The sequence below is a fragment of the Colobus angolensis genome, unplaced genomic scaffold, assembly GCF_000951035.1.
Source record: "Colobus angolensis palliatus isolate OR3802 unplaced genomic scaffold, Cang.pa_1.0 Scaffold109, whole genome shotgun sequence".
Classification (NCBI taxonomy): Eukaryota; Metazoa; Chordata; class Mammalia; order Primates; family Cercopithecidae; genus Colobus; species Colobus angolensis.
In genome coordinates this window covers 3089250-3161338 of record NW_012111919.1, presented here as the reverse complement: position 1 = coordinate 3161338, position 72089 = coordinate 3089250, and the positions used below count along the sequence as shown (strand labels likewise).

General features: G+C 42.4%; 1 protein-coding gene across 1 annotated transcript; it reads left to right on the top strand.

Annotated features, from left to right (window-relative positions):
• The first annotated feature begins 28618 nt into the window (after positions 1–28618).
• APOB (apolipoprotein B) lies at positions 28619–71233 on the top strand. The gene is made up of 29 exons (XM_011950671.1): positions 28619–28811; positions 29126–29164; positions 30201–30316; positions 31589–31734; positions 34530–34683; positions 35397–35552; positions 36944–37068; positions 37746–37831; positions 39131–39350; positions 40078–40305; positions 42621–42738; positions 42851–42997; positions 44064–44275; positions 44538–44775; positions 45615–45791; positions 47755–47946; positions 49130–49297; positions 49778–49989; positions 52912–53094; positions 53705–53826; positions 55649–55859; positions 56759–56934; positions 57044–57231; positions 57712–57857; positions 58800–59173; positions 59691–67262; positions 67666–67780; positions 67883–68054; positions 69324–71233. Exons 1-29 carry the CDS (start codon positions 28742–28744, stop codon positions 70926–70928), a joined length of 13668 nt encoding a protein of 4555 aa, XP_011806061.1. The 5' UTR covers positions 28619–28741; the 3' UTR covers positions 70929–71233.
• Positions 71234–72089: the final 856 nt, after the last annotated feature.

The window sequence follows — 72089 nt, the reverse complement described above, 5'->3', positions numbered from 1 at the left end:
GTCCCCAAGCCCAGGGCCACAGATGGGTACCACTCTCCAGTCTGTTAGGTTCCAGGCCACAAAGCAGGAGGTAAGTGGCAGGTGAGCCAGCATTATGGCCTGAACTCTGCCTCCTGCCAGATCAGCAACAGCATTAGATTCTCATAGGAGCATGAACCCTATTGTGAACTGTTCATGCTAGGAGTCTAGGTTGTGCACTCCTTATGAGAATCTAACACCTGATGATCTGAGGTGGAACAGTTTCATTCTGAAAATATCACCCTTGCATCCCCAGTCCCATCTCACTCCCGATCCCCATCCATGGAAAATTGTCTTCCACAAAACCAGTCCCTGGTGTCAAAAAGATTGGGAACCACTGTTATATATGAACTAGGAGTTCATATGTGATGATAATTCTTAAAACAAGCCCTCTTATTCTTCAACTGCCTTGCACAGAATAAGGGTGGAAGTGCTGGAAGTTCTTGCCTTTTGGATTCATTATGTTTTACTTGTCTTTGAAATTCCACAGAAAATTTATATAGAATTGTACTTCACTTTTTTTTGTATGCGTATATGTATACATTTGTATATATTTATATTTAGAAAGTAATTATTCATGGAGGAGAGAGGAAAAGGTCACATTCTAATTCTGTTACCTATTCATGTTTCAGCACCTATATCTAATGCCACTTACTCTTACTGCATGAAGACTTTTCTGATCCTTCTAGCCAGGTGTCTTTTTTTGTCTTATTGAACCTCCAAACTACTTTGCACATCTTTTTCCTTGCTTGCTTGGTTTCATTTATTTTAGTAATTCATAAAGTTACTAACTTTATTGTAAACTCTTTTACTGGCAACTGATTAGATAGAATATATCTAAGCTGTCTAATACTTAGACACTTAATATAAATGATTGTATTATTATATAATTTATAAATATAAATATATTTGTATTTATGAAATATAATTTTATAAATATTGTATAATATAAATGATCATATTATTGTATAATTTTATCTTCATATGTTATTGCTCTAATTTCAGTAGAAGCTCTTTAAGAATGAGAACTGTGTTTCGCTTTTCTATACTGTTTGAGAATAACTTAAAAATCAGTGCTGAGTGAATGAATGAATGAACCAACTTAAGATTATCTTTGTAGTGACAAGGGAGCCCTTGGAGGGGCTACTACAGTTTCAGTTGTTATCATTGCCCTAAGAGTACTTTCTTGGTCCTGGACATTCTCCTCCAAGAAAGGAGGGTGGTGGAGTGGAGAGTGGTCTAGAAACGGGAAGCCTGGTGTTTGGTCTTGAATCTGCCAACAGGTAGCTGCGTGGCCTTGGAGGGCTCCACTCTTTCTGAGCCTCATATAGCCATAAAATGAACGTTCCTTTCAGTTCTAACATTCTAGGATTCTTGAAACCACTGGTCCTTATTACAATAAAGAAACAAAGTACCAAAATAAACTTGGGATTGAGCAAATGACTGTTTCTGTTCTCACATCCCAGTAATAACCAGCACCTCAATGAATGCCTACTATACGCAGACACTGTTTTAAGTGCGTCACTTCTATTGACTTATTTATTCCTATAGATAAGACTTTTATTCCATTTTCACATGAAGCATATAAAACATATGTGACTTACATGCCTGTTGGCAGAGCCAATTTTAGATCCAGACACGTTGGCTCTAGAGGCTGTGCTCTTCATCTCACTGCTTATCCAGGGCATACGAGTGGCACCAGCCTTCTCTTCTGCCCCCAGAGCCCCTGGCCTTAATTTCATCACCATTCATCTCATGGAAAGATGAAGCCCTTGTTTCAGTATAAAGTGATAATTCCAAAAGATGTTGTGAGAGAACACAGTCCCCCGGAGAGCAAAGAGATATTTGCTGATGACTTCACTTGGGGCAAGGACCTTCGTTTTATTTGACATTACGGGTGCTGAATTGGGAAATCAAAGTGTGGAAAGGCTTCTGACCTGACTTTTGGAAAGAATGTGGCTCTTTTCTCAAAGCCTCATCAAACACGAGGTGGAAAGGTGAGCCCTGTCATTGCAACATCTCCTGCCCAGAAGGTTCTGCTTCACTTGATATTAGGGAAGTCTTCCTCTATTTGTCAGTTCTTCCTCAGGAACTGTAAATCCAGGAGCCACAAGGGCACTGCTTCCCTGTTCTCTACCACAGCTCAGAAGGATATCAGCTAGGAAAATCCTACTGAGATGGTTAGGCAGGCCTTTTAAACCTGGGTCAGGAAGAATAAGTAAACAAGGGAGCTTCCACCGTAGGAAACATGTACTTTGAGTCCAGCAAAGTAACCAGTAAGATAAAGATGACTAACAAAGATTGTGATCCACATTCAGAGCTGCTGGCCTCCCTGCTTTTTCAGCCAGATGTTTCCCTCTCATTTTTTTTTTCTTCTCTCCTTACCTTCCCTTTGCTCCCTTCAGTTTCTCTCTCCACCTGACTTCTTTCCCAAGTACCCACAGGACTATGTTATTGCCATCTTTTCTCTTCCTAGGTCATCAGGGAAAAGAGCCTCATATAAATGCATATAAAATATTCTGAATACCTACATATGTATAGCAGGCATTCGCACTTTGATTATTTATCCATATACTCCTTCATTCATTAGACGATTACTCAGTGCCTGTTCAGTACCAAGTCTTAGCTGTCCACCCCCTACCTCCCCAGACATAAGGTATCTACCTTAGGACAGACATATTTTGGTATTTCCTCAGGGATGTTGGTTTGGGCTAGAAAAGGCCCAAGGTAACATAAATTAGAGCATACGCTTGAAAGGTTATCATTGATTATGGATTTAGAGTCTGGTGGAAACCAGGCTTACAAATTACAGCCTTAGGGAAGCCAGCTGTTTGGGAAAACTAGCAAAAACAAAAACTCCCCTGTTGGGGGCTTTTATTGGCCTTTCTGAAATTCTCTCTTTGAGCTCCGGGAAAAACTCAATCACAGGAAGGAACCAAAGAGTGTTTAGCTCTCAGTAGCTCCTCTACGTTCATTGAAGAATACCCTATAAGTTTGGGAAATGTTTCCAGTGCCAACCCCTTAATGAATAGCGCCTAGAGTGTGAAGAAAGTATGATTATTAAGAATTACGTAAGGTTTTCATCATTCTAAGCAAACTATCACAAAGACAGACAACCAAGCACTGCATGTTCTCATTCATAGGTGGGAGCTGAACAACAAGAACACATGGATACAGGGCGGGGAACATCACATATTGGGGCCTGTCGGTGGGTTGGGGACTGGGAGAGGGACAGCACTGGGAGAAATACCTAATGTAAATGATGAGTTCATGGGTGCAGAAAACCAATATGGCACGTGTATACCTATGTAACAAACCTGCATGTTTTGCACATGTACCCTAGAACGTAAAGTATAATAAAAAAAAAAAAAGAAAAGAAAAAAGAGAATTATATAAGGTTTTAGAACAAAGATGTCCCAAAACATGCCAAGCCAAGACATGGCTTTTGACCAAGAGTGTTATTCCATTCCATTTATCATATATTCATTAAGTGCCTCCTGGGTACCTAGCATGGCTAAGGTACATTCCTAGCTGTTGTGGTACTTCCAACCAAGGTGGGGACTCTAGACAGGGAAAAAAATCAGATGATAGATTGCAGCATGATAAGGTGGAAATAGCCCTCGATTTGGAATGCTAAGACTGGTTATGGCACTGAGTTTTGCCACTTGTTATCTGTGAAACCTAATATAAAACCCAGTTCAGAACTGTCATAAGGATTCTCTTTGAATATTATGTAAATTAATAAATAGAAAAAAACATTTTTATGGATTTTAGAGAAGACTGCAAGGCAGGGTAGAATTCCTTGCAAATCCAATCCCACGGGATAAGTCAGTGTTTTGCCAACAAGTCGCCACCTATTCATGGTTCGTGAAATCCATGTAATGGGCAGTGAACAGCGTTTCTTATTTTCTTTTTTTAATATAAAATGGAACAGAATAGAAAATAGAGTGCAGCACATGTAATATGGGTAAGTTTTGTTTCAGGTAAGTTTTGTCTCTATTACACATATTTTGTATACTCTATTGTAATGGGGAAAAGATTTATTACAATGTATCACTTTCAAAAAGTTAGAAAAATGCAGAGGAGACTGCATGCCCTTCCTACTCCAATGTTTCTAAAACTATTTTGATTCAGCCATGCCACCTGCCTAATGCTTTAATAGTTCAATCCAGTATCGAAACGTATCTTGATTGATCCATTTTCTCAGCCCCAAGGGGTAGTACCCATAGACATCTTGCTCTCAAAGACCTAGCTACAGAAGAATGATAGTCAGAAACAATGAGAGAATACTAAGAATATTTAAATGTCACAACAGGTAACAATTAATTACCCATCAGTAACAAAGACATCACAAAGAGCTGGGATCCTAGAGATTTCCAGGAGGTTCATTCAGGGCAATTCCTAAAGAATTTGGCTCATGAAGAAACAAAAGAGAAGGAGCCAGAGTACGGGACAGAGTCTGAGCCAAGTGGGGAGTGTGGTCTGTCTGTCTGGCCTGTCACTATACACAATAACTATAGTGAGAGGCAGAAAGTAGAACAATGTAGAAAATCTGTCACCCCAGACTTGCTGTATTTGTATTCTTAATGTACGGTGTTTCGTGTGAACTTTTGCCACCAGGACACTCTTACAGAAACTTGATATCTGCACTGAGGAGGTATCAGTGACACATCCTGCCTGAGTAACTTGGTGTGGCTCCACTATTAACACACTGTAAGGCAAGGTGGGTCTCTGGGGCAATATTGAAGGCTCTGGGTTAGGGGTAAAAGTCATGTCACAGACAGAGATGAGTAAGGTATGAACCTGATCCTCCAGTTGTCACAGTAAACATCTTAATTAAGGAGTTTGGGGCAGGGGGGTGACCCATGGATATATTTCAGGAGCTGAGTAACCTCTTGAAGTTCTGTGCAAAATTTTCCAGGCATTTGTAGATTTCTATAAGAGGTTGTTAGCTCTTACCAGATGATCAAAGAGCTCTGTGGTTAAAAAAAAAAAAAAAAAAAAAATCAACGATTAGTTTCTTCCACTATAATTTTGCCATTCTTGTAGTAAGAAGAATAGTCATATAACCCTGGATGAAAAGGAGGAGAAAAATCTTTAGAGTGACAGAATCTAACTTCCGTATGGTTTACTGCCCCAATATCTACCAAACAAGTGGTCAGAGCAGATTCTTAGGATCACAGTATCACCACTTCGATGGGATCTATATCCTCTGGAAAATCAACTAGAAGTACTTTGACCAAATCTGAGGTCCAACTCTGATTTTCTGAAAAATACAGTGTCATATGTTACTCCTTATAAGGTATGTACAATAATTCCAATTTCCCTCCGACTGCAGCAACATGTCCAAAAACAAGTAAGTTGAAAACAATTTGTTGTGCAATGCAGTGAATCTCACTTCTGTCATCAGTGTGGAGAGCATAGATCACCCTGTGGTAGATTCTGTCACTATAATTGTTGCTATTAAAAATACGGAGAGAAAATACTGGGCTGACTCTTTTGTCTCCATCTGGGTCATCACGTATTTTTTTTTTTTTTTTGAGTTGGCTTATTGTAATTCAGAGGCTTATCTCTGCTAATTGTATATTTGATCATATCGTATCTATATAATCTGATTTGTTTAAATTTGCGTCTAAGCAAATCTAACTTTATTCTTTAAAATTATAGGGCCTTGGTGCTTCTCTTTTGTTGTGGGTAAGACAATATTGGGGGGGTTGGTGGGTTTTATTTGTTTCAACCTCAGAATCACCCTATTGCTGGGAACTTAGGGGAAATAATTTACCTGCAGGAATTGTCCTCTAAGTTACCAAATAACTTCTAAACAATTGTGTGCTCTAAATCCAGATGTATTTATCAGAAGATTAACTATAGCCTAATTTCCCAGCTTGTGGCTTACCCAAGTCCAGCCAAGGTTAATTCCATACATAATTTAGAATTGCTTCTTTTTCTTTGTGTAATAATACCTCATCTTAAAAAAAAAATAAAAAATAAAAAAAAACCACATCATGGGCTTATTTTAATCCTGATTATTTAGGGTAATACATTTCTTACAGATAATTACTATTAGCAAAATTAATTCATTCACTGAATTCAGTGGTCTGACAACAAGTGAAAAAGTTGGGCTTTAGAAAAAGTATGTTGTCCTCTATTTATTCTTAATAGTTGAAATTGATAACTATCTCTATCATAATTGATTCATTACTCATTGAGTAATAAAGGATAGGAAAAGTTAACAGTTAACCACACCAGGTACATTTAGTTACGTAACATTGATTTTGGAGCGTTGTATATGATTTGTATTTAAAAAGCCCTGATTAGTTGCTAAGATAATAGAAAACAATACAAGCCAGCTTTATGACCAGTGAAAATCTAACATGACAACTTAAAAACATCCATTTAGTTTATGATGCTGTATTTCAAATATACATTTAGATGATAATAGGAAAGATGATGAAAGTTGGCATGGTGGCATTTTTCAGATAGCTGAGAAATGATAACTATATTCTACCCTTCATAGCTTCATGTTTCATTGTTATTAACTGATTGGTTCTTTTGCTTAAGAAGTGAGCCAGTGGTCCATGTACCAGAGAGTTCAGATTTCCAATGTGAAACTACTTCATTTTTCTAAATCCCAAAGAATTTCATTAAAATAAAATTGTATCTCATTACTGAGTCATAAAAAAGAATTAAAAAGTGGACTCTCTGCCTTTTCTCAGAGTATAACAAAGTTGTATAAAGTGTAGAGCTAGAATGAATTTCACAAGACACAATGAAAGAGCATTCTTTATGTTAAGTGTGACCCAACAGATCGTAGAAATTGCTAAGAACCATCTACTGCACTAAGATGTGAAATTTTTTCCTTTGATATTTAGTAAGTATTTTATTTTACTTTATTGTAGCAAGAACACTTAACATGAAATCTATTTTCTTACAAATTGTAAGTGTGTAAAGTGTTATTGCTGATGATAGGTATAAGGTTGTACAGCAGATATCTAGAGACTATTCAACTTGCCTTACTGAGACTTTGTGCCTGTTGATTGGTAACTCCCCATTTTTCCTTTCCCCAAGCCCTTGGCAACCACCATCCCACCCTGAATCTATGAATTTGATTATTTTATATCCCTCATTAAAAGTGGAATCATGTTGTATTTATCTTTCCATGTCTGGTTTTAATGTCCTCAAAGTTCATCCATGTTGTCACCTATTGCAAAATGTTCTTCTTTTTTAAAGCTGAATAGTATTCAATTGTTTGCATACATCAAATTTTCTTTATCCGCATTCATCTGTCAAGACAATGAATATTTAGGCTGTTTCTATATCTTGGGTATTGGGGAAAATGCTGCAATGAACATAGAAGTGCAGATATCTCTTTGAGATTCTGATTTTAGTTCTTCTGGATGTATACCCAGAAGTAGGATTGACGGACCGTATGGTAGCTCAGTAAATGTTTTTAGATTTGCAAATGAAATATGTGTGTGTGTGTTTGTGTTTGTACACAGAACTTTAAAAAAGTGACCTGCAAATAATTCTCCAATTTGTTTTGATTAATCCTTCAAAATACATGCCAGGTAAAAAGAAAACTATACTCTGAAATACCAACGTCCTGTTCAAATCCAACTGTGCACCCAGGAAGCACTCCTATCAATGCTGTGCTTTAATTCAAAGGACGCTCTTTCTATGGAACAATGGAACTACCTTGGATAAAGTTTCATTTACCACTTCTTACAGGAGCTGGGGCTTGAGAAAAAGACAAGTTATAAATGGCCAATGAGAACTGACATGTTTTAGTGTTAGTTAACATCTCTATCAACCAAGAGGTGATGAAATATGTGTCACCAAAAGTGAGGAAGACAGTTGTGTCCAACACTCAAAACACAGAAGATAGAAAAGATTTGTTCAACAAATTCATTCATCCAGTCATTCAGCAAGAATGTCATATTGGAGATGTTTGTGGGACATCCAGATGGAAAGTTTTTGGTGTGCCTGGCACTAAGATGACAAACATGAAAAGGCATTGCCTTCACTTTGAAGATGCTCATAGTAATGGACAGATGGACAGCCAAATGAATAGTTATAGTAAAATTAGATATTACCACATTGGAAATACATTCAAGGCCTATGGGTAGCATTTGGAGCAGCAGCTAAACGTGCTGGGGACATCAGGGAAGGCTAGAGGAGATTTTAATACTGTTTTTCAAACTAATGGGAAGGAGCCATTCCAGAAAGACATAGGCATTATCCTGGACTCAGAGCCCTGAGTGAGCATGAAATATTCAGGGGACCACACAATGACTTGTGTAGCTGTAGCTGGAGTGCAAGGAGACTATTATAATAACACAGAAGAGCCATGTTCAGATCAGAGGCAGCAGAGAAGGGTTGGAGGAGACATTTTAAAAGCTTACTTCTTAGGCTTAATGATTAATGGGTGCAATAGGAAAAAAACAAAAGGGAAAAGACTATTATGACTCTTAGGTTTCCAGCTTGGACATCTGAAGGACAGCAGTACCATTTACTAATACAAGGAAGGAACACAGGGAAGAGATGTATTAAGAGTCAAGGGTAGGTGAGATGATGTATTCAGTTTTAAACACTTTGTGTTTAAGATGCCTCCAGGGCATCCAATTGGATGAGTTTGTCCATTATATTTGTTAGGTGAGGGGCTCAGAGAAGGAAACTGAGCTGAAGCTATAAATGTGGTGCTCTCAGCATAGAAGTAGAAGTTGAAGCCATAGAATACGTGAAATGAAGAGTAGCAAGGACAGAGGCCAGGAGAAGACCGATGTTTAAAGAAGAGGGAGAGCAACAGCTGTAAAGCAGGCCGCAAAGATCCTGCATGCAAGATGGCAGGAGGACTAGCAGAAAGTGATGACATGAAACCCAGGGGAGATAAGGGCTTCACGAATTATACAGTGCCCATCAGGGTCAAAAGCTGTGGGCAGATCAAGCAGGATCAAGATTCAGATGCTGCCCCTGGATTTGTCCAATGAGCTCTGGCAACATTAAAAGGACAGTTTCCGTGTTTTTGAGTGATGGAGAGGGCCTTTCCTATACTGGATTGCATTGAGCTGAGAAGTGAATGGAAGTGAGAAAATGGAGACAATGTGTGTGATCTACATTTTGGAGAAGTACATTGTGGGAAAATTCAGGAGGAATAACGAGAGGAGTGGCTAGGGATTCAGGATAAAAAATACTTTTAAGGTTGTAGGGATTTGACAAGATTCATGTGGAAACAACGTAGCATGCTTTATATGCAGTGTTCTAATCACTTTATATATTTTTTCCTGGTTAATCCTCAGAATGACCCTGAGAGATAATAATGATATTTAACATTTATTAAGTAATTTATGCCAGACATTGTTATAAGCACTTTACATTTATTTATTCACTTAATCCTCACAACCCTTATGAAGTTAGTGGTATGATCATCCCCACTTTGCAGGTGAGAAAACTGAGGAGCAGAGAAGTAAAGTTGATATCAAGGGCTTATAGCTAGGAAACAGCAAAGCCAGAATGGAACCAAATGTCTGGTTTCAAAATCTGTGCAGTAATAAGAAGGTTCTTATTGATCTTTTAAAGATGAGAAAATGGATTCTAAGAAATTAAACAATTTGCCTATTGCCATCCCAATCGCTGAGACCTGAAGCAGAAGGCACACCCAAGCCTAATTCCGACGCTTGGAATGACCATCTTGCCAACAAGCAGAACCTGGAGACAGGAGAGAGAGGGCACAACACATGAAATAAGATCCTTCAAAAGCAGGAGGGAGAACAACAAAGGCAGAGCAATTAGTCTGTTGTCTGAAATATGTGAGCAAATTCAGGAATATACAAATCACAGGATGGAAAGAAACCCTTAGGGGCCACCTTGCTGCCTTCTTAACACACCACAAGCAGAGCCAGACAGGAAAAAGGTATCTGTCTCTGCCCAGGAAAGAAGTTCCTAGCCCAAGGGGAGGTGGGAAGAGTAACGGAAATCATAAACTGTAATTCATAACTTTTTTTTTTTTTTTGCTGTTACTCATCACTTGTGACTGCAAAAAGTTCTCAATCCAAATAGAATAGGTTCCTGCCTCCTCATGCAAACACATCTCTCTGCAGGCTCTCAAAGTACCAAGGAGATATTTACTCCATCAATCTCACCACAAAAAAAGGGTGAGAAGAGAGATGCAAGGTTTGATATATTCAGTGGAATTGCCACTGACAGATAGCATTCCAACTTGACTTTACTCCCAGGAAAGCTGGTGTGTTATGGCAAGGTGATGTCTCTCCACTCCCTCTAGAATATGAGATTCAACTATTTGGCTGTTTATCCAAAAACTGGGGGAAAATAAGCTCCTGAACCCTGAATCAGGAGCAAAGAAGATGCATCAGAATCCTAACATTTTCTTCTACTTACTGTTTGCCTGTCTGACTTTTTTGGAGGGCAAGGATAGTGTCATGTATGTCTTTCCTGTGTGGCTAGTACAGCAAAGAGGACTTAACAGGACTCAGGACAGGACCAGTGAGATGAGATGAGACGAGATGAGAAGAGATGAGACGAGACGAGATGAGATGAGATGAGATACGAGATGAATGAGAGTCATGAAAAGAGAGCATATGGCACATAAACACAAGATGATCTTGCATTCTGTAACTGACCTCTTAAAGAAGCTTTATCTTCAAACCTGAAACTGAGTCTAGAGAAACAATAGGAGTTGGGTCTAGAGAAGTGAGTCAATAGGAATATCAGTCCTCTCCTCCCTCACATCTCACTGGAGGGATGTATCACTCTCCAGCTCCTAGGAAGTTGATCATGTGTAACTCAGTGTAATTATGGCTAGATTTTTTTGTTTTTTTTTTATTTGTTTTTGAGGCAGGGTCTTGTTCTATCACCCAGGCTGGAGTACAGTGGCATGATTATGGCTCATTGCATCCTCAACATCCCCAGTTCAAGCCCCTCAGTCTCCCCAGTAGCTGGGACTCACAGGTGCGTGCCACCATGCCCAGCTAGTTTTTTATTTTTTAAAAAAACTTTTTGTTGCCCAGATTGGTCTTGAAATCCTGGGCTCAAGCAATCCTCCTGCCTCGGCCTCCCAAAGCATTGGGATTATAAGCATGAGCCACTACACCTGGTCGTTTTTTCTTGTAAGATAGAATAGGCACCTTTTTATAGGTTTAAGAATTACGTCCTTTGCCAGGAAATGTCTGTTTATATGCTTTGCCCACATTTCTGTTGGTGTGGAAAAAATAGCTTTTTGTGACAGTATCTGCTGTGTGACTAGGAAGTAGCCCCATGATACGTAAATATTTTAATGTTAAACTGGAAGTTGACCACTATCACTTACTAATTAACATTAGTCTTTTGAAGTTAGGGATCCTTATGAGGCAGATGGGGTGAAAGGCTCCTATGTGGCCATCTATGTCTTATGTTATAACTACTCTAATCTGAGGATACATATGCCAGTCACACTATTCTAAGTTGGAGTGATTTCTGTCCCCCTTACAACTATCATATATACCCTTTAGCTATAGAGGATCCTCTATTATTATCATCATTATTATCATTCCTCAGCCCTAGGGTTAACAGAGGAGGTAGCAAGCCCAAAATGGGCAAGTCTAGGACTCAAAGAGCTGACACTAGAGCTGGTTTTCAAAACGGAGGTCGAGATCATAATTCAGAGTGTGAATGCAGGTTGGTTTGCAGGTTTATGCCAGGAGTATTATTTTAGATTACACCATAGAAAATCTTCAATGTTCAATAATTTGTGACCTATAAAAAATGGCAATGTCATACATGGTTCAAACTAATAGGTGCTGGCATTTCACTTCCAGAGAAAGTCCATCCTGCTGGAAGCAGAGGGCAACAGAAGAGGAGCTAGCAAGGGCTAGGCGGTGCATCAGCCATGCAAGCTCCAGTAAGTGGAGATGTCCTGCAAACCATGATTTGTGCGCACATAACAATGTAACAATAACAACAATGTATACAGCTAATGTTTGTATAAGTCCTTACCTACTTTTGCCAGATGCTGTTAAGCCATGTTAATTCATTTAATTCTTATCACAAGAGCAACTTTATAAGGTAGGGCTGTGATTATTCCCACCTTTAGATTGAGGAAACTAATGCATAAGAAAGTCAAGTGACTTGCTCAAAATCACATGACTAATAAATGCCTAAGTAGGGCTCAAGCCCAGGCCAGCTAGTTTTAGATGCCACGGTTCTCAACCCTTGTGCTGCACCACTGCTTTCGCAGAGACTGTATCTGCTGAAGTCAAATAATATACAGAGACAAATCTCCAAATTTAAAACCTTTTATTTGGGAAGCAAGAATTGCAATTCAAGGTAAACACACAAACTGCCTGGTCTTCCCCATGCCTGAAGAACAAAGAGAAGATTGGGAGTTTTGTCAGAAAGAGAAATGTCACATACTGTTTTGAAAGAAAACTCTTTGGCACTAGAGGAGCTTTTGGGAGCTGGCAAGCTCTGACTGGTGAGTGACAGTGGTAGGTAAAATTAATCTTAGAGGCAGGTTGTTTTAGCAGCTACTAGGCAAAACTGGTCTTAGGGTTACACCAGGCTGTTTCAGCAGCCAGGCTTGCAGAAAATTTAATTCTTGGAGCAGGTGCTTTGTGCCCCAAGTGCTTTTTCCCCTTGGCCCCTGGAGTCTTATTTCATTCACTATGACAAGAATGACCCAATTGGTCTAATCAACCTTCACATGTTTTAGGACGTGGGACTCAGGGGCTCTCTGTGCACAGTGGGACCAGGTTTAGGACAGGAAGACGCACTACTGGCTTGACGGATTAGTGAGGAAGAGGTGTCTCATGGACAGATCCTGCGAGCCTTGGTCTCCTGGGCTCAGATCTCAGGTGGGCAGAGCCTAGACTTGAGCCTTCAATGGCCATCTCCACTTAGAGAGGGTCGGGGCAGGCAAGATGGGCACCACCACTCTCTTCTGTATATTTTCTTATTTCTTGGGCCTCTCTTTTCTGTGTTCCTGTTTTCCCTGTCCTCCATTTAAGTGTATTCGTTTCTGCAGGATTCATCTCTCCATATATAGGATCCCTCACTGAGTCTTCCTTTTTATGGGGAAATCTAGAATCCTTAACCTGGCATACAAAAGCCTTGACGGTCCATAAATATATATTGAGAACAGATGCATAAGTTGAAACCAGACCCTGTAATGGACATCTTTTGAATAATATGATAATGTGGTTTTAAAAGAGTTGTGACGGTCAGAAAATAATTAATGTAGAATTCAGAGGGTGAGAGGAGGGAGAATAAAAATTAAAGAATCTTGGCTTCCTTAGTTAAACTCCTATACTTGGGGAGTGAAGTAAAGAAGATTATTGGACACTAAGAAACTTCCCCAAGAGCTGAAAGTCCTTTCTCCCTTGTGAGGGAGACCTGGGAGAGTCACAGCCTTGAGAAGGTTTGGAACAACTGATAGGGTTAGTGGATGGGAGGGGCATTTTGTCATGTAGTATTCATCTTTAATGAAACTAAAACGTTGAAAGTATTTTCCTCCCATAACAAATCATAAAACGATGAATTCCAGCTCTAAATTCCTTAACATTAGAATACCCTCTAACAGACTTCACTGTAAGGGTTTACTTTCCATCCCTGATTGGGGGCTGGGGTCCTGGATACTGGTGACCAGGGCAGCCCTGCACATCCCCCACACCACTGGGGATGTTCTAAGGCAACTCAACTTTCAGCCCAACCATGGATTTTTTTAATTGAATTGCAAATGCTATCCCATAGCTATGCTTTGGATGATTTTTTATAAATTATGTGAGAAGATTATTACTTGTTTTTCATAGATGTTAAAGAGAGATGAAGGGATAGCCTACCTGAAAAAATAATTTGAAAGTTTCATAGTTTCTGCAGAAACTACATTGAAGATATAAAGATATCAAATAAGAAGAGCAAATTTTTTATAAAATAAGAAGTTAGCATTTCCACTAAACATGTGAAATCCACCTAGTAAAAAAAGATACAACATGGACATATTTAGTAAAACAAAAGTAGCACAAAAATGTCCATTGACCCTTCTGCTAGCCTCCAAAGGAATGATGTGCAAAATCTCTCAGAGGTTTGGGGTCTTTTGTAAAAACAGTTCACCTTACTTGGCCACCATCCATGACTCAAGAAGCCACTTTACCTCTCTTAAGGTGATATTTGGTCTTATAGTTTGACTATCTATATAGGTGTCGCTAAAAGTAAACTAAAAGAAAAACACTTTGTACTCATCTTGGTATCCTTGGGGAAGAGTCTGAAGTGGATGTTATGTCTGCACACTGGAAGGTCCCAGACCCATAGAAGAAAGGGAACTGAACGTGAAAGGATATATTGATAGACCAATGATAATAACTAATATTTATGGACTATTAACTAAGTACCAGCACTGTGCCAAGTACCTTATCTGTATTAACTTATTTAATAAATACAAAACCCTATCAGGTAGGTACCATTTATTGTGATCTCCTTTTTACAGATAGGGAAACAGAAGCCCAAGGAATTAAATAACATGCCCCAAATGACACAGCTAGTGAGTGGCCAAACTGAACACGCCCCTGGCTTCAGAGCTTGCATTCCTAGCCACGCTGGTAGTCCACATCCTTAAAAAGAAGAGATGCATGAACAAAGGAAGCATCAGTGCCTAGCCCTGCATAAATGGTGGGTACCTTCTGAGTCTGTGTAGGATCCACTTGTTCTGTAACAAGGGTAAGCTGCTCCATAAATCACCCAGCATGTGGAAGGCCTGGCTTTCTTCTTATTTCTCTATATGGTTACCTAGAACCAAGTCAGGCTAACAGGATGAATTGACTGAACACATATAAAATTATTTAGGGGCCAGGCGCGGTGGCTCACTCCTGTAATCCCAACACTTTGGGAGGCCAAGGCAGGTGGATTGCCAGAGCTAAGGAGTTCGAGACCAGTCTGACTAACATGGAGAAACCCAATCCCTACTAAAAATACAAAAACTAGCCAGGTGTGGTGGCACATACCTGTAATCCCAGCTACTCGGAAGGCTGAAGCAGGAGAATAACTTGAACCTGGGAGGCAGAGGTTGCGGTGAGCCAAGATTGCACCATTGCACTCCAGCCTGGGCAACAAGAGCAAAAAAAAAAAAATCTTTAGAAAGGGAACTTACAAATGTTTCTGCACATCAGCATGAACCTATACATATCTATTTCATACGTGATGTAAATAGCAAGTTTTCTTAACTAAGGCTATATCTCCTCTTTCCTTCACCATCCAGGATATGGCCAAGGATGCTGAAATTAACCAATAAATGCTTTGTCACTGATTTATTGATTGATTGAGAGCTGGAAGCCACAATGTGTTTGGTTTTGGCTTTTGAGCCCCAGCTTCATTTATAAGTGCTGACGTCAATACCCCATTCTCAGCAATTAATGGCACCAGCAGACAAAATCAACAAGGATGTAAAGGAAGTCAACAACACCCTCAGCCAACAAGATTTAATTGCCACTTGCAGAAAACTACACCAAACTCAGCAGAATACGTACTTTTTTTCCAGTGCTCATGGAATGTTCACCAATATAGACCATCTTCTGTGCCATAAACAAGCCTCAACACATTTAAAAGATTGAAATCAGAGAGTAAATTTTCTGACTGTAATGGAGCCAAACTGCTGTTGTGTTCATCACACTACTTAGACAAGCAATGTAATTTTTTGTCTTAGTTTAATATCATTTTTACCAGATGTACTATTATTGTGCCTTTCTTCTTATGATGTCACTTTAAAAATATCATAAATAGCCAAAAATATTTTTTCCAGTACTTTCCTGAAGAAGTCTAATATCTCATGTAAATAAATCTTTTTCTAATTTATAGTTATTTTAGTGTGTTTCTTTTGTGCAAGGGACACCCTTATATCTCTTGTTTCCCAACCAAATCACTCACAGCATCAAAGCCCTGACCTGCCCTTCCTGAGAAGGCCAAGGTTAGCAGCCGTGTTATCTCTGGAGCTAAAAGGATTGCTGGCTTGAAGGTGCGTGGGAGTCCACAGCTCTCTGGAGCCTGCCTTTAATCCCCTAGGGATGCGTTTACTCTGCTAGAAGAAAAATAGCCTCCAAAGGCCAAAAGTCAACAAGTTTTATCGTTCTTCTTCCTGGGTTATTCTGCTGCTGCTCAAAGGCTTTATGAGTGTCCTAGGGCAGTAGTTTTCTGGATTTTTCCTACTCCTGGAATGAATGCCACAGGATTTCACGGCTGTGTGGTCACCAGCGTACAGTAGCAAATCTGCCAGTGTTGTGCCCTAGAGGCAGCCTCCAACAACATTTCTCCACTGCCGCACACACCACGACCAAAGCCCATCTCAGGAAGCACTCAGACCCCGGGCAGGCCACATTCGAGGCACTCTCAAGACCATTGGGGCCATTGTACCTGGTCAGCTAGTCAGCTGACAGCGTCTTGTCAAAGATTTTGGAAACCTTTCTCAGGAAATGCCAGAAGTGTAGACCTGGATCATTCCAACTGTAAGGAGCTCACGTATTTTTGTTTGTGGTTCCCATTCAGGCTATTAGGGGCTCAGTTCTGCCCCCTCAAAATCCATATGTTGAAGCCCTAACCCCCTGTGTGATGGTATATAGAGATGGGGCCCATGGGAGGTGATTAGGTTTAGGTGAGGTTATGAAGGTGGGACCCTCATGATTGAATTAGTGCCCTTATAAAAGATGCCAGAGAGCTGTCTCCCCACTCATCCTCCTTCCATGTGAAGATGCAGTGAAAAGGCAGCTGTCTGAAAGCAAGGGAGACAGCCCTCCTTCTGATCTCAACCTTCCAGCCTGCAGAACTGTGAGAAAATATGTTTCTGTCATTGAAGCTGTTTTGTTAAGGCAGACCAAGCAAAGTAAAGCATGTGTTGAAACCCTAACCCCAAATGTGACCATATTTGCAGATAGGATCTTCAGAGAGGTAACGAGATTAGAGGAGGTTGTTAGGATGAGCCCTAATCTAATATGACTGTTGTCCTTATAAGGAGAGCTCAGGGCACAGACATGCACAGAGGGAAGACCACATGTAGATGCAGGGAGAAGATGGCCATCTATAAGCTAAGCAGAGAGGCCTCAAAAAAAAACCAGCTCTAATCTCATGGAAGTTAGAAGTAGAACAGAGGATACTAGAGGCTGGGAATGATGGGGGACAGGAAGGATAGGGAGAGATTTGTTAAGGATACAAAATTACAGCAGGATAGATTCTAGTTCTAGTGTTCTACTGCACCTGAGGATAACTATAGGTAACAATAATACGTTTCATTACATGGTTTCAAATAGCTAGGAGAACATTGACTGTTCCCAACACAAAGAAATGATCAATGTTTGAGATGATGAATATGCTAATTACCCTAATTTGATTACATTATATGTATCGCATGTACATGTACCCCATGAATATGCATAATTATTATTCGTCAATTTAAAAAGTAAAATTTTAAAAAAGTATTTATCTACATGCTGCTTATCAGAGTTATAAACACATAGATAAAGTAAAATCAAAAGGATAGGAAAAAATATAGTCCCGTTTAACTTATGAATATATGTACACCAAAAAACCTTAAATATTAAAAACCAAATCCAGGCCAGGCATGGTGGCTCACGCCTGTAATCCTAGCACTTTGGGAGACCGAGGTGAGTGGATCACCTGGGTTCAGGAGTTCGAGACCAGCCTGGCCAACATGGTGGAAACCCCATCTCTACTAAAAATACAAAAATTAGCTGGGTGTGATGGCAGTTGCCTGTAATCCCAGCTACTCAGGAGGCTGACGCAGGAGAACTGCTTGAAGCCGAGAGGCGAAGGTTGCAGTGAGCTGAGATTGCGCCACTGCACTCCAGCCTGGGTGACAGAGTGAGACGCCACCTCAAAACATAACAGAAAACAAAACAAAACAACAACAACAAACAAAAACCCGAATCCAGCAATGAGGGGGAAAAAAAATTAACCAACTCTGCTAGTACCTTGACGTTGAACTTCCAGAATCCAGAGCTGTGAGGAAATCAGTGTATATTGTTTACGCCACCCAGTCTGTGGTACTTTGTTAAGGCAGCCAAGTAGCAAATTCCACATATGCCAGCATCCCCGTTCACAAAACAACTCAGAAAACCAACGAATTCAGAGATATTGGGACACCAGATGGCAAGGGTGAGAAAGAGGAGGAAGAATAGGACAGACCACCTTCCCAATGAGGGTGGAGATTGCGACTGAGATTTGGTGTTGGGGCGAGAGAGTGAGTGCCGTGGAGAGAGAAAGAGAGGAGAAAGCCAGTGAGAGATGGGGGTGAGAAGGAAGCGGTGTTGGGAGACGAATCAGGCTCAAGACCGAAGCTTACCTGCCCTGAGGATGAGGCTGGTCCTCAGTGAGGCAGATTCAGAAGCTGCCTGTACCGCCTGACTCTCCCACCTCTCAGCCTCCCTCCTTTCAGGAAGGCTCTTACTTCTCTGACCAGTAAGGGAGCAAATAGCTCACCTGCCTTCTCACAAGGAGCCACGGCTGTTATTAATGAAGGGAGAAAGAAGTAATTATCTAGATAATTCAGGCATCCATCACCACTTTCAACTAAATTGTCCAGGCAGAAAAGGTGCAAGAGTCAAGAAGAACAGAATGATTTTAATTAATTGCCTCAATTTACCATTTTCTATTGGATTTGTTCAAATTAAATGACTGAGCTGGCCTCCAGCTTTGCCTGGGGGTCAGCCAGTGGTGGAGAAGGCCATTGGCCAGTGTTCCCCGACGGACTCCAGTGCCAGGGCCTGGTCCAAAATGAGCGACAGACACATTATTTCATACCCACTCATTTTCAGAGGTATTTTCTGGGTGTGATGCAGTATCTCACATTCCAGATCATTAATCCAGTAGGATCAGCCATGTAAAGCCACAGTTTGGACACATGCATGATAAGTATTAAAAAACAACTGAGTTGGCTGAGCCCGGCTTCTTGTTTACCTACTTGGGGAAAATGCATGAAGACATACAGATGGGAAAAAAGTTGTAATAAACAGCATTTACATTAAGAACACATCCAAACAGCAGCAAGCACAGGTATTTCCGCATGTTTATGCTTTTCCCTAAGCACATTTCATCAGAAATCTGGACATTATCAAACGCAGCCCCTAGGAAATGCCTCTAACTCCCATCTCCTTCTCTGGCAGTGAATCGCTGTGATATTTTCATGTTGCATCTCCTCCCTGGGAGCCCACTGAGGCTCAGAACCCTCCCTGCCTTATTTTTCTAACAAATGCCATAAAGAATCTCAGGTTTCCTAATTCTCTCATTGAGATTCAGGATGGTGAAGCATGAGCTGCATGGGATGTAAAGTCACAACACCTGAGTTTGAGTTCTAGCACAGCTATTTATATGCCAGGTGATCCTGGAAAGTCTTGTAACCCCAAGAAGCTTCAGGTGCCTCACCTGTGATGTGTAATGTAAAACTCACAGTTACCAGGATTAAAAGAAATAATGGAAACCAAAGCCCTTTACAAATCATAAAGCGTTGTGTGACTGTAGATCTTGCTAATGAGATAGTAGCTTATTTCTCCAGATAGAGGGCAACTCATGTGCTTACACCAAAGTCACTGAGACTCCATCTTATGTTGGTCATTTGATCTTACATATTCATAACTGCCCCTTCTAGGTACCTGTACTTATATAATGAAGACAATAGAATTTAGTTAGTTATGTACAACTTAACCCTGGCTCCCTCATTTATAAGATGGCTGGTTAAAATACCTATTTTGCAGATTTTTTGGAATGTCAAATGAGATCATTTATGAAAGTTTAACTATCACAATGATGGGTCTGTTTTTTGGTGCTTGAGAAATACTAGGGTTTAAAAATATATATATTTACAATGATAGGTCAATTTCCTGTTGCCACTGAGGAGCAGAGATGAAGTATTCACCCTCTTCAACATCTGCACACTGCAACTGTTGGTCTGTGAAAGTTGCTATCTCATTTTGTCGGCTTGTTTCTCGTTCCCCATCCTTACTCCACATCCCCGCTCCCAACTCTTCTCATTCACACCAAAAGCAACCAGTCCAAGGTGTTTGATGTCACTTTTTAAAAAATGTATTTGTTGCTAATTTTGTATGTTTCCTTGTAAAATATGTTAAGCTGTTTTGGATACAGTGTAAGCCTTATGTCTCTAACCACTGAACACTTTCTGAATGAAAAGGGCAGAAGGGTTATCAGGACATTACAGACTTTAAAAGAAGCTTGGGATTTCGGCTTGGGAGACCAAGACTATCTCTATTTTTCTTATCTAAAGAGGCAAGGGTTCAGAGCCTGTCCTCTCAGTGACTGGGGCTCTGGTCACTTCTTTGAAAAGCCCCAGGGAGGAACAGTCTCTGATAAGGACTGATTCTGTTCATTGAGCAATAGGGCTGATGTCACCCGCATTGGGAACAGGTCACACCCTATTAGCAGGGAGGCAGAAGAGGTAACTCAGGGCCACTTACAGGCTCACAGAACCTGGAAATTTCTAACAGGAAGGCTCAAAAAGATTCCTTTATACATGAAAAATTAACTCTAAATGGATCATAACCTTAGACATAAGACCTAAAACTATAAACCTCCTAGAAGAAAACACAGGAGTAAAATTCCTTGATCGTGTTTTAGGCAACAGTTTCCTACATATGACATCAAAAGGAAAAGCAACAAAGGAAAAACGTTAATTGAACTTCATCAAAATTAAAAACTTTTGTATTTCAAAGAAAAGTAAAAAAGAAAACCCACAGAATAAGAGAAAATATTTGCAAATGCTATGCCTGATAAGAAACCTGAATTCAGAAGGCAAAAATAACTCTTACAACTTAATAATAAAAGGTCCAAATACTCCAATTTAAAAATTCAAAATCCAAAGAATTTGAGTAGACATTTCTCCAAAAAGGAGATACAAATTGCCAGGAAGAACACAAAAGATTGTGCCATTGTACTCCAAAAAGATGCTCAACATCAATAGCCATCATAGAAATGCAAATAAAAACCACAATGAGGTACCACTTCATATCCACTAGGATGGGTATAATTTAAAAAAAAAAAAAAAAAACAGATAATAACAAGTGTTGACAGGGATGTGGAGAGACTGGGACCTTCATACATTACGGATGTGAATGTAAAATGGTGTAGCCACTTTGGAAAACAATCTGTCAGTTCCTCATATGATTAAACATAAAATTACCATATTCCTCAGCAATTTCAGTCATAGGTATACATCTAAGAGAAATGAAAGTGTATGTCTACATAAAAACTTGAATGCAGATATTCATAGCAGTATTATTCCTGATAGCTATTAAGTAGAACAGCACAAATATATCTCAATTGATGAATAAATAAAATGTGGCATATCTAAACAATGGAATATTAGTCAGTAATAAAAAGGAATAAAAGGCTACAACATGTATGAACCTTGAAAATACGGGAAGTGAAAAAAAGGAGTCACAAAAAAACACATATTGTTTGGCCCCCTGTATATGAAATGTCCAAAACAGGCAAATCTGTAGAGAGAGAAAGTAGCTTAGTGGTTGCCTATGGCTGGACAGGTAGGGAACTTAAGAGGTGATGACTGATTGGTACCAGAGTTCTTTTGGGGGTGATTAAAATATTCTAAATTGTTGCAAATCCATTAGTATATTCAAAGATAAGTAAATATACTAAAACCCATCAAATTGCATACTTTAAATTGATGTACTTTATGCTATGTGAATTTTATCTCAATAAAGCTGTTTTTTAAAAGTTCCTCTACAGGATGGGCCTTAGAACACCTAAAGGTGGCCATTATTTTTTTGAAATAACTCTATTAGAAGTTAAGTGAACCACTAAAAAGAGAAACCCAAGAAACTCCTGGTGTTAAATGACCCACTTCCACCCACTTTCTTATTTGGAGACCAAGTAACCTAAGCAGTCTGGGCTCTGGTGATGGCATGAGCCCTCTCCATGCTATCAGAGAGGGAAAAACATGCAGATGAAAACAGTATCAGGCCATTCTGGTAGTTATTTGGTTTTAACTTCAGAATCTAGGTAAAGATGGTGTCAGAAAAACTTCCACCTCAGTACTGACCATTCCCAGCTTTCCCTGTGATGGACGGTCTGTGCCCCAGATTGGGGACAGAAACAGCAGAGACCTGACATATGACCACAGAGCACTGACACACATGTGCAGGCTCCATCTGGCCATCTGTAGATAGACAGGCTGGAGAGGCTTCCCTTCTGGAAGCTCTTCATTGCATGCTGCCTAGAACATGAACTAATTTCATAAAATTCCACCAGTTAGGCAGCCTATTAATGAGTGCCCAGGGATTCTCAGATTGATGGAGAAGAGGTGGATTCAATAACCTTATGGCCCTTCTAGGCCCTGAACCTCTATGATTCTATGTAATGAGTTACATAATCATATTTATTCTAAATACAAACCCACAAAAAAAAAAATCAATGAAATTTTTCACTTTCAGTAAGAAATAGATTATAAGATTATGCGGTTTGGCTGTGTCCCCACCCAGATCTCATCTTGAATTGTAATCCCCATAATCCCTACATGTTTAGGGAAGGGCCTGGTTGGAGGTGATTGGATCATGGGGGTGGTTACCCTCAGGCTGTTCTCGTGACAGTGAGTGAGTTCTCACGAGATCTGATGGTTTTAGAAGGCGCTCTTTCCCCTTCGCTCCTCACTCGTCTCTCTCCTGCTGCCATGTAAAGAAGGTCCTTGTGTCTCCTTAACCTTATGCCATGATTGTAAGTTTCCTGAGGCCTCCCCCAGCCATGTGGAACTGTAAATCAATTAAACCTCTTTCCTTTATAGATTACCCAGTCTCAGGTATTTCCTCACAGCAGCATGAAAACAGACTAATACACAAGAGAATACAGTGATATCAAAGATTCATTTTTTTTTTTAGGTGGAGTCTCACTCTGTCATCTAGGCTGGAGTACAATGGCACAATCTCAGCTCCCTGCAACCTCCACCTCCTGGGTTCAAGTGATTCTCCTGCCTCAGCCTCCCGAGTTGCTGGGATTACAGGTGCCGACCACTATGCCCGGTTAATTTTTGTATTTTTAGCAGAGATGGGTTTTCACCATGTTGGCCAGGCTGGTCTTGAACTCCTGACCTCAGGTGATCTACCCACCTCGGCCTCCCAAAGTGCTAGAATTACAGGCATGAGGCACCGTGCTTGACCCAAAGACCAATCTCCAAGCAATTTTGTGTAGCCAATGTAGACTTAGTTCAATTAGAGTAGAATGAATAACCTAGATTATAAACTGAAGATCCAAGTTCTCGCCCTACCTCTGTCCCTGTCAAGAAAACAAAACAAAACAAAATGAAACAAAACATCTTAGGCTGTCGAGGCCCCAGTTTCTGTATCTAAAAGATGAGAATATTAGTCATGATTTGGTCTCTATGATCCTGTCTATGTTTGAGACTACAGATACCTGTTGCTACATCTCCCTTCATAGCTCTGGATAAGGAGAATTCAGCCCAATTCTCATGGCCTTCTACACAACCCAGAGTTTCAACGCCATAGGTACTACATTTAGTGTCAAATTAAGTCAAAGGCTTCATGAGCCTGAAAGCTCTGTCCCTGGCCTGGGCATAGCAAACTGTATCCCCCTCTGACTAACCCCCTGTCTCCCGTCTCCCCAGAGACTCCAGTGGCCTGGCGTCGTCACAGGCAGCCCGACACATCCAATATGTTCCCAGCTTCCTGCCACTGCACTTTCAGTGTGCCTCCCTCTTCATTTACCCAAATCCTGCCGACCATCCCAGAGCCAGTTCAATCTCACCCTTCCAGGACCCCAGAGACGCACATCGTACCACTATAGTCTAACTGTGTAGACCCCGCACTGGGCACATTAAGTGCGCTCATTATTAGCTGTGAGGTCTGATTTGCCCTTCTCCTGGTCTGGAAGCTCTCGGAGGAGTGTGCTCCTGGGCTCCACAGTACGTGAAGAGAAGCAGTGCTGGTGTGGGAATGGTGAGGTGTGTTTATCCACCCAGCTGTCCGGCACCAGCACTGGTCTCGGCCTTCTGAGGTAATGCATTCCGAGCCTTAGTCTTGAGAGAACATAAAGAAAACTTTTTGTAAAAGTGTAAGCAGTGGCTGACAAAAGCTGACCAAAACCCTTTCAAAGGAAATGCTAAGTTATATCTAAGAAAGCTTATCTGAGGTCAGGCAAAGATGAAGTCTAAAGCTAGACGTGGGGAAGAACTTCTGGAGAGTTGCGGTTCCCTGTGCCCCAGCATCCCCAGGAGGGTGTGCCCTCACCTGATTTGGAAATCTGTATAAAATGATTGAAGGGTTCTATTTCTTGGGCAGTGTGGGCACAGGTCTTTGGAGAGGTCGGCAGCCTCCCAGAAAATCCTTCCTGCTTGATGGTTCTAGATCCTCAATCACAGCGTCTAAGAGCCATGGGGTTTGAGCCCAGAATAATTTATGTGTTTGTTTTTTCAGTCCCAGAGTTTCCATAGAATCAAAGTAGTTAGAGCTGAATGGGATTAAGAGGTAGATCGTCCAGTCCTGTCTTCTCATCACACAGATGAAGGACTGCCACCCAGAGCTGTAGAAACTGTCCCGTGGCTCCAGTTCCCAGACCCCTCCTCTCTCCTACAGCTCCAAGTTCACCATGCATTCTAAATTAAGATGTAAACATAAGCAGCAACACCCAAGAGTAACAATGAAGTGTGCATATGAAAGAAACCTATTCACATGGACCATATTACATGATAATTACAGTGTTTACTGCTTGGCTACCATCTGCCTGGCCTAGCAAGGGTGTCAGTGAGGAAGAGAGGACAAAGGATACAAACCCTGTACAGGGTTCTCGCTCTCCCAGCTTCTCTCTGTCGTTGGCAAGGTAACAGGTAAACACATGAAAAATCAAATAATGTTATAAGAGAAAAATGTAAGTTCAGGACAACAGCAGGTTTGTATGAAGGCCTTTCATCATCGTTGTCCTGCCTAGAAACTGAATGACAGGAAATCAGAGTCACAAGCCATGAAGTCTAACTGGGCTGGTCCCAGAGAAAGACTCAGTGCAGTAGGTGGGGCTGCAGCCAGCCCTGGGCGGGTGGAAGGATGACATCCACCTAGCAAGAGGGTGATAATTCACTTACGCAGCTCCTCACTGCACATTGAACTCTGCTGACTTCTGGCTTCTCTCCCGGGAGGAACTGCAACTCAACATTCTGACCTTATCTCTTGGGTAGCAGAATGATGGAGAAGGAAAATTTCTTTTTGCTTCTCACAGGGGTTAATCATCCATCTGGAATGCCTACACTTGGTTGACACTGGCTCACCCTACCATCTTCCACCTGCACCATTCACCTAAATATGCCATTTTTTCTGATATTTCTCATTTGTGTGTGTGTGTGGGGGGTGTGTGTGTGCATGTGCACGTGCTCACACATGCCTGCTGTCACTGGGTGAACAGACCACCCTGGGCACGGTTCCATCCACAATGTTTGAAGTTTACTTTCCAGCTTCTGGGCATCACTTGCAATTATAATGCTGTCATAGGCAGAAAAGAGATAGGCTAATTAATCATTGTCAACACTGATCCCTATTTGCCAAATGAGATTTTCGAACAGCATGGCTGGGAATAATTGGTATAAATTGTATTTCCTTGCTTTATGTCACTGGAAATATTTATTTAGCATCATGGTTGCTATGCATAAATAGAAAACGGGTATAGATGAATGGTGCGGATTCATTCGTTCATACTCAGCAAATTATGTTCTAAGCACCTACTTCAGTATGTGAACAGCACTAAACTCAGAATATTGGTCTGTTGGGGTCCTTTATTAGCTTCCATGATTCCCTGAACTTGGCCAAGACCCTTCTGGTCAGCTGCAGATAGGCACAATGGATAGTTTTGCTTCTGGAGAATGTAACTGGGACATTCAGCATTATCTAACGCCTTGAAATTCCTCTAGTCAGGTGGCTTTCCAATGGGTACCCAGAGCCCTATGACTACCCAGATTGATGGTGCACCCAACAGGACTTTGCATTGATGAGATGATAAGTCACAGTCACTAGCTGAGATTAACCTGTGTGACACCAGATGTGTCTCTACCTAAAGGAAAAGGGATGAAGGGTGATATCTTTGGTCACAAATAATATATTTCCATGTAGTCTTTGACAAAGGATCTAAGTGGATTTTGGAATTGAAGAAAAATCTACGCATTAATCTTTACAGTATTTCTGTGAGTGGACTCAAGTCAGCTCAACAATTCAACATTTGCTCTCTGGGGTTGTATGCTAGACCCTGTCAGGGGATAAGTACTGCTGGCCGGGGCCCAGTCCAGGGAAGACTTGCCAAAGATCATCAGGAAAAGAAGGAAGCCGAGTCTTAGGTTTCTTCCTTTAAAGATGGTGACAGTCCTCTCAGCACAACCAAGCATCTCACAACATTTCCCTGACTCCAAGTCATCGAATTCATTTTTGATTCCTATTTCATAAAAACTACGCTCTCCCAGCACTTTGGGAGGCCAAGGCGGGCGGATCATGATGTCAGGAGTTCGAGACTAGCCTGACCAACATGGGGAAACACCATCTCTACTAAAAGTACAAAAATTAGCTGGGCATAGTGGCGCATGCCTGTTATCTCAGCTACTTGGGAGGCTAAGGCAGGAGAATTGTTTATACCTGGAGAGACAGAGGTTGCAGTGAGCCGAGATTGTACCACTACACTCCAGCCTGGGTGACAGAGGGAGACTCCCTCTCAAAATATATATATATAATATGGTCTCTATGGATGCTGACCATTGGACCCTGGTTTCATCTGCACCCAACAGAGTAAGCTTTGACTTGTGCTTGTAAATTAAAGCTCGACACCTCCTTTTGGCTTCTCTATACCTGAATATTCTTACCCATTCTCCTTAATGTGAATATGCATGGAAGCAGGACCATTTCCTCACACATGAGCAGCAGCGAACCCTGTGGAAAGTCAGTCCACATAGAATAATTCAAATAAAGTGTTCAGAGAAACGGGATTTCAGAGCAATTACTTTTTCCAGACCCTTCACAATTCAGTGGTGTAGGTATGACCAGCCTTGAGTTGAGACCTCTGTAATATCCATCTTTAGTAACATTAATACGCCATGGACGCAGAGCAACTGATCGCTGGTGGGAGTTTAGCTGCCCATAGGAGTTCACGGATAACGACAGTATCTGAATAAGGACAGGTGTGGAGCCCAGGTGCAGGAAGCAGGCGAAGGTCTTTCTGTGAGTCTCCTCTGAGGGAACTGCATCTTTATACATAGTTACTGTTTCAGAATTGATCCTTCTGGAATCGTCAGTCTTCACCAGTAGCTTGTTACATCTGGAGGTATCTCATAATTCAAACAAAGCTGACAAGTTGTAACAATGAGCACACACTGACTTCTGCAACAGGCACTGTCCACTTCCCATCCGCACTCATCTAGCTTGCTCCTGACCGCCTCCCGCTCGCCCTCCTGGGTGCTCCCCCAGCAGGTATACCTACCTGGTTTGCACCCCCTCTATCCTACCACAATTGCTCACCAGCAGTTTCCTGCTGACACAGCTTGTCTCCCTAACCAGATTGGTGGTGCCTTGGGGACACAGCTAGGCTCAGACATTCATTCAGCCCATCATAGTGCCATCCCATCAATAACCCCTTCTGAGTGACCCTGGGTTAGTAAACTGAGTGACGCTGAAATTCTACTGCGGCTGATTCCCTACAGCTGGGCAGAGGCAGCGAGCGCAGGCTGAAGTTTCCTTTGGAAACAGGCAGTGCCTAGAAGAGAAGGAAACGATGCATGAGAAGATTCCAGATGTCTATGAGGAATATGACACGTCCTGTCCACTACGTTGCTTTTCCTCATCGGCCTCCCCACCACTGGAGGAAACCCAGAAGCTGGTGCAGGTAGGGAAAGCCTGCTCTCAACATCCCAAGAACACTTTGCGCAAAACAGGTGGGCCCTGGGAGGTTACTCTTCCCCAGAGGCCTCTCCTCACTGGGGTTTCTTAAAGACAGACATTTGGACTCCTGCTGGGACCAGGCAGGCCGCCCATCCTCAGGGGCAGTGTCTTGTCACTCACCAGACCTCCCTGCATCCCCCTTCTCTCTCCTCCCCCAGCACAGGCTGAACCCCAAAGCCACAGATACTCATCAGGATTAGGGTGTCAGTGCAAATCCAAGGTCCACCAAAATGGAAAAGAAGGAACCAGTGGGAACATGTCTCCACCAAGACAGCGCTCAGGACTGGTTCTCCACGTGGCTCCCATTTCAGTCCAGGAGAAGCAGGGATTTTGTCCCCGTGGTGGGTCATCTGAAGAAGGCGCCCCTGGTCAAGGCAGGCTTCTCAGACCCTGAGGCACTGGCCATGGCCCCACTGAGATACAGGAAGGGCCGTGCCAGAGCCTTGAAGACGCTCAGGGAAGGGAACCCACCTGGGACCCAGCACCCAGGTGGCTGCAGCAGCATCCCAGGTGAGCCCCCTCCCCTGAAGCTCTTCAAGGCTCAAAGAGAAGCCAGTGTAGAAAAGCAAACAGGCCAGGCCCGGGAAGCGCCCTTTGGACCTTTTGCAATCCGGACGCTCTTGCAACCTGGGCTTCCCATAAATGGGGTGCGGGCGCCGGCTGCGCATTCCCACCGGGACCCGCGGGACTGAGTGCTCTTCTCGGTTGCTGTCGCTGAGGAGCCCGCCCAGCCAGCCAGGGCCGCGAGGCCGAGGCCAGGCCGCAGCCCAGGAGCCGTCCCACCGCAGCTGGCCATGGGCCCGCCGAGGCCCGCGCTGCTGGCGCTGCCGGCGCTGCTGCTGCTGCTGGCGGGCGCCAGAGCCGGTGAGTGCGCGGCTGCGCTGCGGGCTCAGAGAGAGCGGGAGGGAACCGGCGGCACGAGGTTGGCTGGGGCACCCTGGGCCTAGGCCAGAGGGAGGGCAGCCACAGGGTCCAGGGCGGGGGGTGGGGGGACTAGACCAACTGGCGGCCCCTGCAGACTCAGGATGGGGGCGCGGGATGGAGGGGCTGTGGAGGGGGTCTCCGGAGCCTGCCTCCCTCCTGAAGGGTGAAACCTGTGCCTGTGGTCCCCCTGTCGGGCCCTAGCACCCGCTGGGAAGACGTGGGAAGCTCACAGATTTCTTTCTCCTGTCTTACAGAAAAGGAAATGCTGGAAAATGTCAGCGTGGTCTGTCCAAGTAAGGCACCTGCGCATGGGGCGTGGAAGGGCGCCCGGCCCCGTGCACCCTCCTACACCCGAGTCCCTGAGGTCCTCCCACTCTAAGGGGCTGAAATGGCATCGTGGTGTGCCCTGCTCTGACCCCAGGAAGCAAGTTCCTTGAGCCTCTGCCCACACTCAAGGGATGCCAACTCTCTTCTACCTGCCCTTCTGTTCTGTCCCAAGAGTTCAGCCTGGGGGCGGGGGAGGGAAGGCACTGACACCCCGCTGGCCTGCGCACACTTTGTAGAAACATCACTGTCCTGTTTATCAGTGACTAGTCATTGATTCGAAGCATGTGAGGGTGAGGAAATGCTGACTTTAACCTTTGTGCAGAAATCGGACCTCCACCCCCTTCCTATTTACCTGACCCCTGGGGGTCAAAGGAGCTGGCCTCCAAGGGGACCCTGTGTGCTGGAGCCGCGGGGCGGACGTCTGATGAAGCAGCGCTGCCATCTGGTGGACATCTGCCATCACTGCAGCTGGGCTTAGGACCCAGATGTTCTTTTTCTTCAATTGTTCAGAAAATTCCTCAACTACAGTGGAAACCTCCAGAAACTCCTTTCTAGGAGTTTCTTAAGTTAGTTACGCTTAATGCTTAATGAGCTTTGCCTCAAGTATTTGGTAGTCTCAGAGTCACAGAATTAAGGCGTTTTCAAGCTAAAAAAGCATTAGAGAGACTACTATTTGCGTCATGTTGTCATCTCTTAATTTACCAAAGGGTCTCTCATGCAGATTTTCTGAGCCCCATTACTTGACACTTGTCACTCCCTTCCCTGTGCCTCAGATGAGATATTCAAGACATGCCAGCTAATCTAAACATTAGCCTCAGCAAAAACATAATGGAGAAGTCAAATCTATAAAGGAAAATTAAGTATAATGTGAAGTCAATTAAAAACTAATTTGAGTTTAATTACATTTTAATTATCTATGCCACTGCGCCTCTCTGCCCAGAACTGGCTGTCCTTGGGAGAGCTATTTCTCCTATGTGGCTGACATATTTCTCCCCACGTTAGGAGATGCGACCCGATTCAAGCACCTCCGGAAGTACACATACAACTATGAGGCTGAGAGTTCCAGTGGAGTCCCTGGGACTGCTGATTCAAGAAGCGCCACCAGGATCAACTGCAAGGTATGGAGGATGCAGGCGGGAGGGACCTAGAGCCCACAGCTTTCCCCTAGCCCTGTTCCAGCGGGTGCCCAACACGCGACCTTCCTGGAGGTTGTGTACTGAGCAAACGTAGAACATCCTAGAACTGTTGTAATCTGATCAAAGCATTGGGACTTTGCCTCTGTTTGTAAGTCAGCCACATTGCTGAGATGTTGTCTGCCCCCGCCAAATTTCGCAAGCCAGATGTATTTTCCCGTTAACTTCCCAGATGCAATAGGAGTACGTGATCTAGATTAGCAGCAGTGTGGGTCTGTAGATTTCAGCGTGAGAGAAGCCCAGTAGGTGAGCTAACGGAGGCAGGCATCTCAGAATCGCACTGTGAAATGCAGTTTTTATAGTCTAAGTCCAACAGAATCTGTTGCTGAAAAACGAATAGAAAGAAGAAAAAAATATATAAACATACAGTTTGTTCTAAAACAAAACTTTGCTTATTATTGAGACTGGTTGTACTCATGTCACATACATCTGGAGCAGATCTATAGGCTGCTACTGGGGTTTGGGTGGGGAAGAGAAGTCAAGCTGAGCAGTCACCTTTTTCAGAGAGTGCTGTAGCTCTTGTCTGTGCTGTCCAATATGGTAGACATGAGCCACAGTGGACTATTTAAATGGAATGAAATTAAAAATTCATATTCGTTGTCACATTAGCTGCATTTCAACTGCTCAACAGCCACCCTGGCTACTGGCTCCCATATTGAACAACACACATGTACAACATTTCTTTAAAGTTATTTGAATAGTGCTGGATAATAAGTAGGGATCCGCTAAAACTCCAGCTATATGTGAAGCTCTAAATAGGCCCTAATAGATATAATCAGTTTTTTGGGTGACATTAAGGGGACATTTGCTGTGGAAACTGAGGATGGCCCTCTTCCTGCTGTTTTTCTCCTTCACTCTCACTCCTAATCTGCAACGCTTCTATTTAACCACAGCTCTTTATAATTGAAGTGAGTAACTTTAGAACCAATAAAAGAACATCCTCCTTCCTGTGCATAGAGGCACACTTAAGAAACGTGTTACCCCGGGGCGGGGAAAAGGCCAGCAATAGGAGTAAGACTCGGTTGGTGCACGGAGAACCCAGGAGGCATGTCGATAAGGCACGTGGTGTTGAGCAGGCAGTGGTGTTCCCAGCAAAATTCCCTTTGGTGCTCTGATTAGAGATTAAGCCCTGGGCTTCAGGGCCAGCCTCTCATTCTTGATAGACAACCTCAATGCTATGCTACCCTGTATTCTCAGGTTGAGCTGGAGGTTCCCCAGCTCTGCAGCTTCATCCTGAAGACCAGCCAGTGCACCCTGAAAGAGGTGTATGGCTTCAACCCTGAGGGCAGAGCATTGCTGAAGAAAACCAAGAACTCCGAGGAGTTTGCTGCAGCCATGTCCAGGTAAGGCGTGTTGTACATGAGCACACACATATGTGTGTGTCCGCTGAGGTGTGAACTTGTGTGTTTACACCAGACACGGATGTGACTCTAAGTATTTGTATTCCATATTCATCGTGGATCAGGGAATTGCTGTGTTTTCACAATCATCAAAAAGAGACAAGCATTATTTACCCTTCCCTAGTTAGGTTCCTTTAATTATCATTTTAATGTGTTTCTAAAAATCTCATGCTTTAAACTTCCTGAGATTATAAAACTGAGATGCTGTGTTTAAACAAGTGAATTCTTATTTAAAGAACTAAATAAGACCAGTGCTTGGTGGTCTTCGGTGCAGGGTCCCAGAGGCACTGGCTGCTGTGGCGGGCACATGGCGGGGCAGGGTCTGTTCAGCACAGGGCAGAGGAGCACCAAGGCTTCAGCGGCTCCCCCTCCTAGGCTGGCATTCAGCCACTGCACACGGATCGGCCGCTGCAGCTGCATCTCTGCTGACTGATCAGGGCCCGTGTCGCACCCATTGTAAATATTTTCAACATCACCCCTGCCTCATCCTCAGTCACAGTTTGTAGGGTCTTAGGTGTGTGCGAATACAGGCAGGATAGAGTTGTTAACTTGGTAGCATCAGAAAACTCCGTCTGTATTAGTCTGTTTCCATGCTGCTGCTAAAGACATACCTGAGACTGGGCAATTTACAAAAGAAAGGTTTGCTGGACTCGCTGTTCCATGTGGCTGGGGAGGTCTCACAATCATGGTGGAAGGTGAGGGAGAGCAAGTCACATCTTACGTAGATGGCGGCTGGCAAAGAGAGCTTGTGCGGAGAAACTCCTGTTTTTAAAACCATCACATCTCCTGAGACCCATTTGCAATCACAAGAGCAGCAGGGGAAAGACCTGCCCCGTGAATCAATCACCTCCCACCGGGTCCGTCTCACAACATGTGGGAATTCTGAGAGCTACAAGATGAGATTCGGGTGGGGACCCAGAGCCAAACCGTATCACCATCCTTGCCCGTTTTTCAGTTTTACTAAACGTTAGATTCAGATGCCAGTCCTTTCTCGCCAAAATAGGCTGTGAGGCTTCTTTCCTTCATATGCTTTATTTTCTCCAAGACTTAACTGTATATGAGGGTGAGAGGTATGGTGGCAGGAGGAAGGAGTGGTTATTTTTTGGTCCTTGGTCTTCTCCAAATACAGAAGAGACTCCTGTTCTTGACAAGGAGGGCTTTCCAAGTTTGCATTTTCATGACTTTAACTGTCTTTTTTAAAAAATTGACATATGATAATTATACATATTTATTGAGAATATATTGATATTTTGATACATGTAATGTACGGTGATCAGATCAGAGCAATTAGCATACCCATCATCTCAAACATTTATTGTTTCTTCATGTCGGGAACTTTCTGAGAGGGTGTAGGTTGTGGGAGATGAGTCTGTCACCTTTTCCTCCCGATGTAACCAGAGTGGCTGCAGTCAGGTCCTCGGAAACTCAGAGAGTACCCAATGGGAAGTCCCTGACACCAAAGTCAGCCTGGGCTTCAGCCATGGCCTGACACCATACAAAAGAGTGACTGTCCAACAAGTGTATGGAAAGAAGCTCCAATTCACTGGTAGTCAAGAAATACAAATTAATGTAACAACAAGATATTTATCCACATACCCATCAGACTGCAAAACTGGAAAACAGCAATAGCACCTGTTGCTGGCAGACCAGTGAGGAAAAGTGTGCTGTCCTGAGCTGCTGGTGGAAATTAGAGCCATCAGACAATATCTACTCTAATTTAGAATACTTAATACCCTTTGACACAGATATTTTAGTCTCTGGGACTCTAGCCCATGAAAATAAAAGCAGTAATGTGTGAAGATAGGCATAAGGATGTTTGTTTTGGTATTGTTTGCGTGGTTTAAAAAAATCCAGAAAGAGAGAAGGCAAATGCCATCAAATGGGGCAATGTGTGAATAAATTACATATAGCCATGGAATGGAATGTTCAGCATGCAGCTTTTAAAAAATCTGTTAGAGTATACCAAGTGACTCAGAAGGGTTTTTGTGAAGTATAATTAAGTGAGAAAAACAAGATAAAAGTATGAACAATACAATGCCACTTGTATAAAACAAACAATTACAAAATCTTTGTATGACTCTGTTTGCACTCACCCATGTTTACAGAGGATTGTGTGAGAGTGCGGAAACAAATGGAACAACCACTCAGGTGTCCGTATGGGGAGGATGGGCAAAGAGATTGATATGGGTGGAGAACAGCGCAGGGCTAGATGAGCCAAGCAAAAAAACGTTAAAATACAGCTGGACCTGGTAGCTCATGCCTGTAGTCCCAGGACTTTGGGAGGCCGAGGCGGGCAGATCACCTGAGGTCAGGAGTTCAAGACCAGCCTGGCCAACAGGGTGAAACCTGTGTCTACTAAAAATACAAAAATTAGCTGGGTGTGATGGCAAATGCCTGTAGTCCTAGCTACTCCAGAGGCTGAGTCAGGAGAATCACTTGATCCCAGGAGGTGGAGGTTGCAGTGAGCTGAGGTTGCGCCATTGCACTCCAGCCCGAGTAACAGAGTGAGACTCCATTTCAAAAAAAGAAAAACAATCACCAAAACATATGTATATGTGCATGCTTTTTTGAAAATGGATGTCTACGTGTAGCTATATTCTATGTTTACAAAGAAATGATGTCAGAAGAACAATTGGTTAAAAAAACTATGAGAAAAGCAACTTCAGTGCCACCCAGCTTACTTCCAGCAAGTTGTAATGGAGAAGGACATTCCCATGACCATCCTCTCTCTGGGACAGGTACGAGCTCAAGCTGGCCATTCCAGAAGGGAAGCAGGTTTTCCTTTACCCGGAGAAAGATGAACCTACACACATCCTGAACATCAAGAGGGGCATCATTTCTGCCCTCCTGGTTCCCCCAGAGACAGAAGAAACCAAGCAAGTGTTGTTTCTGGTGAGGATTCAGAAAGCTGATAGCAGTGGCCCTTGAAACTCATCTTCACGTGTTAGAGGCCAGTCCTACCATATGCAAAGCAGATTGTTGAGTCAGCTCCATGGCTAGTTACACAGGAAGCCATGGATTGGCGTGACATACTGGTGCCCGAGATTCCTCCTGTCCCTTGGGCTCACTGACAGATCATTCCAAGCAGGTTGATCAGGTTGGGTCTAATTTTAAAAGAGTTATTGAGGCGTCCTGGCCACCCCACCCCCACTTTTCTTTAATGCTGTTCACCTGTGTTTGATGGGTTATAGTATAACACAGTAAATCCTGTGTGTATTTTAAACACCAAAAATAATGGGATCTCTTGCCAGTCTCTTTTACGAATTTCAGGGTTCAATGTGAGACAGAATTCATTTCACCTCAGTCCCATGAGCACTTTTGTGCCCTTATCTTGTTCTAATTTCTCTATGACACCATACTGGGAGAAGACAGTGATGCATCCTGCAGAGCCTTTCTGCAGACACACCCTTAACTGGTTTTCTCTCTCCCAACTTGGGCTGGCCAGGCACTAGCAAGACCACACTCTGCATAGGAGGAAAAAGAAAGTCCCTCCCAAAGCTAGATTCCTTCTGCCTTTTCTTTCACAATCCCCACCCCGTCCCTCCCAAGTACCCAAGGACGTTTCCCATGTTGAATATATGTGGTTGCATCTTCTGCCCCCATAGGATACCGTGTATGGAAACTGCTCCACTCACTTTACCGTCAAGACAAGGAAGGGCAATGTGGCAACAGAAATATCCACTGAAAGAGACTTGGGGCAGTGTGATCGCTTCAAGCCCATCCGTACAGGCATCAGCCCACTTGCTCTCATCAAAGGCATGGTAAGTCCCATGTCAGCACTGTCATGCACACCAAGGAGCATCCTCTTATTAATAACATTCCAAAATTTTCAAGCTAGTGGGCACCTTTGAGGACAGCCTGCCCAGCCTGTTTTTTATACAGACTACAGATAGGACCCTGAGCAGGCATGGGAAGGTCTGCCCAGGCTTCATGGCCTGGGATCAGTTAGGCCAAGACTTGAGTCAGGCTCCTCCCTCCCAGCCCAGAGCTCTGTCTTTCCTCCTGTCCTTCTGTCACTGGCACTAAACCGCCTCTACTCTCATCACTTGAGAGTAATGACTACTCATCTCTGAGAAGGCTCCGGGGATGGATGTAGGGCAGCAAAACCACCTACTGTTCCTTCCTGCAGAAGGACTCCTTGTGCCAGCTCCAAGCCTCTGGCCTTTGAAGAAGTCCCAAGACCTGTGTTCTCCCCCTCTCCTTCATCCCATGAAGTGGAGTGACTTAGAGTGCTCCAGCTTCTTGTCCTCCCACCCCTAGTACCACCCTGACCAAACACGACCCCTCTGCCTCTGGCTTGGAGCACCCTCTCCTCTCTGTTAAGTGGGGCCATGGAGCACCATATTACCTGAGCCTGCCTGACCCCTGCAACATGTTCTCTGATATGAGCCCCAGGCTGTCTCAGTGAACATGAAGAAACTGAGCAATCACTGTCATGCCGGGCCCTGTTCCTAGTCATTGTCCTTGGGGTTGAAAACAGGGAGTCTGATGACCATGAGTGCCACAGTCAGAAGAGGATAATGCACTGGCTTAGGGGTCTTTTCTGAGCATCTGCTGTGTGCTCAACCCCACTCTGGGCAGCACCAAAGGAGGGACAGTGGCAGATGAACCATGGACCTTCTCCTCAGGATGCTTCCAGTCTAATGCAGGAGCCAGGTCAATAAAGTATACATTGTATACTCAGTAAGGTGATACGCTGAACAGTGCAGACAAGAAATCCTGGGCCTGACCAGGAAGGAGAAAGTATTATTCATGAAGCTCAGTGGGCAACGTTTCATGGAAGATGTGGAGCAAGAACCCGAAAAATGCAAAGAATGTGTAAATGAAACAGACATGCAAGAATAGGCTTTTGGGTAAAGAAAACTGACTGAGCAGGTGTGTGAGGGGCTATGTAGTGGGATGGGCATGTGGAGGATACAAAGTTTAGACTTTGTCCAGTGGGGTTGGAAAAAGAGGAGTCTATAGCTTGACTCAGCTTTGGGGATGCCGACATGTTGCACCCCCTGGTCTAAATGTCAAGTACCCAGCTATCTTCTTTCTCTGAGTTTATCTAGTGGTACAGGACCCCTCCTCCCTTCTACCTTGAAGGTAAATGCTTTTGACAGAAGACACAGGGACCGATCAAAATGCTTGTCTCCAATCTCATTCACAGACCCACCCCTTGTCAACTCTGATCAGCAGTAGCCAGTCCTGTCAGTACACCCTGGACGCCAAGAGGAAGCATGTGGCAGAAGCCATCTGCAAGGAGCAGCACCTGTTCCTGCCTTTCTCCTACAAGTAGGTCACCTGATGCACTACTGATTTGTCATTTAATGGGTCAGTGTGAACTGAACACTTCTCAAGTGCTCATTCTAGGCAAACCTGTGCCTGGGAGGGAGGTATGGAGAAGGATAACATGCAATCCCTCCCTGTCCCCCTTTTTAAGCTAACAGGCCATTTGGCAGAAAAGTCCTAGGCATGCAAAACGACTGAAGACCAACAAAAGATATCTAAGACCCAGTCTTTAAGGGGTGTAGATCCAGAAAACCTGGGGATCACTGCAGGGTACCCTGGTTAGAAAACGTTTCATGGAAGATTTGGGATATTGACTGGAAACTTGTATATCCAAATCCACTTTGAAAACTGACAATCAGTGAATATTTGAGTAACTGCCATATGCTTGGTTCTGTGCTGTGGAAGATACGAAAGAATTTCAAGACATTGCACTAGTTCCTATGTCTGGCCACTCAGACTAGTGGAGAGTATAAGGCACGCATGTCCTTTTGATGGGAGGATGACTAGCGTGACCAAGAAGAGGTGGATGTTATTCATTCAGGGCCAACAATGGCTGGATTTACCCATGCTTTGAAAGATGGGCAGGACTTGGGTAGATGCAGGGACAGGGGAAACCTTCAACATGGAGAGAATAGTATGTTCTGGCCATCCATGACATGATGTGCTTCCTTGGTTACCAGGAATATGTATGGGATGGGAGTACAAGTGACACAGACTTTCAAACTTGAAGACACACCAAAGATCAACAGCCGCTTCTTTGGTGAAGGTAAGACTTTTTGTCCACACAGTTGCTGGAAAATCTACCTAAGATGTGCCAATCATGGCTTAGCCACTTGCTGGGCCCTGTTAAATGTCTGCTGACTAACAAGTGATATGGACACTGGTGTTCTGGCTACCTCTATGAGAAAGCAAACTCATCTCAGGATGTCAAGTTGCAATGGCATAAAGAAAAAGAAGTTCCCACAGCTACCTAGGCGTTTGTAAATAGAAAACTGGAATCCTAAGTTTAACATGACATATTTGGTAGCACTGATATCACCTATCCTGTGATAAGACCCAGAGCTGTCCCAGATGAGGTGGACCAAGTGGGAGAGAACCTTCAGAGTCCGGCCCAGATAGTAACCTCAGGAGTCAGTCTTTAGAGGTAGAAGGAACTCTAGCAATCTTGAGTCCAACCCTTACCCAGCATTGTATTGTATTTATATCTGTCCAAATTCCTTCTTGTACATTACCTCATTGTCCTTTTTGTTCACAGCAACCGGTGACGTCAGGTGGTAGAGAGGTGATTTTATACCTATTCTACAGAGGGGAAAGTGACACAGAGAGGCTTAGAGTTTGATGTAGACAAGGCCGTAGAATATTAGAGGGGGCAAATAAGTGCCCAGGTTGCAATCTAAGCCAAGACTCTTCTCATTACACCACACTTCCATGAGGACTTTTACCTCTCTTGCTGGCATAGGTCATAGTAGGTGGTGGAGAGGATACAAAAGTGTCTCCCCTCCCCCACAAGCTGCTGCTAGACCCAATTAGAAGAAATGGTGATGGACATCAATGTGCCTGGTCCTAGTTGTAACCATGTCAATAGCAGCACCTCCTCACCAATATTTCAAGCTAAGGGTAACCTGATAATAGACTCAGACAAGTCTGAATTCCACTTCAGCTCTACCTCTTAGACCCTAAGAGCTCTTCAAAGTAAGTTGCTCATTTCTAGGTCACAGTTCCTCATCTCTGGGTCTCATCTCTGTCTCATCTCTAGGACTCAGAGCTGAGATCCGGGGATGAGCAGTTTACATTGCCCAAAAACTCTGTGGGTCTCTGAAGCAGGGCTGAATTTATCTTTAAATTGAACAATAATGCCAACCCACAGGGACAGGATGATGAGTCAGTGAAAACAATTAAGTCAATCACCAATGGCAGAGCCAGATCTAGTAGTCATTGAATACATGATAGTTTTCTTCCCTTTTCCCCTGTGCTGATACTCCACAATGTCCAGCTTCCAGTAGACAAAGATATGGTTGAGATGAAGAAGTAAGCTAGAGTTCCTTTGACACTTTCCATCTTCCAGGTACTAAGAAGGTGGGTCTCGCATTTGAGAGCACCAAATCCACATCACCTCTAAAGCAGGCCGAAGCTGTTTTGAAGACTCTGCAGGAATTGAAAAAACTAACCATCTCTGAGCAAAATATCCAGAGAGCTAATCTCTTCCATAAGCTGGTTACTGAGCTGAGAGGCCTCAGTGATGAGGCCGTCACATCTCTCTTGCCACAGCTGATCGAGGTGTCCAGGTATTTAATGGTTACAGCTCAACTTTCCATAAAACTGATGGTAACTGACTAAACTTTCAAACCTCGGCCAAATGGAGAATCTCAGGGACCATTTGGATATCAATCCAGTTAATCAATTAGTCAATCAGTTCATGATTGGTGGATAGAGAAATATTAGCTGATGTGCTAAGAGTTCCATGAAACACACACACACGCACACAGTGTTCAAGGCAGCTATGTATTTGTGTGTTAAAATAGGAGGAGAAGAGTTCCCACATTTTGATGGGTATCTTTTAATTCCTAGTTCTATTGCAGGTGCTCTCCAGAAGCTTATAGGCTGGTAGAGAGAGAACTCAGACAAAAAATATTATATGATTTCTCTACCCTTCAAGGCACTGGCTTTAAGCGCTATGAAGGTGAGAGAAGGAACTGAGGCCAGGAATGAGACCCAGCTAATGTTGGCCAGGCATATTCTGTGTGCTGGCCAAAGGGGCTGTGATAACAGTCTTCTTGTCGCTACAGATCCACAGTCCCCTCTTGGGACTTTCCTCGGTGGGGCTTCTCCTGTGGGTAATATTCCTAAGGAAAGCATCATGGCTCTGAGCTCCAAGTTGGGTTTTGAAAGACGGTTAGATTTGAATAGTGAATGAGGTGATTAAGGGCTCTCCTGGCAGAGGACACACCATGAGCAATATTTTATGTGCCCCGAAGGTGGTCTGTATAACTTTATCCATGTCTTTCTTCTCAGCCCCATCACTTTGCAAGCCTTGGTTCAGTGTGGACAGCCCCAGTGCTCCACTCACATCCTCCAGTGGCTGAAACGTGTGCATGCCAACCCCCTTTTGATAGATGTGGTCACCTACCTGGTGGCCCTGATCCCCGAGCCCTCAGCACAGCAGCTGCGAGAGATCTTCAACATGGCGAGGGAGCAGCGCAGCCGAGCCACCTTGTATGCGCTGAGCCACGCGGTCAACAAGTGAGTTTCCACACTGTATTTATCCTCCTAGGAGCAGAGGAACATCTTGCACTTCTGTGAGTCTCTGTATTAAAACTGAACCCCTCCTTCCACTTTCAAACTCTGCTCCTTACTCTTGTGTTTATTCTTGACCATTTTTGGAGTAACGACTTGAAATAAGAAATAGCAAACACAAATTGAATTTTTAAAAATATTTTCTCTACATTATATTATAAAAGTTTTTGAACATAGCAAAGTTGACAGAATTTCAGAGGGAAAACCCCTGGAAAACCAGCTATCTCCTACCATTTAAGTGTTATTATATTTGCTTTATCACATATACATCCGTCCATTAATTCATCTTATTTTCTGAAGCATTTCAAAGTAAATTATAAACATTAATTTCCCCTAAGTACTTCAGCATGCATATTATTTCCCCTAAGTACTTCAGCATGCATATTATTAACTTCAGTTCAATATTAGTTAGCAGTTTTTTCCTCTTAATTTTTTTTTTTTTTTTGACATGGTTTCACTGTGTCACCCAGGCTGGAGTGCAGTGGCACAGTCACGGCTTACTGCAGCCTCAAATTCCTGGGCTCAAGTGATCCTCCCACCTCAGCCTCCTGAGTAGCTGGGACCACAGGTGCATGCTACCATGCCCTGGCTAATTTTTGTATTTTTTTGTAGATACAGGGTTTCACCATGTTGCTCAGGCTGGCAGTTTTTTCTTTTGATGAAATTTTTTTGCTTTTTCTTTTTTACATTTTTATATAAATTTATGTGGAACAAGTGTAATTTTGTTATATGAATAGATTATGCAGTAGTTAAGTCAGGGCTTTCAGGATATCTGTCACCCAGATAACATATAGTGTACTCACTAAGTAACTTCTCACCATCCATTTCCCTCCACTTCCACACCTGAGTCTCAATTGTCTTATCATTCCACACTCTATGTCCTTGTGTGCACATTATTTAGCTCCCACTTATAAAGTGACAATGTGCAGTATTTGTCTGTGACTGTCCTGTTTTACTTAAGACAATGACCTTCAGTTCCATCCATGTTACTGCAAATGACATGATTTTATTCTTTTTATGGCTGAATAGTATTTTATTGCCTATACATTCCACATTTTTTATCCAATCGTCCATTGACGGACACTTAGGTTGATTCCATGCCTTTGCTATTGTGAATAGTGCTGCGATAAACATATGGGTGCAAGTATCCTTTGGATATAATGATTTCTTCTCCTTTGGGTATGCACCCAGTACTGGGATTGTTGGATTCATTGGTAGTTCTATTTTTAGTTCTTTGAGAAATCTCTGTATTGTTTTCCATAGAGGTTGTACTTATTTACAATCCCATCAACAGTGGTTAACTGCTTCCTTTTCTCTGTATCCTCACCAATATCTGTTATTTTTTGTCTTTTGAATAATGGCCCTCCTGACTGTTGTAAGATGTTATCTCATTGTGATTTTAATTTACTTTTCTCTAATGACTAGTAATGTTATGCATTTTTTCATATGCCTATTGCCATTTGTGTGTCTTCTTTTGAAAAAATGTCTATTCATGTCCTTTGTCTACTTTTTAATGGGATTATTTGGGGGATTTTTGGTTGAGTTGTTTGAATTCCTTGTACATTCTGGATATTAGTACCCCACTGGATGAATAGTTTGCAAATATTTTCTCCCATTCTGCAGGTTGTTCACCCTGTTGATTATTTGTTTTACTGTGCAGAAGCTTTTTACTTTAATTAAGTTCTATTTGTCTATTTTTTTGTTGTTGTCTTTGCCTTTGAGGTCTTAGTCATGAATTCTTTGTCCAGGTCAATGTCCAGAGGAGTTTGTCATAGGATTTCTTCTAGAATTTTTATCATTTTAGGTCTTCATTTTAGTCTTTTCATATTGAGTTGATTTTTGTATATGGTGACAGATAGTAGTCCAGTTTTATTCTTCTGCATATAGCAATCCAACTTTCCCAGCACCGCTTATTGAAAAGGGTGTCCTTTCTCTAGTGTATGTTTTTGTCAATTTTGTCAAAGATCCGTTGACTGTAAGTATGTGGCTTTATTTCTGGGTTCACTATTCTGTTCCATTGATCTATGTGTCTATTTTTACGCCAGTATCATGCTGTTTAAATGATACTTGTAGCATAATTTGAAGTCAGGTAATGTGATGCCTCCAGCTTTGTTCTTTTTGCTTAAGATTGCTTCAGCTACTCAGGCTCTTTTTGGATTCCATATGAATTTTATAATTATTTTTTCTCATTCACAAGTTTGGATTTTAAGATAAACCTAACTGGGGTTACCGAGTCCTGACTCTTTTCTCTTATTCTGTAGCTATCATAAGACAAACCCTACAGTGACCCAGGAGCTGCTGGACATTACTAATTACTTGATGGAACAGATTCAAGATGACTGCACTGGGGATGAAGATTACACCTATTTGATTCTGCGGGTAATCTCAGTCTTTTATATGACATAGATCATTTCAGAAGCGCTTTTCCTGGATACCTTTTACTTCCCTCTCCTGCACCCTGATGGGTTCTTGTTTCTTTTCTTTAACGCAGGTCATTGGAAATATGGGCCAAACCATGGAGCAGTTAACTCCAGAACTCAAGTCTTCAATCCTGAAATGTGTCCAAAGTACAAAGCCATCACTGATGATTCAGAAAGCTGCCATCCAGGCCCTGCGGAAAATGGAGCCTAAAGACAAGGTAAAGTCCACAAGAAGAGGTCTGAAAGTGAAAGTTTATTAACAAGGATTTGGAAGGTACTAGGGAAATGAGACTCTAAATTTCATCTACTGGCTTTATTCTGCTGTTCCTTCCCTCCCTCCCTCCCTCCCTCCCTCCCTTCCTTCCTTTCTTCCTTCTTTTGAGATGGAGTCTCACTCTATTTACCAAGGTGGAGTGCAGTGGCACGATCTCGGCTCACTGCAACTTCCACTTCCTGGGTTCAAGCAATTCTCCCTGCCTCGGCCTCCTGAGTAACTAGGATTACAGGCACATGACACCACACCCAGCTAATTTTTGTATTTTTTAGTAGAGACGGGGTTTTGCCATGTTGACCAGGCTGGTCTTGAACTCCTGACCTCAGGTAATCCACCCGCCTCAGCCTCCCAAAGTGCTGGGATTACAGGCGTGAGCCACTGCACCAGGCCTCTACTGTTTTCTAATTGCAAATTTCAACAAGCCTATTGACTTGACTGCCTAGTAGTATGTGACATGAGAGAAATACCTGACCTTGCTGCTATGTCACCATGCAGAATGTGAGATGTTTTTGCTACCTACCATCCACCTACCAGATTGACCATCCCTCTCATCATGGAAAAACATGCTTAATTTTCCCCCAATAACCTTAGGCTAGGATAGTCAACTTGGCCCCCTCTTAGGTGGCAATGACTCCAGAGCTTTGGAAACTACCTTATTTATTAGCCCCAAACTCTTACTACCCCTTCTCATCTTTACCTTCACATTAAAATAACTTAGGTTAAAACAACTTTATTTTCACTTAGTGAAACAAATCATAACTTGGCCATGATTTATGTGTTTTAATGGCATTGAATTCAACAGGCATTCCACAGGCATCTTCCGGGAACCCTTACTTGATAGTGCTCTAGGAAACATTGGCTAGAAGATTCAATGCCAGCATTTGAAGAGTGATTACAGAGAAATTAGACCTGTGCTTAAGAAAGAGCTAGCAGACAATGCCAGTGTTTGCCAGGCACGTTCTGTGTTCTGACCATAGGACAGTGATAACCATCTCCTCTTTTGACTGCAGGACCAGGAGGTGCTTCTTCAGACTTTCCTTGATGATGCTTCTCCGGGAGATAAGCGATTGGCTGCCTATCTCATGCTGATGAGGAGTCCTTCACAGGCAGATATTAACAAAATTGTCCAACTTCTACCACGGGAACAGAATGAGCAAGTGAAGAACTTTGTGGCTTCCCATATTGCCAACATCTTGAACTCAGAAGAATTGGATATCCAAGAGTAAGTAAGAGCAATTTTCCCCCATGTACCACTGAGGGCCCTAAGCTGGAATTCCAACGCTAGGTTTTGGCATAGCCACTGTCTGCCCTTGCTTCTGAAACAAACACTTGCGCAAATGTGTAGCAGACCTAGACCCAAAGCCTTAGGGTAAATGAAATCCAGACATTTTGGTAGTGATTGGAAATCCATATTTACTTGGGCTGCAAGAGTCAAAGGATAATAACATGGTGTGTCAGCTCAAAATATCCTTCTTCTTATCTAGTCTGAAAAAGTTAGTGAAAGAAGCTCTGAAAGAATCTCAACTTCCAACTGTCATGGACTTCAGAAAATTCTCTCGGAACTATCAACTCTCCAAATCTGTTTCTCTTCCATCACTTGACCCAGCCTCAGCCAAAATTGAAGGAAATCTTATATTTGATCCAAATAACTACCTTCCTAAAGAAACCATGCTGAAAACGACCCTTACTGCCTTTGGATTTGCTTCAGCTGACCTTTTCGAGGTAAGTGTGAAGAGTTCGAGGTTCTCTAGCCCATTCTGTACAGCATGATAAACAGAGTCCCTGGAAGCCAGAAGCTAGCCAGAAGAAAACAAGAACCACCAGGCACTTCCTACCATGACTCTGAGGCTTTCTTCTTTCCCTCCTTCCCTGCCTTCCTCTCTCCCCGCTGGGGGTCACCTGAAGCATGACTTCTTAACAGTAATAGAAATGCAGGCCGGGCGAGGTGGCTCACTCCTGTAATCCCAGCACTTTGGGAGGCCGAGGCGGGTGATCAAGACCATCCTGGCTAACACAGTGAAATCCATCTCTACTAAAAAAATACAAAAAAAAATTAGCCGGGCGTGGTGGCAGGTGCCTGTAGTCCCAGCTACTCGGGAGGCTGAGGCAGGAGAATGGCGTGAACCCGGAAGGCGGAGCTTGCAGTGAGCAGAGATGGCACTGCTGCACTCCAGCCTGGGCGACAGAGTGAGACTCCGTATAAAAATAAAAATAAAAAATTGAAATGCAGATGTCTTGTCTTTAAGTCCCAAAGCCAAGGAAGCATATGTGCTTCCTAGTCAGATCTGCTTCAAATCTCAAATTCACTCCAACTCTGAACCCTTGGTTGAATTACTTGTCCTCTCTGAACCTTAGCTGCCTCTTCTAGAAAAAAGCAAGTAATAAGGTCAAGATTCTAGTGAGATTTTAATAAAGCAGCTCCTGTGAAGTGCTAAGGTCAGTTCATGGCCTGTGGTATTCAAATACTTGTTTAGATAAATGGACATCAAGAGGGGGAACTACTAGGCTGGCATACAACAAAGAAAGATGATGCCATTTTCTTGTCTGATTTTCTTTCTCAGATTGGCTTGGAAGGAAAAGGCTTTGAGCCAACATTGGAAGCTCTTTTTGGGAAGCAAGGGTTTTTCCCAGACAGTGTCAACAAAGCTTTGTACTGGGTTAATGGTCAAGTTCCTGATGGTGTCTCTAAGGTCTTAGTGGACCACTTTGGCTATACCAAAGAGGATAAACGTGAGCAGGTGTGTATTTGTCAAGTATCTTCTTAAGGAAAGCTTTGGGTCTCAATGCAAAAACAATTCTTTTCTAAGCAAGGAAGTCATCAAAATATTGTCTAACTGAAGTGATAACTATGGTTTTTATCAACCAGACCTGCTGGGATAAGGGCCAGTATCTTCAGCAGTTAAAGGTCTCCTGAAATTCAGTGTGCCCAGAAAAAAGACTTCTATCCTGAGAAGTACTCTAGGATAACAATTAAGAGTACGAACTCTGGGCTGGGCGTGGTGGCTCACACTTGTAATCCCAGCACTTTGGGAGGCTGAGGTGGGTGGATCACAAGGTCAGGAATTTGAGACCAGCCTGGCCAACATAGTAAAACCCCATCTCTACTAAAAATACAAAAAACTAGCCGGGCATGGTAGTGGGCGCCTGTAATCCCAGTTACTTGGGAGGCTGAGGCAGGAGAATTGCTTGAACCCAGGAGGTGGAGGTTGCAGTGAGCCGAGATTACGCTGTTACACTCCAGCCCGGGTGACAGTGTGAGATTCTGTCTTAAAAAAAAAAAAAAAAAAAGTATGAACTCTGGGCATGGATTTAATTCTAACTTCCCTGTCTTGAAATTGTGTGCACTTGGGGAAGTTGGTTGATATTATGTGTATCTGTTTCTGTCTGCATCCCAGACTACTAATAATAGTCCAAACCTCACAAGGTTATTTAAAGGCAACGAAATAAGGCTTCTAAAATTCCAAGTGCAGTGTCTGATGCTGTCATTGATTGTTCAATAAGCAGACACTATTGCAAGTTTTAAATTAATATTTTCATTATTATTAACTGCTTTCTTTGGCGCTCACTGCCATCAGTGCACTAGCAAATGAGACCAAAATTCCACTTTGAAGCTAGTAATGAGCCCCTATTTATGGAGCAAAATAGGCTGTATGATCTGGAGCTTATTCTTGAATTTTCTGCTACCCAATGTGTGGTCTGGTCAGAAATGCAGGTTCTCAGGCTTCACCCACAATCTACTGAATCAGAAGCTGTATTTTAGCAAGACCTCATGTGACTTGTATGCACATTCAAGTTTGCAGAGCAAGGCAGTAATTTACCCCTCCAAACTCACTGTTGAGCACCAGTTCCATCTTCTAATTTCCTGAACCCCACTTGAGGCCGAGGGTCTTTGATCTGCTTTGAGTCTGTCAATTTCACATTATTTTTTCCCCCAATGCCTGGGCATCCATCTCTGAGATTCTTCTTCTCTCTAAGAAGAACTTGTCTAGGATCAAGTGTTTTTCAAACTTTTGGTAAATTTACATAGCAGCTACATTTTCTTAAGAAATACTTTGGGCCGGCCGTGGTGGCTCAAGCCTGTAATCCCAGCACTTTGGGAGGCCGAGACGGGCGGATCACGAGGTCACAAGATCAAGACCATCCTGGCTAACACGGTGAAACCCTGTCTCTACTAAAAAATACAGAAAACTAGCCGGGCGAGGTGGCGGGCGCCTGTAGTCCCAGCTACTCAGGAGGCTGAGACAGGAGAATAGCCTGAACCCGGGAGGCGGAGCTTGCAGTGAGCTGAGATCCTGCCACTGCACTCCAGCCTGGGTGACAGAGTGAGACTCTGTCTTAAAAAGAAAGAAAGAAACTCTTTGTAGTCTTCACTGGTCAAAGAAGAGAAGGCTAAGCAGGGAATGGGTGGGAGACAGAGAATCTTCTAATCTTGAGGATCCTGGCATACTGGAGAGCAGGGACCCCTCCCCTCACCCCACCACATCTTACTATGTCTACAGATGAGTGCCACTATCCCTGACGAGACCTTAGTTCTTTCACCTCTGTTGAGAGAAATTAGCCTGGACTTCAGTGTCTCCCTGTTCCTCACCTGAAGCATTTTTTAGGCCCATCCTGTCTGCAGCAGACAGGTCCCACATTGGGAACTAAAAGGTGTTTGACATTGCTGACATCTCACTGGCCATTTTATTACTAAACTCTCAGGACATGGTAAATGGAATGATGTTCAGTGTTCAGAAGCTGATTGAAGATTTGAAATCCAAAGAAGTCCCGGAAGCCAGAGCCTACCTCCGCATCTTGGGAGAGGAGCTTGGCTTTGCCAAGCTCCATGACCTCCAGCTCCTTGGAAAACTGCTCCTGATGGGTGCCCGCACTCTGCAGGGGATCCCTCAGATGGTAAGTCAGCCATGAGACCAGACATTGGTTTTTTTAGATCGCCCAGATGCCCTTATGATCACAACTGTACTAGACAGAAAAGATGCTTGTACTTTCTTCAAAGATGCAGGTTCGCCTTGAATTTCACTGAAGATGACTCTTGGATCACAAGGAGCTGTTAACATTTAGAAATTAAGCTATTCATAATGTTAGCTATATTTTTAAGAGCATTAATTTGTTCATCTGGAAAACAATGTTCGGTATACCTTTGCTGAAAGTCCTTTTATTTTTATTTTTATTTTTTTAATTTTTTGAGATGGAGTCTTGCTCCCAGGCTGGAGTGCAGTGGTGCAGTCTCGGCTCGCTGCAACTCTGCCTCCCGGGTTCAAGCAATGCTCCTGCCTCAGCCTCCCAAGTAGCTGGGATTACAGACACACACCAGCATGCCCAGCTGATCTGTGTACTTTTAGTAGAGACAAGGTTTCACCATGTAGGCCAGGCTGGTTTCGCACTCCTGACCTCAACTGATCCACCAAGCCTAGGCCTCCCAAAGTGCTGGGCTAACAGGCATTAGCCACTGCACCCGGCCTGAAGGTCCTTTTAATGTTGAAATGATATAATGATTATAAAAAAAGTATTTGGCAAACTATAATTCACTATCTAAATTGCTATAATTTTTATTATTAATTTATTAATAAAAGGAAATATATAAATGTATTCCTATGGTTTGATAAAAAAAAAATGTTGACTTTAAGAAAACAGGTCTCAAGCTATTTTATGGAAATACTATTTAAAAAATAAAACCCAATGCAAACTGATATTTTAAAAAATGATTTTATCATAATATATTTCAAGTACACCTTCACTTACAGTCAGACTCCAGAACACCAGAATTAAGCCATGGCATATATGATACTTAAAGTCCATAAAGCTCTGAGGCCCAGCAATATTCTTAAGAGCCTTCTGAATCTAGTTGAAAATGACATGATATTTATCTAGTGAATTTTCTTCTATCCTGATTCACTGAAAATGGTAAAAACATCAGTTTGATCTTTATTTATCAACCTATTCAGCTCATCAAAATATGCTAGTCCTTCCTCTCTAGATAAAGAGGAATTACTCTCCAACGTATGGAAGGTTGCATTTAACAAAACTGACTTTAAAAAGACTTACTTTTATTTGCTCTCCCCTGTTGGGTCTATAGATTGGAGAGGTCATCAGGAAGGGCTCAAAGAACGACTTTTTTCTTCACTACATCTTCATAGAGAATGCCTTTGAACTCCCCACTGGAGCTGGATTACAGTTGCAAATATCTTCATCTGGAGTCACTGCTCCTGGAATCAAGGCTGGAGTGAAACTGGAAGTAGCCAATGTAAGATTCTGTTTGCCTTTTGATTTCTTAGGTTATTATTTTCTTCCAGGGTGGGTTTCTTGTCAAAACACATTTAAAAATGTGTTTTCAGTTCAAGACAAAATGCATCATCAGTGTAATCATCTTATTATTTTTTATGAAAAACTTTAAGCTTCCACCAGAATGCACCACCTCACTAGCTCCAGTAGTGGCATGGCCACAAGACAAGAACTCAGTTCTCTCAATAAATGAGTATTCCTATCATCTTTTTAAACTGATTCTGCCTAATGTTAACTCAGGTACTTTCTAGTTCTGGGTAGTGTAGTCCAACTCTAGAGAAATGAGAACTTGCTTTCCTTCTTCCAAACAAATCCCAGTAATGTTTCCAAAGGTGTGAGTTATCCAGAAAGTGTTTGCCCGGAGGTGAGAAAGGTGGTTGATCTGACTGACAGCGGACTGAAGGATTTAATGAATCTGAATGGGTTGTTTTCTGACTTATAGATGCAGGCCGAACTGGTGGCAAAACCCTCCATGTCTGTGGAGTTTGTGACAAATATGGGCATCATCATTCCAGACTTCGCTAGGAGCGGGGTCCAGATGAACACCAACTTCTTCCACGAGTCAGGCCTGGAGGCTCGTGTTGCCCTAAAAGCTGGGCAGCTGAAGTTTATCATTCCTTCCCCAAAGAGACCAGTCAAGCTGTTAAGTGGAAGGTAATTCTTTCAGCCAAGTCTGCCTAGCCAGTTTGAAAGAGAGAACAGAGAATGTATCTGCAGGATTTCGCTAGGCTAAACAGTTGATTGAGATCATTCAGGTCCTGAGGAAGTGGGAGAGAAATAGAGAGTAGAGATTCCGGGTTACCTATTTTAATTCTCGCCTAGACTTACTACATAACTACATAATTATCTTTCTTCTACTTTCCACATTTTACTAAATTGTCCTTTATCTTTCTGCTTTGAGACTTATTAAGACCTACTGCTTAATTAGTTTTTATTAACTTGTGATTTTTTGTTATCTATTTGTTTTGAGAATGAAGAAACAATAGCTCCGGAGAGATCGTCTTTGGGAAATGAATTATTTTTTACCCCAAAAATTACCTAAGAACATATTGATTTGAGGTAGCTAGCTCAGTAGGTAAAGCATGAAACTCCTAACCTCATGATAATGGGATACAGACTCTTATGGAGAGTTCCATTTTAAGTGGCACCCTCAACCATTGATTTACCTTAGTTTTCATATTTTAGACACACTCATGTGTTCATTCAAAAATAATATTTAATTGGCCAGCCACAGTGGTTCACGCCTGTAATCCCAGCACTTTGGGAGCCCCAGGTGGATGGATCGCTTGAGCCCAGGTGCTCAGAGAGCATCCTGGGCAACATGGCAAAACCCCATCTCTACAAAAAAAAAATAACAAAATTAGCTAGACATGGTGGTGCATGCCTGTAGTTCCAGCTACTCAGAAGACTGAGATGGGAGGATCGATTGAGCCCAGGAGTTCAAGCCTTCAGTGAACCATGCTTGCACCACTGCACTCCAGCTTGGGTGACAGAGCAAGACCCTGTCTCACAGAAGCCAAATATAGTATATGTAATTGCTTAATATGTGCCACATATGTTGAGTGAGACATGCAAGGTCCCTGACCTTTGAATGCTTACATTTTATAAGGGAGACACACAATAAAGCAAGCAGTAATCATAGAGTAAGGGCTAAGTTATAGAAAGTATTAGAATACCATGAAATTTTATATCATGTAACCTGTGCTAGTCAGGGAATGCATTCTGAAGCAAGTGTACTTGACCTGATAACTGAGGATTGTGTCAGAGTCATTTAGGCAAAGGAGAAAGGAGTGAGTGTTCCAGGCAAAAGGAAAAGCAGGTAATGGCCTGAAGGTAAAGGAATATGGTTCAAGGAACTGGAAGAAGTGCTTAAGGTGCTCAGGGAACGTCAGTGAGAGATGACAGGGAGAGGTAGGCAGGGGAGAGATCATCCCCAACCATGGAAGCCATCCTAAGGAGTTTGGACTCTTTTGAAGGCACAAGAGTTGAAGAGGGGAGCAGAAATAAGATAGGGGTGATGTTTTAGAAGAAATACTCTGACTCTAGTGTGGAAAATGGGTGGGAAGGAGGCACAGCTGGACACGAAGAGACCATTGCGCATCGCTTACGATCCTGTGTGGCTAAGAGCTGATAATGGCCTGCAATGGAGGAAAGCCAGGTATAGAAAGGAGTAAGCAGATTCTAGAACTTTCTAAGAGGCAGAATATAAGTACTGGGTGATTAATTGGGTATGGGGACAGGGAAAAAGAAAGAAGAAAAGAGGAAGGAGGTGCCCTTCACTTAAATAAGAACTATAGTGGGAAAGCTTCTGGTTTCAAGGAAGGTGACAAATTAAGTTTTGGATGTGCTGCATTTGAAGTCCTATGAAACAACCAGTTTAGAAATCTAGTGGCAAATAGACCTGTGGATCTGAGCCCAGTAAAGAGGCTTGGGCTCCACATATGGATTTGGGAATCATTAGTATACAGAGGTTGTTGTGGTTAAACAGCAACTGGTGTAGAGTGAGACATGAGAGATGAGGACAGAAATATGGAGAAGATGAACATGTAAAGGAAGAAGAGGAATAACCAGCAATGAGTTAGAAGAAGTGACCAGAGAAGCAGAAGGAGAACCAAAGCCACAAAAGGTCGCAGAAGCCAAAGAGCAGCCATGGGGGAGATCACCCCATGGGTAGGCGAAAGTTGGCATTAGGACTCTAGCACATCAGCAAAGCTTGGTCTTATGGCACCCCCAACTTGGAGGAGCAATACTTGTAGGAAAATGTGCTATTTCAAAGAAAGCATCCTTAGAAGAAAACAGGCCAATGTTGAACTTTCTTACATATACTAAGTTTAAGTACACACTTGGAAGGAAGGTGCCATCATCTTTTCAGATGTGAGAGGCTCCAGGGTCTTAGTCTGGTCATGAGTATGCAACTCTACTGGAGGCTTCTGGGAGGACAAGGAAGATAAAACCTAAATATGCCCATTGGATGTAGGAGCAAGGAGGGCATTAGAGACATTGATGAAAGCATTTTCAGAAGATGGAATGAGCAATCAGAACACAGTTTAGTGCAGCACATTGGGAGGAAGTAGAGACTGCAAAGGCAGACAACTCTTGATGGTGAGGAAGACAAGAGAAAGCAAGAAAAGAAAGAAAGGAGCGTAGGCGAGGGGCACAGGGGAAGAGACTTGAGTGTGCTTAATGCAGGTGGAAGGAAGCAGTAGAGAGTAGAGGAGTTCATATGAAAGAGACAGTTTCTCTTGCCCTGCATCGTAGGAAGGAAGGGGCACACTGAAGTTCAGCCCCAGTGAACTTAACATCTCTGAGCCTCTGCTTCTGTAAAATGAGAACCATAAGCCTACTGTTGTGGAGATTACAGGAAACAGATGGAAAGAACTCAGCCAGAAGCTCCAGAGTCACTCTCATGGCTTGTCATATTGATGTTCTAATATTATTTGTTTCTCAGTAAATCAAATAGAGATAGGTGTGGACTGAGGGAAACAAGGATAAGGGGGTATTTACACCCTGAGAATTTGTGATGTTCATTTTGATTCATGACTTGGCAATAACTCAGGTATTTTTGTTCTTCACCAGCAACACGTTACATTTGGTCTCTACCACCAAAACGGAGGTGATCCCACCTCTCATCGAGAACAGGCAGTCCTTGTCAGTTTGCAAGCAGCTCTTTACTGGCCTGAATTACTGCACCTCAAGCGCTTACTCCAACGCCAGTTCCACAGACTCCGCCCCCTACTATCCGCTGACCGGAGACACCAGGTTAGAGATGATCAGTGCCTGGCCCAGCATTTTCTCACCTTCTACATCATGGACACCTAGCATGGCACAGGAAAAAAATGCTCTGTGTTGTAAGCCCCTGTCACTAGCCTTCTGGGTTTGCACCATCTTTGGGTATTTAAAGCAGGGTCCTCTGGCCAACACGTTGGGTGTCCCCTTTTGCTTCCTTGTATACAGGACAGGATCGCAGCACAGATCCCAATTTGCTCCTAATTCAGTGTCTATATTTCTGAGCCTCCAGACCCATTGCTATGAACTTCCTGGAGCCCATCAATGAGGTTGAAGCCTTCACCATACTTAGGTGGCTCCCTGTCTTCAGCCCCCAAGTTCCAGTGCTTGTTCTCAGCTTTGCTGAAACAACCAGCCAACTCCTGCTCCGCTTGTCCAAAGTCTTGGGAATCCTGGTGTCTTCCCTTGCCTTGGGTTCTTGTAGGACTGAGGGATCAAAAAGATCATCTTAGTTAAGGGCAAGAGACAATGTTAAAATAAGGACCATATTTTTGTTGCATTTGAGGCTGAATTGTTTTGGGGACATTATCTCCACCCTTGAAAGCTCTAACATTATGCACTGTCTTCATTGTAACATCTTCAGATTAGAGCTGGAACTGAGGCCTACAGGAGAGGTTGAGCAGTATTCTGTCAGTGCAACCTATGAGCTCCAAAGAGAGGACAAAGCCTTGGTGGACACCCTGAAGTTTGTAACTCAAGCAGAAGGTGAGTATTCAAAACACAGCTGCTTCATCTCTGCTCGCAGTCTCAGGTTCAGAATTCATGAGGAGAACACATGTAATTTAACCTATTTAACAAATATTAACCGAGTACCCAATAAGTGGCAGTCCTATTTTAAGACCTGGGGCTAGAACAGTGAATAATGGAGTCTCTGCCTTCTTGGAAGTTACAGTGAACAACCAAACAAGTTAATATTTGGAGTGTCAGATCAGTACTGGGGAGGAAAACAGAGCATAGACTGGTCTAGGGAAGGCTAGGAGTAAGAGGGAGGAAGAAGGGAAGGGAAAGCAGTGCATTTGGAATAATAAGGGAAAGTCTCCCTGGTAAAGTGAGTATAAGGAGACCTAACAGAGATAAGGGGAGAAGCAGTGTGGTAAGACTGTTACAGGCAGAGGGACCAGCAGGTGCAAAGGCCCTGAGGCTGACATATTGCTGCCATGTTTCAAGGAAAGGAAGGAAGCCAGTATGGCTGGAGCAGAAAGACCAGGGAGAAAAGAGGTAGAAGATGAGGACAGAAAGATACGGAGAGGTGAAGGAAGGATGACCTCATAGGCCATGGTAAGAACTTTGGCTTCTTCCTATGAATTAAATGAAAGCCACTGGGGAGTCCTCATGATTTGATTTATGTTTATGTTGAGAAAAGACTATGGGGAGACAAGGACAGAGAAACTACTACGTAGGTTATCACAATAATCCAGGCAGGAATCAGTGCTGTTTTGGATTAGGGCAATGGTAGAGGAGATATGAGAAGGGGTTAGATTCTGGCCATATTTCGAAGATTAGGCTGACAAGATTTGCTGATACAGTGGATGTTGAGTGTCAGAGGAAAAGGGGAATGAGGACAAACCTAAGGTTTTTGGCCTGGGCAACTGGAAAACAGGGCTTCCATTTATTGAGATGGAAAGGGCTACTGGAGGAACAGGTTTTAGGGAATGGGGCAAATTTAGGTGTTCACTTTGGAAAAATTTTTATATAGGGATAGCGTATCACAAAATTAAACTAGGAAGAAAATCCCATGAGAGAAAGCACTGGGGGAGCAGGGCATGCTGGGGAAATAGTGTTTGGTAAACATTGTTTTACAAAGGATATAAAATGGACGAGCCTATGGATCGAAGGATGCCTGGGAATCTTGTTACAAAGAAAGGGGGAGTCGGGTAGACAGAGCCCAGGGCAAGGGCAGCAAGGAACCAGGAAAGGCATCTTGGATGGAAGGTAATATAGAGATGTCGTGTCTTCCTGGCCCAGAAGGACTGTGAGCCTTTGCTGTTCCACAAACAAGCTAAGTGCTCCCCATTTCAGGGCCTTTGTATTCCTGGCCCTCTGCCTGGAATGTGCTCCTCCCAGAGCTCAGCATAGCTCCAACCTCTCTTCATTCTGATCTCTGCCCACATGTGCCCTTATCAGAGAGAACTTCTCTGACCACCAAGTATGAAATAACACTTCTTCTATCCCTTTCTTTTATCCTTGTATCCAGTTTTACTCTTCTTCATAACATTCATTACCATCTGACATGAGCAAGTTACTTGTTTATTGCCTGTACACCTCCCCCACTAGAAGGTAAGCCCCATGAAAGCAAGGACTCCCCAGTGCCAAGGGCAGTGTCCAGCACATAATAGGCTCATAATAGGCGATCCATAAAGACTTGCATAGATGAATACCACTGAGTTTAAAATTTTCAGTAAAATCCTGAATTGTGTTTTTGTTTAAGTACATTAATTCCTTGGAGTTTCTCTACCTTTTTCTCTCTTTCCTTCCAAAACATACCTTCCTACCATACACCTCTTGATTCTCTTATACACTTGTCCAGGTGTGAAGCAGACTGAGGCTACCATGACATTCAAATATAATCGGCAGAGTATGACCTTGTCCAGTGAAGTCCAAATTCCGGATTTTGATGTTGACCTCGGAACAATCCTCAGAGTTAATGATGAATCTACGGAGGGCAGAAAGTCTTACAGACTCACCCTGGACATTCAGAACAAGAAAATTACTGAGGTCACCCTCATGGGCCACCTAAGGTAAGGAAGGCTGAGAGTCATCTGACCCGCACTGCAGGCCTGGGTGGTTCTTTTCATTATTCCTCTTCCACTTTATACCTAACCAAGCCATGTTCACCCCAGTCTACAATCAGAGTGGCAGATAGAGCCCTTAACATTTTCTTTTCTTTTTTTTTTTGGAGACGGAGTCTCACTCTGTCACCAGGCTGGAGTGCAGTGGCACAATCTCGGCTCACTGCAACCTCTGCCTCCTGAGTTCAAGTGATTCTCCTGCCTCAGCCTCCCAAGGAGCTGGAACTACAGGTGTGCGCCACCACACCCAGCTAATTTTTGTATTTTTAGTGTAGACTGGGTTTCACCATATTGGCCAGGATGGTCTCGATCTCCTGACCTCATGATCCACCTGCCTTGGCCTCCCAAAGTGCTGGGATTACAGGCGTGAGCCACTGCGCCCGGCCGAGCCCTCAACATTTTAAGCCTCTGTGCATGTCCAGTTGGATTTTCCTACCATTTATCAGGCACTTACTATTCATGTATCAAGCACAGTGCTGGGTGCTTTAAAGAAAGTATCTCGGTCCTCACAATAAACTGCAAGGTCAGTGTGAGTCTACCTGTTTCATGGATAAGGAAATGGTAGCTCAGAGGGTTTAAATCATTTGGCCAAAGTCATAGAGCTAGTAAATAGCAGAACAGGATTCAAACAGTTTTCAAAAAGCTTCTCTTTCTCCTAAACCTGCTTGCAAAGTCCTTAATTTGTGCTGAATGTTGGCTTCAGAAGTTAATGAGTTTGAACTGTGACCATTTCTCTGAACCATCCTTGTATCTGATTTTGATCACCGCAAATGGAACTTCTGTTTAATCCTGCATATCTCCTTTGAAAGGACAAAATCACTGGTGCCAACTGATTTTCTTTACCATAGTTGTGACACAAAGGAAGAAGGAAAAATCAAAGGTGTTATTTCCATACCCCGTTTGCAAGCAGAAGCCAGAAGTGAGATCCTCACCCACTGGTCGCCTGCCAAACTGCTCCTCCAAATGGACTCATCTGCTACAGCTTATGGCTCCACAGTTTCCAAGAGGGTGGCATGGCGTTATGGTACGTGTCTCTTCCCCTGTGTGAGCACTTTCAAAGTAATGCAGCTGTTGAGACCTGTGGTTACAGGCTGACCTAGTACCACACACAACTATTTCCTGTGTATTTTCAGATGAAGAGAAGATTGAATTTGAATGGAACACAGGCACCAATGTAGATACCAAAAAAATGGCTTCCAATTTCCCTGTGGATCTCTCTGAGTATCCTAGGAGCTTACATATGTATGCTGATAGACTCCTGGATCACAAAGTCCCTCAAACAGACATGACTTTCCGGCACATGGGTTCCAAATTAATAGTTGTAAGTATGAGTCTGCCAGTCAATAAATACATGGGTATAAGTGCTAATTACATCCTCAACTCTGAGCTAGGTGTAGGAAGGTATCCAAAGATGTATAAGGTATGCTTCCTGCCCCCCAGGGAATTCTTGGGAAGAAAAAAAAAGCTTTCACACATGTGTAGTTATCCAGTTACACAAAGCTGAATATGATACATATCAAAGAGATGCTACTAAGCAGAACAGTTCGTTGCCTGGTGGTATCAAAGGAAGCTTCAGGACACTAGCTAGGAGGCTGACTATGTTAGACATTCCTTTTATAAATATGGGCAGTGATCAGTGACTGTCAATGAAGATTCATAATTTTCTGTTACGTATTTTTAACATTCAGTGCATTGTCCTGCTAAATAATTAACTTGTCAAATCTGGATTTGTGCCTAATGTTCATTGCTCTTTGAGGCTCATCCATGCCCATTACCTTAAAAATCTCCTGTCATTTTGTAGGCAATGAACTCTTGGCTTCAGAAGGCATCTGGGAGTCTTCCTTATACCCAGACTTTGCAAGACCACCTCAATAGCCTGAAGGAGTTGAACCTCCAGAACATGGGATTGCCAGACTTCCACATCCCAGAAAACCTCTTCTTAAAAAGGTAAAAGAAGAAACTGGCAAAGCTTCTTGAACCATGCAAAGTAAATGAAAGATTTTACATAGTATGATTTAGACATTTTTTTAATTTAAATTTTTAAGGGAAATAATTTAAGCATTTTAAGGAGATTAATAACTGTAGTGCAAACACTGTGGCATTTTTGCATTAGTAAACATGAGAATGCCAACCCTGTCAGGAAGAATCTAAGAAAGTAATTGGAGGATTCTGGTACTTTCATCCTAAGATATTTTATCAGTACAACCTGAATTGGAAGGTCATTCAGCTTTCTTCCATTATAAGCAAATTCTCCCTCTGACTGTGAAGAATTCAGAATGGCTAGAGGCATTATTGACTACATGCTTACTGTTAAGTTACAGAGAGTCAGAACAGCCATTGAGCACTAAATGGAGGCAGCATTCTGAGAAAATACTTTAATCCAGGCTTACTGAATTCCACACCTATGTTCTTTCCACAAATCAAGTTGCCTCAATTCAGTTTAGCAAATTTGTATCAAGTATCCCCTATGTGAAAAATGCTAGACTAGGTACAGTGAGAAGATAGAAATTGGATAAGATATAGTCCTTTCTCTCAGAAAGATACCATGTAGACACCAACAAATGACAAATAATTAATTACATAAACAAAATTATGACATGCTCTTTGAGAAAGGTGCAAGGGACTATGTAACTGTAAGAATGAGGCAAATTGGCTATGACTTAGGTGGGATGGTAATGATAATGAGTGGCTCTTAGAAGAGCTTTGTAAGGATTTGAGTGTTTGATAGGTGGAGGTAAAAGCAAAGGGGTCCAGGCATAGGAGTAGCACAAGGAAAAGTGCAGAGTGGCTTCGGGAATGAGGCAGGAACAATATTGCTGTGAAGGTCAGAGGCAGAGAACTTTGAATGATGTCTGACTGTGGGGATGTTGTCTTTGTTGTTCATTTCAGCGATGGCCGGGTCAAATATACCTTGAACAAGAACAGTTTGAAAATTGAGATTCCTTTGCCTTTTGGTGGCAAATCCTCCAGAGATCTAAAGATGTTAGAGACTGTTAGGACACCAGCCCTCCACTTCAAGTCTGTGGATTTCCATCTGCCATCTCGGGAGTTTCAAGTCCCTACTTTTACCATTCCCAAGTTGTATCAACTGCAGGTGCCTCTCCTGGGTGTTCTAGACCTGTCCACAAATGTCTACAGCAACTTGTACAACTGGTCCGCCTCCTACACTGGTGGCAATACCAGCACAGACCATTTCAGCCTTCGGGCTCGTTACCACATCAAGGCTGACTCTGTGGTTGACCTGCTTTCCTACAATGTGCAAGGTGAGCTATGCTCAGGTAAAGGATGCACAGGGCTAGTTCATGGCAGGCTCAAAGAGGAGAGCCTCCTCCAGGGAGGAAAGGACTTTGGCTTTCTAGCAGATAATCTTCCTTGCTAATTGGGAGTCTTTTAAATCTTTTATTTTATTCAACAAACAGAAATATTTATTAAACATATCACATGTATTAAATATTCTAGTAGGCAGTGACAGAAAGTAGACAGATAAGCCAGCAATTACAATTCAGTGTGAGAGGTGCTATGATAGAGTGTAGTATATAAGTATAAGGTAGAGTAGAAGCACTCAGCAAGGGAACCTAAACAAAGCCTGTGGTGGTCAGGCAAGGCTTCCTGGAGGAGTGCCTTTTGCTATCAGATTTTATGTTTGCATTACAGGTGGAGGAGTCTATTGCACAACTGGCCCAGAAAAATGGGACTTTATTATTGAAAGACTTTCACACAGAGATTTCTCTGGAAATGTATTGCTTAATTTTAACTAATGTCTTTTCATTTTTATGTTAGGATCTGGAGAAGCAACATATGACCACAAGGATACATTCACACTATCATGTGATGGATCTCTACGCCACAAATTTCTAGATTCGAATATCAAATTCAGTCATGTAGAAAAACTTGGAAACAACCCAGTCTCAAAAGGTTTACTAATATTCGATGCATCTAGTTCCTGGGGACCACAGATGTCTGCTTCAGTTCATTTGGACTCAAAAAAGGAACAGCATTTGTTTGTCAAAGAAGTCAAGATTGATGGGCAGTTCAGAGTCTCTTCATTCTATGCTAAAGGCACATATGGCCTGTCTTGTCAGAGGGATCCTCATACTGGCCGGCTCAACGGAGAGTCCAACCTGAGATTTAACTCCTCCTACCTCCAAGGCACCAACCAGATAACAGGAAGATATGAAGATGGAACCCTCTCCCTGATCTCCACCTCTGATCTGCAAGGTGGCATCATTAAAAATACTGCTTCCCTGAAGTACGAGAACTACGAGCTGACTTTAAAATCTGACACCAATGGGAAGTATAAGAACTTTGCCACTTCTAACAAGATGGATATGACCTTCTCTAAGCAAAATGCACTGCTGCGCTCCGAATATCAGGCCGATTACGAGTCATTGAGGTTCTTCAGCCTACTTTCTGGATCACTAAATTCCCATGGTCTTGAGTTAAATGCTGACATTTTGGGCACTGACAAAATTAACAGTGGTGCTCACAAGGCAACACTAAGGATTGGCCAAGACAAAGTATCTACCAGTGCAACGACCAACTTGAAGTATAGTCCCCTGGTGCTGGAGAATGAGCTGAATGCAGAGCTTGGCCTCTCTGGGGTGTCTATGAAATTAACAACAAATGGCCGCTTCAGGGAACACAATGCAAAATTCAGTCTAGATGGGAAAGCCGCCCTCACAGAGCTATCACTGGGAAGTGCTTATCAGGCCATGATTCTGGGTGTTGACAGCAAAAACATTTTCAACTTCAAGATCAGTCAAGAAGGACTTAAGCTCTCAAACAACATGATGGGCTCATATGCCGAAATGAAATTTGACCACACAAACAGTCTGAACATTGCAGGCTTATCACTGGACTTCTCTTCAAAACTTGACAACGTTTACAGCTCTGACAAGTTTTATAAGCAAACTTTTAATTTACAGCTACAGCCCTATTCTCTGGTAACGACTTTAAACAATGACCTGAAATACAATGCTCTGGATCTGACCAACAATGGGAAACTACGGCTAGAACCCCTGAAGCTGCATGTGGCTGGTAATCTAAAAGGAGCCTACCAAAATAATGAAATAAAACACATCTATACCATCTCTTCTGCTGCCTTATCAGCAAGCTACAAAGCAGACACTGTTGCTAAGGTTCAGGGTGTGGAGTTTAGCCATCGGCTCAACACAGACATCGCTGGGCTGGCTTCAGCCGTTGACATTAGCACAAACTATAATTCAGACTCATTGCATTTCAGCAATGTCTTCCATTCTGTAATGGCTCCATTTACCATGACCATTGATACACATACAAATGGCAACGGGAAACTTGCTCTCTGGGGAGAACATACTGGGCAGCTGTATAGCAAATTCCTGTTGAAAGCAGAACCTCTGGCATTTACTTTCTCTCATGATTACAAAGGCTCCACAAGTCATCATCTCATGTCTAGGAAAAGCATCAGCACATCTCTTGAACACAAAGTCAGTGCCCTACTTACTCCAGCTGAGCAGACAGGCACCTGGAAACTCAAGACCCAATTTAACAACAATGAATACAGCCAGGACTTGGATGCTTACAACACTAAAGACAAAATTGGTGTGGAGCTTAGTGGACAAGCTCTGGCTGACCTCACTCTACTAGACTACCCAATTGAAGTGCCACTTTTACTCAGTGAGCCTGTCAATGTCATTGATGCTTTAGAGATGAGAGATGCTGTTGAGAAGCCCCAAGAATTTACAATTGTTGCTTTTGTAAAGTATGATAAAAACCAAGATGTTCACACCATTAACCTCCCATTTTTTGAGACCTTGCAAGAATATTTTGAGAGGAATCAACGAACTATTATAGTTGTACTAGAAAACATGCAGAGACACCTGAAGCGCATCAATATTGATCAATTTGTAAGAAAATACAGAGCAGCCCTGGGAAAACTCCCACAGCAAGCTAATGATTATCTGAATTCATTCAATTGGGAGAGACAAGTTTCACGTGCCAAGGAGAAACTGACTGCTCTTACAAAAAAGTATAGAATTACAGAAAATGATATACAAATTGCATTAGATGATGCCAAAATCAACTTTAATGAAAAACTATCTCAACTTCAGACATATATGATACAATTTGATCAGTATATTAAAGATAATTATGATTTACATGATTTGAAAATAGCTATTGCTAATATTATTGATCAAATCATTGAAAAATTAAAAAGTCTTGATGAACACTATCATATCCGTGTAAATTTAGTAAAAACAATCCATGATCTACATGTGTTTATTGAAAATATAGATTTTAACAAAATTGGAAGTAGTACTGCATCCTGGATTCAAAATGTGGATACTAAGTACCAAATCAGAATCCAGATACAAGAAAAACTGCAGCATCTTAAGAGACACATACAGAATATAGACATCCAGCACCTAGCTGGAAAGTTAAAACAACACGTTGAGGCTACTGATGTTAGAGTGCTTTTAGATCAATTGGGAACTACAATTTCATTTGAAAGAATAAATGATGTTCTTGAGCATGTCAAACACTTTGTTATAAATCTTATTGGGGATTTTGAAGTAGCTGAGAAAATCAATGCCTTCAGAGCCAAAGTCCATGAGTTAATTGAGTGGTATGAAGTAGACCAACAAATCCAAGTTTTAATGGATAAATTAGTAGAGTTGGCCCACCAATACAAGTTGAAGGAGACTATTCAGAAGCTAAGCAATGTCCTACAACAAGTTAAGATAAAAGATTACTTTGAGAAATTGGTTGGATTTATTGATGATGCTGTCAAGCAACTTGATGAATTATCTTTTAAAACATTCATTGAAGATGTAAACAAATTCCTTGACATGTTGATAAAGAAATTAAAGTCATTTGATTACCATCAGTTTGTAGATGAAACAAATAACAAAATCCGTGAGCTGACTCAGAGACTCAATGGTGAAATTCAGGCTCTGGAACTACCACAAAAAGCTGAAGCATTAAAACTGTTTTTAGAGGAAACCAAGGCCACAGTCGCAGTGTATCTGGAAAGCCTACAGGACACCAAAATAACCTTAATCATCGATTGGTTACAGGATGCTTTAAGTTCAGCATCTTTGGCTCACATGAAGGCCAAATTCCGAGAGACCCTAGAAGATACACGAGACCGAATATATCAAATGGACATTGAGAAGGAACTTCAACGATACCTGTCTCTGGTAGGCCAGGTTTATAGCACACTTGTCACTTACATTTCTGATTGGTGGACTCTTGCTGCTAAGAACCTTACTGACTTTGCAGAGCAGTATTCTTCCCAAGATTGGGCTAAACATGTGAAAGCATTGGTAGAGCAAGGGTTCACTGTTCCTGAAATTAAGACCATCCTTGGGACCATGCCTGCCTTCGAAGTCAGTCTTCAGGCTCTTCAGAAAGCTACCTTCCAGACACCTGATTTCATAGTCCCCCTAACAGATTTGAGGATTCCATCAGTTCAGATAAACTTCAAAGAGTTAAAAGATATAAAAATCCCATCCAGGTTTTCCACACCAGAATTTACCATCCTTAACACCTTCCACATTCCTTCCTTTACAATTGACTTTGTAGAAATAAAAGTAAAGATCATCAGAACCATTGACCAGATGCTGAACAGTGAGCTGCAGTGGCCCATTCCAGAAGTATATCTCAGGGATCTGAAGGTGGAGGACATTCCTCTAGCGAGAATCACCCTGCCAGACTTCCATTTACCAGAAATCGCAATTCCAGAATTTGTAATCCCAAATCTCAACCTTAATGATTTTCAACTTCCTAACCTTCACATACCAGAATTCCAGCTTCCCCACATCTCACACCCAATTGAAGTACCTACTTTTGGCAAGCTGTATAGTATTTTGAAAATCCAATCTCCTCTGTTCACATTAGATGCAAATGCTGACATAGGGAATGGAACCACTTCAGCAAACGAAGCAGGTATTGCAGCTTCCATCACTGCCAAAGGAGAGTCCAAATTAGAAGTTCTCAATTTTGATTTTCAAGCAAATGCACAACTCTCAAACCCTAAGATTAATCCGCTGGCTCTGAAGGAGTTCATGAAGTTCTCCAGCAAGTACCTGAGAACAGAGCATGGGAGTGAAATGCTGTTTTTTGGAAATGCTATTGAGGGAAAATCAAACACAGTGGCAAGTTTACACACGGAAAAAAATATACTGGAGCTTAGTAATGGAGTGATTGTCAAGATAAACAATCAGCTTACCCTGGATAGCAACACTAAGTACTTCCACAAATTGAACATCCCCAAACTGGACTTCTCTAGTCAGGCTGACCTGCGCAATGAGATCAAGACACTGTTGGAAGCTGGCCACATAGCATGGACTTCTTCTGGAAAAGGGTCATGGAAATGGGCCTGCCCCAGATTCTCAGATGAGGGAACACATGAATCACAAATTAGTTTCACCACAGAAGGACCCCTCACTTCCTTTGGACTGTCCAATAAGGTCAATAGCAAGCACCTAAGAGTAAACCAAAACTTGGTTTATGAATCTGGCTCCCTCAACTTTTCTAAACTTGAAATTCAATCACAAGTTGATTCCCAGCATGTGGGCCACAGTGTTCTAACTGCGAAAGGCACGGCACTTTTTGGAGAAGGGAAGGCAGAGTTTACTGGGAGGCATGATGCTCATTTAAATGGAAAGGTTATTGGAACTTTGAAAAATTCTCTTTTCTTTTCAGCCCAGCCATTTGAGATCACGACATCCACAAACAATGAAGGGAATTTGAAAGTTAGTTTTCCATTAAGGTTAACAGGGAAGATAGACTTCCTGAATAACTATGCACTGTTTCTGAGTCCCAGTGCCCAGCAAGCAAGTTGGCAAGTAAGTACTAGGTTCAATCAGTATAAGTACAACCAAAATTTCTCTGCTGGAAACAACAAGAACATTATAGAGGCCCACATAGGAATAAATGGAGAAGCAAATCTGGATTTCTTAAGCATTCCTTTAACAATTCCTGAAATGCCTCTGCCTTACACAACAATCACAACTCCTCCACTGAAAGATTTCTCTCTATGGGAAAAAACAGGCTTGAAGGAATTATTGAAAACAACAAAGCAATCATTTGATTTAAGTGTAAAAGCTCAGTATAAGAAAAACAAACACAGGCATTCCATCACAAATCCTTTGGCTGTGCTTTATGAGTTTACCAGTCAGAACATCAAATCCTTTGACAAGCATTTTGAAAAAGCCAGAAACAATGCATTAGATTTTGTCACCAAATCCTATAATGATGCAAAAATTAAGTTTGATAAGTACAAAGCTGAAAAATCTCATGACGAGCTCCCCAGGACCTTTCAAATTCCTGGATACACTGTTCCAGTTGTCAATGTTGAAGTGTCTCCATTCACTGTAGAGATGTCGGCATTTGGCTATGTGATTCCAAAAGCAGTCAGCATGCCTAGTTTTACCATCCTAGGTTCTGACATCCGTGTGCCTTCATACACATTAATCCTGCCATCCTTAGAACTGCCAGTCCTTCAAGTCCCTAGAAATCTCAAGCTTTCTCTTCCAGATTTCAAGGAATTGTGTACCATAAGCCATATTTTTATTCCTGCCATGGGCAATATTACCTTTGATTTCTCCTTTAAATCAAGTGTCATCTCACTGAATACCAATGCTGAAGTTTTTAACCAATCAGATATTGTTGCTCATCTCCTTTCTTCATCTTCATCTGTCATTGACGCACTGCAGTACAAATTAGAGGGCACCACAAGATTGACAAGAAAAAGGGGATTGAAGTTAGCCACAGCTCTGTCTCTGAGCAACAAATTTGTGGAGGGTAGTCATAACAGTACTGTGAGCTTAACCAAGAAAAGTATGGAAGCGTCAGTGGCAACAACTGCAAAAGTCCAAATTCCAATTTTGAGAATTAATTTCAAGCAAGAACTTAATGGAAATACCAAGTCAAAACCTACTGTCTCTTCCTCCATGGAATTTAAGTATGATTTCAATTCTTCAATGCTGTTCTCTACCGCTAAAGGGGCAGTTGACCATAAGCTCATCTTGGAAAGCCTCACCTCTTACTTTTCCATTGAGTCATCTACCAAAGGAGATGTCAAGGGTTCAGTTCTTTCACGGGATTATTCAGGAACTATTGCCAGTGAGGCCAACACTTACTTGAATTCCAAAAGCACACGGTCTTCAGTGAAGCTGCAGGGCACTTCCAAAATTGATGATATCTGGAACCTTGAAGTAAATGAAAATTTTGCTGGAGAAGCCACTCTCCAACGCATATATTCCCTCTGGGAGCACAGTATGAAAAACCACTTAAAGCTAGAGGGCCTCTTTTTCACAAATGGAGAACATACAAGCAAAGCCACCCTGGAACTCTCTCCATGGGAAATGTCAGCTTTTGTTCAGGTCCATGCAAATCAGCCCAATTCCTTCCTTGATATCCCCCACCTTGGCCAGGAAGTGGCCCTGAACGCTAACACTAAGAACCAGAAGATCAGATGGAAAAATGAAGTCCGGGTTCATTCTGGGTCTTTCCAGAACCATGTTGAGCTTTCCAATGACCAAGAAGAGGCACACCTTGACATTGCAGGATCCTTAGAAGGACACCTAAGGTTCCTCAAAAATATCATCCTACCAGTCTATGGCAAGAGCTTATGGGACTTCCTAAAGCTGGATGTAACCACCAGCATTGGTAGGAGGCAGCATCTTCGTGTTTCAACTGCCTTTGTGTACACCAAAAACCCCAATGGCTATTCATTCTCCATCCCTGTAAAAGTTTTGGCTGATAAATTCATTATTCCTGGACTGAAACTAAATGATCTAAATTCAGTTCTTGTCATGCCTACATTCCATGTCCCATTTACAGATCTTCAGGTTCCATCCTACAAACTTGACTTCAGAGAAATAAAAATCTATAAGAAGCTGAGAACTTCATCATTTGCCCTCAATCTACCAGCACTCCCTGAGGTAAAATTCCCTGAAGTTGATGTGTTAACAAAATATTCTCAACCAGAAGACTCCTTGATTCCCTTTTTTGAGATAACCGTGCCTGAATCTCAGTTAACTGTGTCCCAGTTCACGCTTCCAAAAAGTGTTTCAGTTGGCAGTGCTGTTTTGGATCTAAATGCAGTAGCCAACAAGATCGCAGACTTTGAGTTGCCCACCATCATCATGCCTGAGCAGGCTATTGAGATTCCCTCCATTAAGTTCTCTGTACCTGCTGGAATTTTCATTCCTTCCTTTCGAGCACTGACTGCACACTTTGAGGTAGACTCTCCCCTGTATAATGCCACTTGGAGTGCCAGTTTGAAAAACAAAGCAGATCATGTCGAAACAGTCCTGGATTCCACGTGCAGCTCAACCATACAGTTCCTGGAATATAAACTAAATGGTAAGAAATATCCTGCCTCCTCTCCTAGATACTGTATATTTTCAATGAGAGTTATGAGTAAATAATTATGTATTTAGTTGTGAGTAGATGTACAATTACTCAATATCACAAAATTTTAAGTAAGAAAGGAGATACATGTGTACCCTACATGTAAAAACCAAACTGTAGAAAATCTAGTGCCATTCAAGACAAACAGCTTTAAAGAAAATGAATTTTTATGTAATTATTTTAGGACTAACAATGTCTTTTAGCTATTTATTTTAAAACAACTATGAGCTGTACATTGCATATTTTAAACATAAGTGAAGTATCTGGTTAGGATAAAATTCTCCCAGTTTTCACAACGAAAACGTCTATGTTTTCTGTTATGAATCTAATAAAATATAAAATCTCCTCTATACAGTTGTGGGAACACACAGAATCGAAGATGGTATGTTAGCCTCTAAGACTAAAGGAACATTTGCACACCGGGACTTCAGTGCAGAATATGAAGAAGATGGCAAATATGAAGGACTTCGGTATGGAGCTTTTATTGAAACTTCCACCTTTTGAAAACTCAGTGTGATTTTCATCATCTCCATACCCCTTTCGTGATGGCTCATCTGTTTTTCTGCTTTCAGAGAATGGGAAAGAAAAGTGCACCTCGATATCAAAAGCCCAGCATTCACCGATCTCCATCTGCACTACCAGAAAGACAAGAAAGGCGTCTCCACTTCAGCAGCCTCCCCAGCCATAGGTACCATGGGCATGGATGTGGATTTTTCCAAATGGAACATCTACTACAGCCCTCAGGTAAATACCATCTAATGAGTGACACGCCTCCAAGAGAGAGTGGAGAATTGGGGCAGATACATTTAATTCAAGACCAAATATTCATTCAGTGATACCCCAAACTAGGTGAAAGACAGGTGGTAAGCAACTTCTTCTCTGAGGAAATATTCTCTAGAAAGTATTACAATGAGGCCGGGCGCGGTGGCTCAAGCCTGTAATCCCAGCACTTTGGGAGGCCGAGACGGGCGAATCACGAGGTCAGGAGATCGAGACCATCCTGGCTAACATGGTGAAACCCCGTCTCTACTAAAAAATACAAAAAACTAGCCGGGCGAAGTGGCGGGCGACTGTAGTCCCAGCTACTCGGGAGGCTGAGGCAGGAGAATGGCGTAAACTCGGCAGGCGGAGCTTGCAGTGAGCTGAGATCCGGCCACTGCACTCCAGCCCGGGTGACAGAGCGAGACTCTGTCTCAAAAAAAAAAAGAAAAAGAAAAAAAAAAAGAAAGTATTACAATGAGTTCTTGATTGATTTTAATTTTTAGATGCACACATTACATCCTATCAGCACTGTTATTTATTAATTCTGGACAAATCCAGAAAGATGAGGGTTATAGCTCATCATCTAAATCATAGGAAAGCTCAGCCATATGCAGGGTCTGTTTTTCAGAGAGTGGCGGTTTCTGAAGCATTTAAAACTTTAAAATTCTTCCCCACAATAGAATTGCTAGATGAGATACATCGAACTCCTCTCATGTCACTTACAAGCTCTGCCAGGGCCAAATCAAGGGTGACATTACTAGAGGAGAAGACCAAACATGGTTCTATTACTGTTACTAAAAGTTTGTCATAGGCTTGGAGAATGCGTACTGATATTGGGATTCTGGGTCTCTGCAGGGTGGGCTCCAACTTGCCTTTTTTGCTACTTCTTCTTTCCCTATCTGTCATTTCCTGACTCTTCTTCTCTCTCCTCTTCTTTCTCTTCCCCCTCCTCCTCCTCTTCCAGTTTTCAGTCCCAGGAAGGTTTTAATGTTAAGTGTCACAATGTAAATGCCAAACACTAAGCATTTTTTAATCCTTTCTGGGGCATGTGATAAAGAGAAATTAACAACAGTAGACTTATTTAACCGTAAAACAAACACACGAATGGACATATGAAAGATAAATCCCTTTCAGTATATGAAATATTCTCTGATCTTTATTTTTAACTGCTAATGAAGTTTTAGTGTACTATATTATGTAATTGGAGTAATTGAAAACATGTTCTTTTTTTTTTTTTTTTTCTACATTTAGTCCTCTCCAGATAAAAAACTCACCATATTCAAAACTGAGTTGAGGTTCCGGGAATCTGATGAGGAAATTCAGATCAAAGTTAATTGGGAAGAGGAGGCAGCTTCTGGCTTGCTAACCTCTCTGAAAGACAATGTGCCTAAGGCCACAGGGGCCCTTTATGATTATGTCAACAAGTACCACTGGGAACACACAGGGCTCACCCTGAGAGAAGCGTCTTCAAAGCTGAGAAGAAATCTGCAGAGCAATGCTGAATGGGTTTATCAAGGGGCCATTAGGCAAATTGATGATATAGACCTGCGGTTCCGGAAAGCAGCCAGTGGCACCACTGGGACCTACCAAGAGTGGAAGGACAAGGCCCAGAATCTGTACCAAGAACTGTTGACTCAGGAAGGCCAAACCAGTTTCCAGGGACTCAAGGATAAGGTGTTTGATGGCTTGGTACTAGTTACTCAAGAATTCCATATGAAAGTCAAGCATCTGATTGACTCACTCATCGATTTTCTGAACTTCCCCAGATTCCAGTTCCCAGGGAAACCTGGGACATACACTAGAGAGGAACTTTGCACTATGTTCATAAGGGAGGTAGGTATGGTTCTGTCCCAGGTATATCTGAAAGTCCATAATGGTTCAGAAATACTGTTTTCCTATTTCCAAGACCTAGTGATTACACTTCCTTTTGAGTTAAGGAGACATAAACTAATAGATGTAATCTCAATGTATAGGGAATGGTTGAAAGTTTTATCAAAAGAAGCTCAAGAGGTATTTAAAGACATTCAGTCTCTCAAGACCACAGAGGTGCTACGTAATCTTCAGGACCTTTTACAATTCATTTTCCAACTAATAGAAGATAACATTAAACAGCTGAAAGAGATGAAATTTACTTATCTTATTAATTATATCCAAGATGAGATCAACACAATTTTCAACAATTATATCCCATATGTTTTTAAATTGTTGAAAGAAAACCTATGCCTTAATCTTCATAAGTTCAATGAATTTATTCAAAACGAGCTTCAGGGAGCTTCTCAAGAGTTACAGCAGATCCATCAATACATTATGGCCCTTCGTGAAGAATATTTTGATCCAAGTGTAGTCGGCTGGACAGTGAAATATTATGAACTTGAAGAAAAGATAGTCAGGCTGATCAAGAACCTGTTAGTTGCTCTTAAGGACTTCCATTCTGAATATATTGTCAGTGCCTCTGACTTTACTTCCCAACTCTCAAGTCAAGTTGAGCAATTTCTGCACAGAAATATTCAGGAATATCTTAGCATCCTTACCGATCCAGATGGAAAGGGGAAAGAGAAGATTGCAGAGCTTTCTACCACTGCTCAGGAAATAATTAAAAGCCAGGCCATTGCGATGAAGGAAATAATTTCTGATTACCATCAGCAGTTTAAACATAAACTGCAAGATTTTTCAGACCAACTCTCTGATTACTATGAAAAATTTATTGCTGAATCCAAAAGATTGATTGACCTGTCCATTCAAAACTACCACACATTTTTGATATACATCATGGAGTTACTGAAAAAGCTGCAATCAACCACACTCATGAACCCCTACGTGAAGCTTGCTCCAGGAGAACTTACTATCATCCTCTAATTTTTTAAAAGCAATCTTCATTTATCCTTCTGTTCCAATTGAACTTTCACATAGCACAGAAAAAATTCAAACTGCCTATATTGATAAAACCATACAGTGAGTCAGCCCTGCAGTAGGCAGTAGGCTACAAGCAGAAACACATATGAACTGGACCTGCACCAAAGCTGGCACCAGGGCTCTGAAGGTCTCTGAACTCAGAAGGATGGCATTTTTTGCAAGTTAAAGAAAATCGGGATCTGAGTTATTTTGCTAAACTTGGGGGAGGAGGAACAAATAAATGGAGTCTTTATTGTGTATCATACCACTCAATGTGGCTCACTTGTATTGAAAGACAGTGAAATGAGGGCATTGACACAAATGTTTGGGCACAGCAAAACCTCTAGAACATATAGTGTGATTTAAGTTACAGAATAAAAATGGAAACAGAGAAATTGTAAAGGGAAATATTTTGCAAAAATATTTTAAAAGATGAGGTAATTGTCTTTTTTATAATTAAATATTTTATAATTCAATATTTTATGAATAGTTAAAAAGAGAGAAAAATTTAAAAGATGTGGTAATTGATCTCAGGAATTGTATTTGCCAAGTGAGAAGGAAAAAAATATTCACAAAGGCTTGTACATACTTTGATCCTGAGGAACACCTCTGGTGTCTTCATGTGCTGCATAGTCTTCCTCACTGACAGTCCGCCTTTGCAAGGCAAGGCTCTTGGGTAGGCCTTGAGATGAAACAACAGGTCCTTTATTTCACTCAGCCTGCCAGGAGTGGAGAAGGAATGGCTAGGAAGCCCTAGCCCACAAGGGCTTCATGGCAATAAGGACCCCAGATGTCTCCCTGGAGCTCTGCCAGGATCCATTCAAGGCAAAGAAAGTATGATTGGGAGAGGAGGGGTGGAGATGTAGATTCCTAACAATTCTGCAACCCAGCATACATGTATGCTCTTTAGGCTCTTAAGCACCCTTATTTTTCCAAATGTAATATCCAACAATCCCAAGTGTAATAAAAACCCAAGGGTTTCTCCTGCCACATCCACTCACTTCAAACTCTGATTTTAAACATTGGAAATGTCCAGTCAGAGCCTCCAAGCTGAGCTCCAGAAAGAGAAAGCTGCAAAAAACCTGTGCAACAAAACTTGCACTCATATCACTGACAAGGGTAGAT

Bases quoted from the DNA above. Each gene is read 5' to 3' on its own strand.
- APOB (XM_011950671.1), top strand. From the start codon at position 28,742: ATGGGCCCGCCGAGGCCCGCGCTGCTGGCGCTGCCGGCGCTGCTGCTG. The intron at 47,947-49,129 runs GTAAGTCAGCCA...TTGGGTCTATAG, and splicing joins TGCAGGGGATCCCTCAGATG to ATTGGAGAGGTCATCAGGAA. The intron at 56,935-57,043 runs GTACGTGTCTCT...GTGTATTTTCAG, and splicing joins GAGGGTGGCATGGCGTTATG to ATGAAGAGAAGATTGAATTT.